The sequence below is a fragment of the Musca autumnalis genome, unplaced genomic scaffold, assembly GCF_047663935.1.
Source record: "Musca autumnalis isolate F117 unplaced genomic scaffold, ASM4766393v1 scaffold_3, whole genome shotgun sequence".
NCBI classification, from domain to species: Eukaryota; Metazoa; Arthropoda; class Insecta; order Diptera; family Muscidae; genus Musca; species Musca autumnalis.
In genome coordinates, this window is record NW_027411866.1 from 262266025 (window position 1) to 262330696 (window position 64672).

General features: G+C 35.3%; 3 protein-coding genes across 10 annotated transcripts in view; all 3 read left to right on the forward strand.

The window, feature by feature from the left end:
• The window catches only part of LOC141399490 (uncharacterized), a 17853-nt gene extending 14914 nt beyond the window's left edge, over positions 1–2939 (forward strand). The window contains exons 2-5 of the mRNA XM_073978381.1: positions 1–1291; positions 1347–1490; positions 1552–2139; positions 2205–2939. The exon at positions 1–1291 is cut by the window's left edge and continues 187 nt beyond it. Of these exons, the coding sequence (XP_073834482.1) occupies positions 1–1291; positions 1347–1490; positions 1552–2139; positions 2205–2398 (2217 nt within the window). The 3' untranslated portion in view covers positions 2399–2939. The remainder of the gene's footprint in view (positions 1292–1346; positions 1491–1551; positions 2140–2204) is intronic.
• Positions 2940–13209: 10270 nt separating this feature from the next.
• Positions 13210–16314, forward strand: LOC141399491 (odorant receptor 94a-like). Of its 2 annotated transcripts, XM_073978383.1 has the most exons (4): positions 13210–13738; positions 13793–13954; positions 14010–14376; positions 14462–16314. In XM_073978383.1, exons 1-4 carry the CDS (start codon positions 13227–13229, stop codon positions 14513–14515), a joined length of 1095 nt encoding a protein of 364 aa, XP_073834484.1. In that variant the 5' UTR covers positions 13210–13226; the 3' UTR covers positions 14516–16314. The 2 variants fall into 2 exon arrangements, with proteins under 2 accessions (XP_073834484.1, XP_073834483.1); XM_073978382.1 differs by having other exon boundaries at positions 13210–13954.
• A 10120-nt stretch (positions 16315–26434) lies between these two features.
• On the forward strand, positions 26435–40815 carry Atx-1 (Ataxin 1). 7 transcript variants are annotated; one of them, XM_073978390.1, is made up of 4 exons: positions 26435–26693; positions 37879–38913; positions 38981–39200; positions 39269–40815. In XM_073978390.1, the coding sequence occupies exons 2-4, from the start codon at positions 37880–37882 to the stop codon at positions 40052–40054; spliced, it is 2040 nt and encodes a 679-aa protein (XP_073834491.1). In that variant the 5' UTR covers positions 26435–26693; position 37879; the 3' UTR covers positions 40055–40815. The 7 variants fall into 7 exon arrangements, with proteins under 7 accessions (XP_073834491.1, XP_073834486.1, XP_073834487.1 ...); XM_073978385.1 differs by having other exon boundaries at positions 26603–26753; positions 37874–38913; XM_073978386.1 differs by having other exon boundaries at positions 26611–26753; positions 37679–38913.
• Positions 40816–64672: the final 23857 nt, after the last annotated feature.

The window sequence follows — 64672 nt, forward strand, 5'->3', positions numbered from 1 at the left end:
CCGACCAAGGAAAAACCCGAACTAAACCCTGTCCTAAGTGCTCTCATCAATGAGGATGTCATGAAGAGCATTGAGGCCAAGAGAGCCATCGAAGAAGCCGAATTGGAAATTGTCAAATCGGAAATAGCTGCTGAAGAAGCTAAAATGAAAGCTGAAGCTGAAAAAACCACAGAAATGCCATTGACCGTTCTGACGACGATGGCCCCCAGCAAAAAGTCTATGCTCGATACAGACGATGAAATTAACGTTGGTTTTGTCGATCAGACAATCGCCTTGGATACAGCCGGTTCAGAGAATAACAAAAAATCTCGCATTGAGATTAAAAAGGGTCCCAATGGCCAGGATTACGAGTATGAATATGTCTACTATTACGAAGAGGATGATGAGGAAAAGGACAAGAAGGAGGAGAAAGACGAAGAAGAGGCCGAATCAAGAGGCAAGTCACGCTACACCAACATTGACCGTAGCACCGCCGCTACTCCCAGTGACAATAGTTTGGTGTCTGGCAAAGCCAAAGGTCGTTCTTCCAATGTTGAAGAGAGTATTGAAACTGAACGTCTACCCCACAACACCCGCTTCCCAAGTCGTGGCAAAGCTGCTGATGTCGCCCCAACTCCTGCTATTGATTCGGTTGACTCTGCTGCCGAAAAGAAGAAAATAAGCGTCAAACGTCCCAGCCTCGAACTTGTAGACAGTGAAACATTCAACACAGACGAGAAACAAGCCAAGGGTTCCCGTGACGACACCAAGACCGCCATTGCTATTGAACAGGAAATGGCCGCAGCTCAAGCCACAAAAGATGCCGAAGAAGCCGAATCGGCTAAAACGAAAACCGAAACTGAAGATGCCATGATGATGACTGACGATGAAGACATCGAACAGACCACACCAGCTATGGAAAAGGCCGCCTTCGATTTGTATGCAATTTTAGCCAATGAGAACAACAACATGGAAATGACCACAGATTCCGATATGGATATGGACGTGACAACAACAGTGCCCGACACCACAGACATGTATGGCGAAGAAATGATGACCACCATGGTGGCAGAAGAAGAGCCCAGTACAACAACCACAACAACGACCACTACTACGACTCCTGAACCCACCACTACAACAACAACCACTACCACCACGACCACAACTACACCAGCACCATTGTTCGGTGGCAAACGTGGAGGACTTAATAGTCCCGGCCGCAATCGTTTCAAGTTGAAATCAGGTGGAGCATCAACCACCACGACCACAACAGAGGCTCCATCTGCAGCTGAAGCTCCAAAAACTGGCAAAAGTAAGTGTTTCCTCTAAGGATCTACGTTCCGTTAATCCTCCATCTGCTTTTTTAGATCGTTTCTCACGTCCCTCAATTGGAGGCCGTGCTCGTCCTGGTGCTAGAACCACAGCTGCTCCTGCTGTCGAAGAAAATAATGAAGAAGAGGTCTCCGTAAAAGAAGTGAAACCAGTCAGCTCCGGATTTGGACGCAATAAGCGTAAGTAAAGCATAACATATGAATCGTAATTCCACATATCACACCATGCTTCAAATTGCAGCTCGCAACCGTTTCAATCTCCGTGGTAGTACTACAACTTCAGCTCCTGCAGCCAAGGAAGATGATGATGCCCAGGAGGAAACTGTGTCCAGCACTACTGCCCGCGCTGTTCGTGGTCGTCCCACATTGAACTTACGTGGACGCAGCCGCACTACTACCGCCAAACCAGCCCCAACTGAAGCCGACGCTGCCAATGACAGTGAAAACACCGTCGATGAAAAGTCTGCCACTCCAGCCACTGCTCCCACAAAGGCCTCCCGTTTCAACATCAATCGTTCGCCAGGCGGTCGCTTGCCCGGACGTGGCAAACTTGCACGCACCACAACCGAAGCTTCAACTCCGTCCGACGACTCCGATGCCGACAGCAGCCATCACAACGATGTTAAGGGAGAAGGAGAGGAAACCGCCGACAAGCCAGCTGAAGAGAAACCATCTGCCAACATTGGTGGTCTCAACCGCTTAAAATCTCGCCCACGCATTGGTGGACATCCAAAGACTGAATCTGTCAAGCCAAAAGCAGCCCCTGCTCCACCACGCAAGGTCAATCCATTGCTTGCCAAGAAACGTGTGCTAAGCACCACAACAACAGGTAAACACAACATGATTTAGCAATCCTTTCCGATCGTTTCTAAAATATATTGTCTCCTTCCACAGAAGCACCAGCTGAAGAGGATGCCGCATCATCGGAAGATGGCGACTCTAATGAGGAACAAGCTGCTGCCGATGCCAATGAAGAGCAAAAAGAAGAAGCTCCCGCAGAGCCCGAAACTACAACAAAACAACAGCCACGCGGTTTGGGTCTATTGGGACAAAGAAGGCCCCTCAGAAAGCCAGGAACATTATTGTAAATAATCTCACGCTCACACTGAGCACTCAAAACTATTAAATGCTCATGCCTTAAATACTTCTATTCTTACTTTGTATGTATGTATGTATGTATTTTTATAATATTAATTATGATCACCTTATCTCCTCCCCACCCCCCTTCCCCACTTCCTTGCCTCAAAACACGTTTCTTAAGTCTTGAGCACCTAAGTCTGTCTATTCACAGTAGAAGTTTCAATTAGCCGGCATGTACGTAGTGCTTGACTTAGTGTTTAGAAGAGTACATCTGGAATACGAAATTGGAAACCGATCGCAGAAACTTCTTTTCTAATTCCCTTTCCGAACTAAATATTCGATTATTTTATGTTAAGTCGCTTAAATTAGGTACGAAATATATAAATCATTAAATTGTCCTTTAATTGTTTTTCGATATACCGCGTTATGCAAGTACGTAGTGTAGAGATTTTGTAGAAAATCCATACCGCGTGTACTTGCCTTGTAAAAAGTTTGTTATAAAAAATTATTTTTGATTAATAAAAATAAAAAACATAAGAAAATATAAAATTATAATTGTAGTTATTGTGCAATGCATAGCGTAATTGGTAAATTGGATGGGCGTATTGACTGGCGGCTTCGGACCTCCAACTGAATGATGACATTTTAATTGTTGGTCATGCAGTTGCACATTGGGCGACGTGAATCATTTGCACTTAGCATATCTTAAGGAACCTTTTTTACTGTTGTTTAGAAAATTCGTCATTTGCTGTACATACATGTGTATGTATTTCCTCAATAACTGTAACATTTAATTATTATTTGAAGAAGGCAGAGGAATGAGCTTCTTTTTTTTGAGGATAAATAGAAAAAATCTATTCCTTTCTTGTTTTTATATTATTTTTAAGGCATTCGTGACATCGAAATATCAAAAATGCCAACAGAGCTGAATTTTGGTGTAAAGTTGTATTTGGTTGCGATTAGAAGTAATGTCCTAAAAGTCCCGATGTGTGTAAAATAACATTTTTTATTTTTCTAAAAAATGCATAAGCTTTTCCAAAAAAAAATACTGTGGCAGTTAATTCTACAAAAATTATCATTATGACCTTTGACATCAAATACATTTTTTGCATAATACATTACAAATGAGATCGATTCTAGTGGCAAACACTACAGTTCTACACAAAATTCACAATTTTTAATTAATTTCTCGTTGGAGTCGAGCTTAATGACCGATGATTTTTGCAAGTGAAAAAGGAAAACTCGAACCACTCAACCACTACTATGTGACATGTTTCGCCTTTGATAGAGGCTCACCAGACATATCCGCTGTTTTCCTCTTTCAAAAGCAATTAGTAATTTTACAAATATGGATATTTATTTGTCTACTCATATGTATGGCTTCCATGACAAACGCTTAGCGTACGTAGCCTTTGGAAGTTATGAGTTTTGGCTCCAAATGCAAGCACGCCGTGACAGCACTTTTTTCATGTGTGTTTTTTTCAAGGACCTGGGTGCAAACTCGAGCCTGGCTCAAGCTGATTGTTTTCAATTTTCCACTTAAACACGTTTCTATTTCGTTTCTATTTCTTGTAGCACGGGTGAATTACTTACTGCGAATTCAAAAAGTGCCCACAATTCTGATAAATTCCAGTTTTAAATTCATTTCGTGCGTAAGGTTGTTTAGCCTAATCACCTTATAATTATGATTTTATGCAATATTATGTATAAACTCATCACTCTATAATGCAGGGATATGAGATAATAGAAAAGTCATAATGTTGTTCTATTCCCAGGCCAGACAACATCAAATTTTCAACGGTGGAGCTAATATGAATCGGGTACACTCATTGTTATGAGTGAAGTATCCCTTGTCCTTTTGGGATATTTTTTGCAACAATTATTATACATCAACAAGTATGATAACATGGTTTATTTATATTCACGAAATTGGACATGGGTACAATTAGAGCTGAGTAGAATAGTACAATACTCATAGGTAGACCTATTACATTCTGAAATGTCGTCAACAAAAACTCATATTCAGCCTTGGCACAAAAAAAAACAATTAATGATGGTGGACAGCCAGAACATATTTTTAGTTTTAAAAATAAATTAAATTTTCGTAGGTGGCACAATAAGTTTTGAAAGTTTGCAGCATAATTTGTTTAGGCGTTTGTGGGGTAGGTATCATAAACAGTTATACATGACTCTATCTCAAATGATGCGTGAATGACAAAGTTATATGAAGGCGAGGACTAAATACCAAATTTCAGTCATTTCGGTGGATTATTGTGGCCACAACATTAAAAATGCTGAAAATCGGAAGGTACCGTTCTATGGGGGCTATATTAAGGGGTGGAACTGTACTGACAAATTTCTGGGGGACAGTTTTTTTTTACAACCAAAGAAGACTAAATACAATAAATAATTTCAGCCATTTCGTCGCCACAACCTTCAAAACACCGAAAATCGGGAGGTACCTTTTTATGGGGACCATATAAGCGCGTGTACCTGTACCAACAAATTTCTGGAGGAAAGTTTAATACCCCAACCGAAGACTAAATACACAATTCCAGTCAGTTCGGAGGAATATTGAAGCCAAAATAATCAAAATACCGAAAATCGGGAGGTACCGTTCTATGGGGGCTATATCAAAACGTGAACCGATATAGCCCATTTGCAATACCAAACATCCTAGGAGTAATAGAAACTTATATACCAAATTACAAAGCTCTATCTTAAAAATTGCGAGCTGTATCTTGATTTCAACAGACGGACGGACATGGTTATATCGACTTAGAATTTTACCCTAATCAAGAATATATATACTTTATAGAGTCTCCGATGAATATTTCGATGTGTTACAAACGGAATGACAAATTTAATTATACCCTCCATATTATGGTGGAGGGTATAAAAATTATTAAATAGACATAGAAATTAATATATCCAGTATCCAAAATCTAACGTCGCTTTGTTAACCATTTTTCCTTTTTCAATCATTTCAATTCATTTCAATTATAACTCTATTATAAAACATGCATTTGCGCCTTCCTCAGCATAAATATATTGACAAATTTACCCCACACGCCTGATATGGGGATTATATACAGGATTTCTCATAGCATTCGAGCGGGTCCTTTCATACAGAGGCAAAAGGACCAGTAGGTTTTCTTAGATATGGCCATATGCTCTTCTGTTTTAAAAAAGCATAGTTCTTCATAAAAGAAGTTCGGTTCTTCAAAAGACCAACACTTCCTCGTAGCATACGAATTTGATATCTTTTAAAAATGGCACGAAGATTATCTTAAAGAATACTCTATCTAACTTTTCTCACACAAATTCAGCAAAAAGTCTAGTGGGATCAATATCACTTCTATAAAAGTCCAGTTGGTCTTAAGTACGATTTCTCTTAAAGTACCACAAGGTCTTTCTTAGGGTCATTCCACAGAAGACATTGATGACTTCTAATAGAAAACAAAAGGAAAAGACCAGTGAGATATGAAACCATTTTTCCAATGTGTATTATAATCAATCAATTGACTCAGCAATCCGATATATATATTTTGTAATATAGAGATTTAAAGGGTTGTATTTAAATGATGGTCCTTTAATTGATTTAATGAATTTTTATAAATGCAGAATAAAATGTTGCCAGGAGTCGGAGTAGAGCCTTTTTTCACAAAATTTGCTAGACCCCGACTCCAAGGTCAGACCTAATGAACACAGTCCATAATAAAGACAACTGAAAACTTTAATGTGAAAAATTTATATAGGAGTGATCCTGAATATTGTGTCATTTTGGGGCCTATGTAAGAAAGTATTGACTTCCTCTAATACAAAAATAATACTCGTATAACGATTAGTCCTGATTACAATGACTAAACGCTATTAAAATTATCTCTCGCCATATCCCATTTTGGGAATCATGATTTTCTATAATTATAGTATTAAACAGCTGGTCACCGTAGAATCGTTAAGCCTGGAAGATAGATTTATCCACGAAAAATGTATATCGTTAATGTGTAATGTTCAAAACAATCATCGACCTTAAACTAAACTTAATCAATGATTTGAACTATTGTAAGGGAGGGACCCGAATGTGTTATCCGATATACACCTTCTTGGAACATGATGTAGATTTGAGAGAAAAATTACGATATCCATAGTTTGGACAAGTGTCTCTCACTCTATATATTGGTGAGCGCAATTTTTTTTTAAGTTTTTAAAAACATTATGTCAGAGTGGATGGACTGTCCCACGAAACACATTTCATTGTTGTAAACAGGTCAAAAAGAGTACATTTGGTAAAATGTTCAAAACTATCCTCGAACAGCCCTTAAACGCCTTGACTAAAGTTAAATGAAAAATAAAAAAAAAAAAATAAAAAAAAATCGCCGGAGGGATTTTCAAATGAATCGCGCTTAAAATTCACATTTTTAGGGTTTTTTTTAGGTTTTTTACGATTTTGCTTGGAAACCGCAAAAGTTATCGAAATGGGATTAAAGAAAATGTTGTAGCAGTGAAAGTTCTGTACAAGAGTGCCCTCGATGTTATTTTCGAAGGTTTTACCATTTTTGAGATATAGAAGTTCAAATTGGGACAATGTACTGACTGTATGGCCCCCATAAAACAATGTCATGCAGGGTGCACCTTAACTAACATTGAATGAAAACCGCTTACACCTGGGAAGTTTTCGCGGATTCTGAAACAGCAATGCTCAGAGATGAGAAAAATCCAAAAACAAGAAAAAATCGCTGGTGGGATTTTGAAACTTCACATTTTTAGGTTTATTTTAGGTTTTCGCGATTTTGCTTGGAAACCGCAAGTCCTATAGAAATGGGGCTAAAGAAAATTTTGTAGCTGTGAAAATTGGCCGTTATGATTAGTTCCTAGGGTTCACCGTTTTTGAGATATATAAGTTCAGGTCACATTTTTAGGTTTTGTTTGTTAGGTTTTCACGATTTGCTGGAAAACGGTAAGTCTTGTGGAAATGGGACTAGAGAAAATCTTATAGCTGGTGAAATTCCCTACAAGATTAGTTTTCGTAATTTTCCTAGGTTGTACCATTTTTGAGATATATAAGTTTAAGTTGGGAAATTGCAGTCATGACCTAGTTTTATAAGGAAACGATACAGTCGGTAAATTGTCAAAATTTGAACTTCTATATCTCAAAAATGGTAATACCTACGAAGACATCAACGATCTTGTAGAGAATTTTCACTGCTACAACATTTCGATAGGGCTTGCGGTTTCCAAGCAAAATCGTGAAAAATGTGAACTTTGACCGCGATTCCCTCCGCCGATTTTTTTTTTTTTTTTTTGATTTTTCTCTTCTTTGAACACTGTAGTTTCAGAAACCGCAAAAACTTCCCAGGTGTAAGCACCTTTTATTTAAATTTAGTCAAGACACACCGTGTTTTAGTTAGTGTCGGCAGGGGTTTTAAAGCTTTTGGACCATTATGTCAGGAAGTAAGGAAAAATACCCTTGTAATAGGGGCCACGACGTTTTCCTGCAAAATATTTAAAAATGATCTGAGTCATGTCCATAAAAAGTGGGATGTACCTGAAGGAGTGGGCTCATACAGTATACATTCCGAACTGAATCTATGTCTGGTAGAAATATTACAAGGAAAAATGTAGTACCAAATTGGTTGATTCATTCAAGAATTATCGTGCCCACCACTTTATCGAAAAGTGTTGAAATTTTGGGGAGGTACCGGGAGAAGTGGACCAATATGGCCATCTACAAACTTGATCTAAGTTTATACAAAATATTTCGAGGCCCAAATTGTGGACTAAATCGGCAGGCTCCAGCTTGCCAGACAGACGAATAGAATAATTCTACGTATATTTATCTTACCGACTTCCAGAGATATATCGCAATGATGCAAAGTTTTAAATGTTGCACATTTTTTCATTTTGGGCAGCAACTTTCATCATTTCCCGCTATTTTCCTTTCTAAATTAACACATATTCCGATTTAAGATTTTACACATATTTATGAAATTTATAATTTTTCAGAAATTTAGATTGAAATAAATTCGGTTGTAGTGCAGTTAGGAATTCGTTTGTTACGCTTTCAGCCTTTATTCTAACGAGGGCATATGGATTTTCATAAATATGTCTCGTAAAAATAATGGTTGTAGACCCCAAGTAAGTTTGGACGAAATCTCATTCAGACAACTTGAAGCCGTCTTAGACCCACAAAGAACAAGGGAATTGACGAGCTCCTGTGCCGAGAATCCAAACTATAGTCTTTCCTGCCTTAGCCTTGGCGAACAATGCCAAATTTTCTCCACCAATAAATTCGTTGTTTTAAAATATGAAAAAACAACAATGGGTTTAAGCCAGACTATTTGGAAAAAACGAATTATCTTAATTTAAAACGTTTTCGTACTGAAGAACTGTAAAAAGTGGAAATGTTCGAAAACCAGTTGTAAATTATTTCTGGTTATTGAAAAAATACATACATGTAATTCAGCCTTTATGTAGAAGATTTATAATTTTTGTATTTCAATTATATTTGACTACTGTTTGAACCCAATGTGTGATGTTAAGCAAACAATTAGCCCGGATTATTGAATAAAACAGATTTAGTTTATTAAGGCGACCATTTCAATACCCCTACACCATTTTCTTTCGACAAAGATTACAGGCATACAAATGTTTCATTATCCACTCAAAACAAGACACTCATCTCGTTCTCTTTTACCAGAAAAAAACTGAGCATCATAACATTCTTATATACATATGTATGTATTTAATTTATTTCTAGTTAGGCACAAATAAAACCTAATTCGAACGTGGCTCTGGTAGTCCCTATTCCTTTATGAAGAAATGTCTTAGGGGAGAATGTCATAAGTCCTAACCCATGTAAATTTTTTTCAGATTTCATTTATGGTGGCGATATTTTTGGAAAAAAACCTCGAAAGATCAAAGACTTAATTTTGTTTAATTCCCAACAGAAATACCCTTTATAAAACACCTTACAAACCAATTATTTTAACAAGGGCATGTGGTGCGAAATCTGTGGTTATTTTTTGGCCACTGAAATAAGTAGTGGCTAAAATTCGTGAGTACTTATAAACTACTCATTTCGGTGGTCAAAAAATAACCACTTATCTCGCGCAACATGCCCTTGTTAAAATAATGGGTAAGTACCGGCTATCTTTGCTGGGTTGTTAACATTTGCGTCGTAATCGATTTACTTAATTTACCAGTTTACCAGTGTTGTTTGTGGTCACAAGCCATATTCTGTCGTTACCAAACTAGTTGGACCTAGTCGTTTCTATTAGAGGAAACCCGACGGCGGGGACAGTCTTTACGATTGCCGATTCTGAAGTACAGAAAGCTTGACTTGGCATCGCTAACTAAATTTGTAGGAAGTAACGGAAACGAAGGGAATAGCAGATTAGCGATGTCACTAGATGTTCCAACCTGGACTTGGTAAAGTCAACAACAATAGAAGAAAAAATAAATGTCACACCAATTCCCAACAAAGTTTACACTAATTTAAGTCAAGTCAAAAGTGAGTATCATTGTCGTAAGAATATACGAAAGAATCTCCTTTGACTTCTAAGAGACCGAATATTTTTAAAATTCATATTATGTAATATTCTTAAGCTGGATACACATTGCCAGTTTTGAACGACAGTTTTGCTCAAATAAAATAAGGTAGATGCATAAATTACAACAACTAACAAATTTGTAAATTTCATGAGTAGAACCCCATTACATTTTGAAAACCACTGTCTCTTCTACTTTTTATAAATGTGCCTTGTTTACCGTCGGTACAAGAACTAAATAACCCCTCTATAACGAATCTTTGTCAAAAATTTTCTTTACATATTTAGATTTAATTTATATTTTCAGGATTTTACTTGGAAGCGGCAAGTCCTATCGAAACGGGACTAAAGAAAATGTTGTAGCAGTGAAAATCCTCTACAACATTTTCTTTAGTCCCATTTCGACAGGTTTCGAAGCAAAATCATGAAAATCTAAATTAAACCTAAATATGTGAGCGGTCAAAGTTCACATATTTAGGTTTAATTTTTTTTTAAATTCCTGCAGCGATTGTTTCTTGTTTTTGGATTTTTCTTGTTTATGGACATTGCTGTTTCAGAATCCGCAAAAAACTTCCCAGGTATAAGCGGTTTTCATTTGAAGTTAGTTAAGGCGCATCGTTAGTTAGGGAGGCGATACAGTCTGTGCTTTGTCCCAATTTGAACTTCTATATCTCAAAAATGGTAAAACCTACGAAAACACGATTAAGGTAAGTCTTATAGCGAATTTTAACTGCTACAAAATTTTTTTTAGCCCCATTACGATAAAACTTGCGGTTTCCAAGTAAAACCTGAAAACATAAAAAACTCAAAAAATGTGATCTTTATTTGAAAATCCCTCCGTAGATTTTTTTTTGTTTTTTGATTTTTCTCATCTATGAACATTGTAGTTTCAGAAACCGCAAAAACTTCCCAGGTGTAAGCACCTTTCATTTAAATTTAGTTAAGGCGCACCTTGTTCATATAAAATTTTAAGTTTCCTCGCAAAATTTCTCGGCGCTATGTGTATTACAAAAAGAAGCAAACCTCATTTATCAGCGCTTTCAGAACGAAAATTGTTTCAAAATAAGTGTCTAGTTGCTCGAAAATTAGACATCTAAAGGGGAAACAACTGACCAAGGCTGCTTTTTTTAGTACAGCTTTAGAAGATGCTGATATTGAAATACAAAAATAGAGTATCAATACGTATTGAAGATGTTACGATTGAAGACCATGTTAATGTCGATACTTTAACTAAGAATTATCCCTTTTTTGGAGTCTCGAAACAATGTTCCCGATCATATTTTTTCGTCTATTGCTAATTGTGACGACTTTGATAAATCAAAGTGGCAAAATCAAAAACAAATTAAAATCACTTCATAATTTCGCATATGCATTTATCTAATGAAGTGCGATATATATACTAGGTTACCAAGCTTTGCCTTCGTCTGCCACAAAAACAACATCTAATACGCCTGAAGATCGGCTTAACCACCCGTGAAACGTAGCGTAATGGTTGGATGCGTGGGACTTCGGTAGACTCCTAATTTTTCAATGTATCTCTTAGGTCTAACAACTCGACTCGAAAGAGAATTAATTAAAATCGCTTCATATTTCAATCCTAAATAAAAATTCAATTTATGTTTATTTTTATACTCACGTTTGTTTCTTTATCAGTCATGTATATATGTAGGTCAAATTAACCATTTTGCTCTTGTTTCTCTATAACGTAGTAATTCTTCGGTCCCCAAGTGCTACGTTATAGAGAAGTTCGACTGTATTATGCATATAATTTACGTCACAGTTTCTGCCGCACCAACTTTGCCGGAGAAGGAATTAAGCTCAACATATTTGAAGTATTTGATCATTACTTCAATGAGACACCATTAAGCAACCCATACCCAACCTAAGGGGACCACAGTCTCCTATGTTGTGTGTATAAAAAAGCAAACACAACTTACATACTTGGTTGGCCCTCTGTAGAAGCCGAACTAAGAAGAGATTTACATTCCTCCCTATTTATTGTTTTACTTCCACTCATTTTCTCCAACTAAACATTGGCCTTTCAGTTCTAAGAATGCCGCCATGCGGCCCATATTTATACTCCTTTTCAGCGTTTGAATCGTTGTTCCTCGATATGTTTAACCATACTGATGTCGTTGAATAGCCGATTCAACTCGTGGGCCATACGACGTCAATATTTACCATTAACGCATATTTGCCCGTTGATCTTTCAAAAAATGTTTCTCCCAAATATACCAAGCAGATCCTTATCTGCTTGCTAAGATTCCAGGCTTTGTAATCATGTATTATCACGCATAACATCAGTGTTTTATAAAGTGTTATTTTTAAACTGCTATTATTTATTTGCATTCAGATTTTGGGGATCATACAATAACAAATTAAATAGTTTAGCTGTATATCTAGATATGTATTTATGAATATGCTGTGGAAAATTATTCAACAATGGTGAGCTCTCTGTTCCTCGCAGCGTTGATAAAGCTTTTTTCATCTGGTTGAGTTGTCCATTCCAACATAGTTTTTTATCCAAGATATTTCTCTTCTTCCTCTTGGCATTTTTCCCTCAATTTTACATTTAATTTGGCTCTGGATGACAGAATACTTTTCGTTTCTCATTATGTGTCCCATATAGGATATCTTCCTTCTTTTTATGTCATCAAGAAAATGTCGTTCAGTGTTTATTCTTCTCAAGACTTCTTCATTTGGTACTCGGTGGGCTTACTTAGTTGGTCAATACTATTCTAATTCTTATTTCACAGCTGATGTTCTTTGTTGTGTTTATGGCATTGCCGAGGTAGACGATGATATTGAACTACCTCTAAATTATACACACCAACTTCCACAGTTGCTCCGAGTTCTGTGGACGCATTACGCGTCGATACCACCAACTTAGTAACAAAGTAGTAGGTCTATCTACCAAAAAAGAGAATAAAACCTACTATTGGCTAATAAAAAGTTTTACGAGTATTTTTAATAATGAATAATGTCAAACAAAAACTTTTGTTTATTAACATTATTGATTAGATTATACACTCACCCAGAATATTATTTTCCAAGTTTCTTGTTTAGTGAAAACCATTTTTATCATATACTCGTATTTGACCACTTTTACCAAAATATATTGCCTACCAACAGGCAATTTTTAGTTAAACTTCAATAAAAAAAGTCCTCTGGACATTTTTTCCAAGGCAATTAATAAACTTAGCATGCCGACCAAATATGTACTTCGAACAGAACGTATATAACAAGTCGCACGCATTCACATTAATCACATTCTGAATATTCTACAATGTCGTCGTTCGATACTTTGCAAAAATCAAGAACTTTACGAAAAATTCTCGCTTATGTGGGCTTATGGACAGAGGCGGATGAAGAACGCGCTTGGAGGGGAATTGCACTTTCCCTACTCATTCATGTTCCATTGACATTTTCCTATACGATTCTTATGTGGATGGATGTTTATTTTAGTACCGATCTACCTCAAGCTACCGATGTCCTATATATGGCCCTAACCGAGACAGCGCTGGTGGTGAAGATTTTAAGTTTACTTTATTACAGAAACATGGCTAGACGTATGTTTAACGAATGGCAAAATGGTGAGCAATTCAGGTTGCATAGCGTGATGGAAAAACGAATGTGGAGACGGTCGTTCAGTACATTTGGTATTGTTTTTCGCTGGTACATAACATGCAGCTTTAGTGTAGTCGGATGTTCGTTCGCAGCAGTATTGTTTCTTAACACATATAAGTTACCATTTCCCTATTGGACACCATTCGATTGGAATCAACCGATTTATTACTGGTATGCCTATATGTATGAGGCCTTGGCAATGCCACTGACCTGTATTTCAAACAGCACCCTAGACATGTGGCAGTGTTACATCATGCTTCATTTGGCCACATGCTATAGACTCATTGCTATGCGCTTGCAGAATCTGAATGATAAACCCAATGAAGGAGAAAATAGTGTCAAACAGGATATAATTGAAATTGTACAATTCGAACAGGAAGTCAAAAGGTTCAACGACCCGTGGCAAAAGAGAGGCATTAAAATAAAATTTCTTTCTTTGCAGAACGTCCAAGCAGTGTGAACGAATAGTCTCCTACCCGGTATTGGCCCAAATATTACTGAGCGCACTGGTACTCTGCTTCAGTCTGTATCGCCTGCAAAATGCTAACTTCTGGGAAGATCCGGGTAACTTTATAGCTTTGTTCCAATATGCCGTATGCATGACACTGCAAATATTTCTACCCTGCTATTATGCCAACAAATTGACCGTCGAATCTTCGAGCCTCATGGACAGTGCCTACAATAGTAATTGGATGGATATGCAACTGTCAGATCGACGCCTGCTACTTCAATACATGCAGTATTTGAATAAGCCTGTGATTTTGAGAGCTAGTAGATTCTTCTATATTGGTTTACCCGTATTCACCAAGGTAGGTGTCTAGCTGCGAAATACATCAGCCTGCGGGTGAAATAGATTGATAATAATATTGTCATGTTGTTGTTTTTGTTTTCCAGACTATGAATAACGCTTACAGTTTCTTTGCTTTGTTACTTAACATGGATCTGTAAAGAAACGTTTTATAATTCAACCGTTCGCAATACATCGCAACCAATATTTTCGAAGGTTTGTGTCCACACTAAATTGATGTTTGAATGACAGTAATGGCTATAATAAATAAGACATTGAACAAAATGTATGGTGCAGTAAACAACGAATGCTGATAAAAAAGACTTTTGTTAAAAAACAAGTGTTTCACATAAACGGCTTATCATGTAATATTAAAAAGTGTATAGTTCGTATTCGCCTTTCTCTTAGGAACCTTTTATTCCATTTTCAAAAAAATCTAAAATATTCAAGCAAATCATTATCTTTACACAAATTGCAGGCTTTGTCAAATAGTAATTCATCTTACTGATGAAAACTTACTAGTAACAGTGATTTCAATTCCAATCCCGCTTCTGCTAGTTTAATATATCGTCGGTGTCATGCTTAAGTGTCATGCATTTTAATGTTTTGCGTCACAACTGCGTGGAGCTGACTAAAGGAAATATTAATATTTTTGACTTGAAATATTAGTAATAGTATATAGAACATATTTGCAAAAATATAGAGGAATATGTAGTGGAATATAAAAGTTAGAGAGATTTTTTTAGGAAAAGAATTTTTGTCGATTTGTTCCATATCCACGCTTATGACTCAAATGTGAAATATTCAGGGCAATCATGAATAATTCCCTCGGAATTTTCCGCAAAGAAAATTATTTTGAAAAGTGAAATTCTTTTAAAAATCAATGTTTTGAAACGTTGGAAACTGCTAGAATCCCTCGATTATGGAATATTCTCGCCGCATTCCCAAAAATATTCCCTTTTTGGCCATAAATTTGGAAATACAAATTTTGAAAATGGTGAAAGGGAACAAATTCCGCACGGAATTTTTATTCATGATTGCGCTGATTGTAAATCACATGGAACAAAGTGACAAACATTTTTTCCATCTTTGCATCAATAAATTAAATACTTCCAAATCGAAAATTAAAGTTCGGATTTTTGAAATGTGTTTATAAACTTTTAAGTTTTTAAAATATTAATTTCATAACTGAAAAAAGTTTAAGCTTTCGCGTCGATGCGTGGATATCTCGGAAACTAGAGCAGATAGGAGAAAGCCGACTAGAAATTCAGAAAGAGCATACAGGAAAACCCTAGAAATCACTTATATCTCAAAAAGTCCAAAATGGCGTATGGAACACTTAAGCATGACACCGACGATATGGCGCTGTTTATTTTGTATTTTCTAACATCGTTCTAAAATATTTGACCTATTTTCAACAATTTTATTAAAGTTGGGTATACACAGTGACTCAGAATCGTTTTAATAGCAAAATTCTGGATTTTCACTTTGAACATTGACTTTTATATATATATTTAGGGTATTTATTATATTATGTATTATTCGACTTTCAATTTTCACTTTTGCCAAAGGCTATATTTATTCAGGAATAGCGCCTTACAAACTAATGGAGAAATGGATTACTGTGCTACGTAAAAAAATAAATAACAACGGTTCAGTTTTCCTAGCTGGGAGGGTTGGTTGTGTCCCAAGTTGTCTAGACGCAATGTATTCATTAGGGTTATGACTTTTTTACCTTTTTCTCAAAAATGATTTCATGTAGCATGGATGCATGAACTTTTGCCTATTAATTACTAAAAAAACTTTTATTCTGTTTACATATTAAAAAAGCTCAAGCACCACCCACTTTAATTTTTTTTTTTGCAAAATTACTAGGAAATGAGAAAACAATCTCAAAAATTATTTCCTGTTACTCAAGTTATTGACTATAATAAATGTATTCCCTTTAAATATTTAAAAAGGTCCCGCACAAACCATTTTTAATGGATATATGATATATGGGTGAATATTGCGAAAAGACTTGTTTTTGGGGTCGAAAACGGCAAAGTGCGAAAATGGGTTTAAATAAATATTTTTTGGCTTATACTGTTTTATAAGACAATTTTATGCATTAATTACCGTTGGGTCATTTTTTTGTCATTACCGCAGTTAGAAAATAAGCACATTAATGAGTGTCACGGTAATGATGGAAACGTGGTGAAATGTTCTTGGATTTAAATGTGAAAATATTCAAAATTTGTTACAAAATATAATACAATTCACTGAAGCTTTAAGAATTGATTACACCATTACCATAAATTTGGAAATTATATTATAAATAACGGAAAAAATACTCAGCACGGGAATGACAAATTTTCGGGAACATACACAAAAAAAAAGCTAAACACTTCAACAGTTCTCAAACAACTGACTATATTTTTCACTTCTGTCGATTATCTTTAAAACTAACGGGAATTGTCATTACATTGACCGATTACATAAAAACCTGGTTTAAAGCATTTTTTCTTAATAAACACATTGGTGCACGGGAGTGACAAAAAAGGGACACGACTAAAATGTCTCAAAATCATAATTTAAAAAAGAAAATTATATTTATGAAATTAAAATAGACTTTGTTCATTCTTCTAGAATAACTAGGCGTACTTCATTTATATAGTATATTTTCAAATATTAACGAATATCAGTGTCTTTTGAGCACAAAACGACTGGAGACCCGCACTGTAATGACTATTTGCGCCTTGCGACCAATTTTTCATATAAATATGTACAATATTTTATTTTGATTTTCGAGCCTCGTTTAAGGACATTTTGTTTTACTTATCCCGTTTCTATGAATTAAAAATTTTCAATATTTTTAACCTTAAATGCTTCGGGACACAGAAAAAAGTCTTTTCGCAATATTCACCCATATACATATGTATATGATGATAAATTTAGTGAGGAACAAAATGTTATGTCATTTTGGTTATGTCGTGTGGCTACAAAGTTTATTTGCAGTTATATATCTGCTTAATACTTTGTGCGTGAGCTTTTTTCTTCGAATCACCTTATAATTAAGATTTTATCTAATCTTAGGTAAAAATTAAATAAATACGTAAAGGAATAGAGGTTGTAAAAATTCATAACCCTAGTATTCATACATAAAGAATTTGCTTTACAGTTCTATCCACGACGATCCCATAAACGTTTTGAGGACTATAATATGATCCACACTTTTTATGAGATGCCCCAGATTACACGACGTCTAACTGAGCTCATAAGAAAGAAGATCATCTTCGGTCATACTGTCGGAAACATTGGCATCCACAAATCGGTTTATTCCCTGTAGGAAGCCTCGGGTCAAGTGTCGACATGTCCCCACTATGGTAACTTTGTCAACAATCTTGACTACCTTTAATAAGTATAGTGTTTGAAATAAGTTCATTATCTTATAGTACGTTTAGATTTACGAAATTGACTGGATTTCTAATATATGGTAACATGGGGCGCCTTCGCCACTGGGGCGGCTACGCCAGCGCCGATTTTCTCGCAAAATATAAGTGCTAGAAAAATCCGTTAAAAGCAAAATTGTGAGTTTAATGAAGATCAATGATCTCCCAAAAGGTTGGCAGTTGTGTCATAGGTATGATAGCGGACGCACGCGGTTTTGTGTTTTCAGGGTATTGGGAAAAATAATTATGGTAGGTATTTTTTACCTTTTTTGATATCAACAAGTAAACAAGTATCAGTCGGCTTTGCCGACAGAGATATTCCCTCAGCCTGTGTATATGTATTTAGGGGTTTTAAACATTTTGGGCGTTTGAACCGACAAAAATGTTGATTAGGATTAAATATCTAAAGTTTTGCGGAGGATATACTAAAAGGAATGGATCGACATTGACCATTATGGAAGTGGATCTCCAGCCACTACATATGGTGCCTATGGGGTTTTTACACCCTTCGGGCTGTTTGCTCAAGAAGTATGGACTTGCCCCTGAAAAAACTTTTACCTTCGTAATTGAGGCAGCGAATGCTAGTTACTTCAACAAAAATCAAAGTGATTCGATAACAAGTCTTAAAGTGAACTTATCCGAAATTTTGTGTGGGAGGTACCGGATGCAGTGGACAAATATAGTCCATATTTGAACCTGATCCATATCTGGTAGATATATTAGGATGTGTAAACTATGGACCAATTCGGCCACTCCCTTCAAGAGTTACCGTACGAACATTTTTTCCGAACATTTTTGAACTTTTATGGGGGAGGTACCTGAAGGAGTGGACCGATATGGCTTATCTTCGAACTTAAACTATGTTTGGACAAAATATTACTAAGGCCAAATGGTGGACAGAATTGGCATATCCGTTCTAGAGTTATTTTGCGCTCCAACCACCTCACACGGTGTCATAAGGTTTTTTGCAACTTTCATGCTATTTTCTCGGGAAGTATGGACTTGAATACAAGTTGCTAAACCAAAAATCAAAGCGATTCGAGAGATGACCCTAAACTGAACTTTTCCGAAATTTTGTGTGGAAAGTACCCGAAGGAGTGGATCGATTGAGTCCATACTGAAACCTTATCTAAGTCTGGTACACATTTCAGGATGTGCAAAGTATGGACCAAATCGGTTACTCCCTTCAAGAGTTATCGTGCGCACAAATTTTCCGAACATTTTCGAACTTTTGTGTGGGAGGTACCGGAAGGAGTGGACCGATATAGCCCATCTTCGAACTTAAACTAAGTTTGGGCAAAATATTACGAGAGCCAAAATTTGAACCGAATCGGCGCATCCGTTCGAGAGTTATCGTGCGCTCCAGCCAGCCAGACAGACATACGGACGGACATTGTCCAAACATACTTGGGGTCTAAAACCATTATTTCGATGAGACACATTTTCCCGTATGAAAGTGTATATACCCTCGTTAGCATAAATGCTGAGGATATAAAAACACATTTTATACCGTTAGAAGACAACTACTGAAGAATATAAATCCCAATAATTCGCATGAAAAAAGCAATTGCAAATGTCAATATATGTATTAATATTATGAAATATGTAAGGGGTGGGGCGCCTACGCCATGATAGGGGTGGGTTAATGTTAGATATTTGTCATGTTTAACTTAAATTCTTTATCCCATAGATATACCACTCTATAATATGAAGTTAAAATCAAATATTATCCTAAACGTATCTTGTTTTAGTTATATTATGATTTGTGTACCTAAATTCAAGGCACCTACTTCAATTAACCGCTAGAATCGGTTACTTTTTGTGATTTTTAAAATATTTTTTGAATTTTTAATAGAAAACATGTTCCTTTTTTGCATAATGTTGATATTTAGTTTTAGAGTCCGTTGGAGAATGTTCAATATCGATGGCGAAGCTGGCTTATGTGTGGGGAGGCTTCGCCACTTTTTACACATTTTGTAAATTCTCAAATATAATATTTTAAAAACAAAATTATAACCATTTATATATCAAAACTTATAGTCAAGACATTCTATTACACTGTGCAACATTTTTGATCCAATCGCGTGCAAACAACTTCTGTCTAGAATTTTATGAAAGTAGAGGACCAATAGGCAAAAACCATATTTGGGTTTTGTTTTCTTAGATCGGGTTCGGTTTTTATGGCCTCATCTAAACATGGTTAAAGATCGAATTTTTAAAACAAATCGGGGTTGTATCTCTGAAACCAATACGAATCTTGTTTTGACATCTGCAGCAAACTTGTAGATAAGAGCACGAAGAAAATATTTGGAGGAATGGTGAACCCGAAAAACTGCATTTATTGCCTCAAATTTTATAATATATCTAAAATTTCTATAATTTGTGTATATTTCGCAGCGTATCTCCAAAAATGTTAAATTCTTCTTAATTTGACCCTTTGGGATAATATTCTCTGGAATGTAATACACAACTCTTCAGAACATTATATTGTTGTAAAATGCTTCTATCGCCTTGTTTATAGCAAATTTTTCAACAACAATTTGGTAAATATTTCAATAATTCATTGAAATCCCCAACATGAGAATAAACAGCCTGTGTGAACATTGTTTGAAATAAGTTTTGTAAAAGGTATGTTATAAAATTCCCCTTAAACAACGTGAAATAACTATTTTAGAGTTTCAGAATGTTCTGAAGAATTGATGGCCACATTATTTGGAAAATTTTTAGAATGGTTACTTGCTTAAACGCCCAACAGTTTAGTTGTTACTGACCAGAATTTCAGAAATTATGTAAACCTTTCTATATTTTAACGAGTTTGATGCGATAGATGCAGCTTTTCCTAGTTCATCTGTTTGACACATAAGTTCTACTACTTTAGAGCTACAATATTGCTGAAGACTGCTAAGAAAAATTCTTATTAGTTTCGGAGATAAAGGTCCGATCACTGGAAAAAAGGCTCATTTTAGGTCGGTTTAGATGAGGCCATAAAATCTAAACCCGATCTAAGAACACAAAACCCAATTAAGGTTTTTGTAGCCTCAATATGTACTTTCAGAAAATGCCCATTGGAAGTTGTTTGCATTTCCAGTGTTGCACAGTGTTATTTGTACCAAAAATAATATTTGAAAAAACTTTAACGGTGTCGGTATGAGAATATTTTTAACAAAAACGTGGCGAATGCGCCCCATGTTACCATAATTTTTTTTTAAGTGCATATACTTCAAATTCGCCCCATAATAAATCCGGTAGACATTATTTGACGTATACGCTATGGAACTGATATTTTAAATTCAGTGGTTGTCGTTAATCTAAATTATATATTATGCTCTAGCTTTTGAATCTGCCTAAACGTTCCAAATAGACCAAAGTGTAGTAATGAAACTGTGGTACCAATGTCTTCATATGGCGCATCATGAACTATTGACTCACTACCTCAAATGGTATGCACAACCGCCTTGAAAGCTTCGATTTGCTTCGAATTGCATAAAATTTTCAACGGACAAAATAACCCTCACTGTATTGTTGGCGACATTTAGTGAATATTTCAGTCTACAAGAGGTGTCTTAATACACGCATTTCGGACTCGGCGATAAACAGGAGGTCCCATATAATTAAGTTAATACGAATCCCTTCCGGAATGTTTATGCGTGCACAAACATTATACTAAATGTCGTATTGGGTGAATATCGGTGACCATAATATCAAGTTTAATAGGTTTAGATAAGAATATGGTTCTTGAAATTCAACCTACTATACGTGTACGAAAAGTACGAATTTTGATATCGGTATTGGTAACTTTTAGAACTGGAATTCTAAAATATCACGAATTTTTCAAATTTTACTTCTTGATACTAAACCTACTAATACGAACGGCGTGAACTACAATTCTGTCTATATCCTCTTTTCTGTTAATGTGAACTTTTCGTTAGGGCACCTGCTAGTTAAAGGCAAATATTCCGTTGTGCCTTGGCGAATTTGCAAAAATTTAAAAGAACGGTTCCAACATAATTTGTTTAGGAAAAAATAGTGCAAAAACGTTAAATTAAGGATATTGCCTAGGAATACCCAAAATGTCAGCGTATTTCTATATGTCTGTTCCAGAACCTGCAAGAATCTACAACAACAACAACATGTTTTTCCTTTGTGATAAATTAGTAGATTCTTGCAGTTCCAGAACAGACCAAAAATGTTTATAAGTAGCTAAAGATAACCTATCAACCAATGTTAATTATAAACGCCATGAACACATGCATACATATGTAAGTGTTTGTAACTGAATGTATGTGTGTGTGCACATGGCGTACATATTGCGCTGACTGACAAAGTTGCACATGTTCCCAAGGCAGCCTGAACATGGCGCTTCTTAGTCTGGCAATGTTTTATGATCATCCCATGAATTTCATTGTTTATTTTTCATCTAAATCGCTGAGCGCCTTGTTTTGCGTTCATTGTTCAGCGTGGAGTAGTTTTCGTTTACATGTGTGCGATTTTTTTCATCGGAGATGACGGCTGTTCATTTCACAGGACCGCTTCTATTTTGATAGAGCAAGTGTTTTCGGGCAGCTATCACCGTTTACCTGTGATTTTGTGTTCGAGCGTTTATCGTGAGGATTTTACGACACCAATGTTACCATTCGGTCGGACAGGTAGACGATCATTCATTCGAGCATTCGAGTCCTTGGAATTTTCACGGAAACTTCGCACCTCGGCCATTGTTTGGTGCGGCGGTGTAGCAATCTGTTCATCAATTACTTTTCTTCCCGCAGCGATTTCAAGTGTTGTTTATTGTTCGACGTCATAGAGATTTTTACGCCTTCAAGAATTGGTACCGTCATAAAATTTTCAAGTGGTTATTAAGTAAAATCCATTGTAATCCAGGCTCTGCAATGATCCTGGTGTGTGTGCGTGCGGATTGTGTGTTGTTGTTCTCAACGCTCGGCCGAACAATGGACAATGGCCATATAACCATTTTATTATGTTGTCGCCCTGAATCTATTGTCTTCTCAAGTGGTTCCTTTTATTGCCTTCCACCCCAAATTCTAAGTTAGATTTGTATTGCTGCTGTTATTGCGATTTTAGTACAGCAGAAACAACAACAGCGGCAACAAGCCGAGAATTGACCATCTGAAACAATAGCAGGGTGTTGAAGTTGTTGTTGTGGCCTGTTTAAAATAGTGTTATACCTAGAATTTTAGTCAACGCCAGATTGTGATCCTTCCATATGTTGGTATTGTTGTTGGTGTTGTCTGTATCCGTTCAACACCATGCGAATTGAGTGTGTGCTCGAATGCACGATTATTTACAGCCACTTGAGATTTTGCGTGTCACTCACAGCATGAGTGGGTGTGCAAATTTAGAAAAGGTGGAAATTCTAACGATATTGGAATTCCTTCAGTTGACATTAATGAAACCTGAGGCTATCATTGATATCCAATTGCAAATATCCAACTAATTTTAATCTTGCCAAAAGGAAGTCAAGTGTGATTGGAATTCCCCTTCCGTCGGATGACTCGTGGACGCTTGGATTTTTCCAACGGCTTTAGATGCTGAATGTTTACAAAACATACAAATTATCCAGGGGAAATCCTCGATCGGATGTTATGATCCTAAAGCGGATGTTAAGTGATAATTTTTGATTTAGCGCCGTTGCCCAGGCGCCCTGCCATAAAAATATGTCAAAACATTTATAAATAAAAAATAATTTAAAAAAATTAAGTTTCAGTGTTTTATTTAGAAATGCACTTAAAACAAACAAATAATTTGTCGCTTAGCCTCAATATACATATATTCTTTCTCATGATAGAATCTCTCAAATAAAACGCTTGTCTTTAAATTATGAATGGTGGCTATAGGAAAAAATGGACCCATATTTGTTTTGGTTTCATATTCATGTATTGTCATGTAAATCTGAAAAGTGTGCAAAGTTTTAGTTCGATTGGTCAACTGCAACCGTGTTAAAAATCAGTTACCAGATTTGAAAAGGGGGTCAAGTTAGACACCGTAAAAACACTGTAAGAATGGACCAATATTAGTTTTGATTTCATATTCATGTATTGTCATCCAAATCTAAAAAGTGTGCAAATTTTAAGTTCGATTGGTAAACTGCAACTATGTGAAAAATGAGTTACCAGATTTGAAAAGCAAATTAGATAAAACACTGTAAAACAGTGTTAAAATGGACCAATATTGGTTTTGATTTTATATTCGTGTATTGTCATCCAAATCTGAGAAGTGTGCAAAGTTTTAGTTCGATTGGTCAACAGCAACCGTGTTAATAAAAATGAGTTACCAGATTTGAACTAAACACACACCAAGGCAAGTTAAATAAAACACTGTAAAAATAAAATTGAATGAACATTTCTAGGGTATAACTTTGGAGCAATATTTATCATTTTGCTTGAATGACACAGGATAAATACAATATGCGAAGTCTGGATTACAATATGCAACACTGAAAATGCAAACAACTTCTAGTATGCATTTTTTGAAAACACATATTAAGTAGGGTTTTGTCCTGTCAGATCCAGTTCGGATTTTATGGCCTCATCTAAACCGGGCTAAATCTGCACTTTTTTTGCAATTATCAGACCTTTATCTCAGAAACGAATAGGAATTTGGCCTTGCTGTCTAAACTAGTAGAACTTATCTTTTGAAAAAACCACATAAGAAAAACTGCATCTAGGGCATCAAAATCTATAAAATATAGAAAATATTACATAATTGCTGAAATTCTGTTCAGTATCGGCTAAACTATTGGGAGTTGAACCAAGTAACCTTTTGCAAAAATCTTCCAAATAAAGTTCTCAACAATTCTATAGAACATTCTGAAACCCTAAAATGCTTACTTCATGTTGTTTCAGTGGTATTTTGCATCATATCTTTTACAACACCTATTTCAGACACAGTTCACACCAACAGTTTATTCTCGCATTTCGGATGTCACTAGTAATGACATTTTTATTAAATCGTTTTCAACGTACTGAAAACAACGACATAGAGGCATTCTACAACAATAACATGTTCTGAATCGAATGGATTAATTGAAGAGTTGTGTATTACATTCCAGGGAATATTTTTCCAAAAGAAAATATTCAGAAAAATTTAACGGTTTTGGAGATACGGTGCGAAATCTATAAAAATTGTGGAATTTTCGCATATATTTTGAAATTTGAGGTAATAAATGTAGTTTTTCGAGTTCATTATTTCTCCAAATATTTTATTCTTGTCCTTATCTACAAATTTGCTTCAGAGGTCAGAAGAAGATTCGCATTGGTTTCAGAGATATAGCCCGGAATTTCTTTAAAAACTCAATATTTAACCATGTTTAGATGGGGCCATAAAATCCGAGCTGGATCTGACACAACAAAACTCAACTAGGGTTTCTTGTCTTCTGGGTCTGTACTTTCAAAAAATCCTCAGTTCGAATTGTTTGCACAAGATCACCTTAAAAATGTTGCACAGTGTTATACGAAACTGATCTGAATTAGAGATTGATGACATAATTGTAAATTGCATTCTAAAGTGTAACTTCCTATATTCTTCACGGATCAAAACGCTTGTATATTTATTTTACTATTAGATCCTGATCTAGGTATTTTCATCTGTAAGGCAAAAAGAAGGCAGTTGTTTTATTTGTTTGCAATATAAATAAAGAAAACAATTGAAAAAATACAATTTTGACGTGCAGGAGAAATTACGAATTGATGGGAAAAAGCGACAGTTTAAATACAAGCTCATGTCGTGGAAAAGATATTTTAGAATACATACATATTTACATAAAACATTAAAAAGGCATTAAGTCGGCCGGGCCAAACATTCAACACCCTGCTTCATCTTCTATCACATCCAATCTGTAGTAGAAGCGGCTACAGCTTATAGAATACCCCCCTAATTCATCTAACTCTGCACGCTGAGCCTTCATAAACTTTAAAAGAAAACCGCATACACCTGGGAAGTTTTTGCCAATTCTGAAACAGCAATGTTCATAGATGAGAAAAGAGAGAAGAAAAAATCGCTGGAGGAATTATTAAATAAATAGCGATCAAAGTTCACATTTTTAGGGTTTATTAGGATTTTCAGGATTTTGCTGGGAAACCGCAAAGTTCTATCGAAATGGGACTAAGGAAAATGTTGTAGAGAACTTTCACTACTACAACATTTTCTTTAGTCTCATTACGATAGGTCTCTCGGTTTCCAAGCAAAGTCGTGAAAACCTGAAAACCCTAAAAATGTGAACACTGTAGTTTCAGAATCTGCAAGAAGTTCTCACCGTGTCTGATTTTGACATTTCTTCCCATTTTTCAATTTTTCACACTTCGCTCTCTTGCAACTTTTACAATTAAAACTTATTTTCCGATTTTTTGGTAATTACTGGTGTTGAACCTGTATACCACCATCCGGTTATGGACAATGGCAACTCTTTCCTTTAAAAATACCAATGCATATGAGAGGCAAAATATTCTGAGCGAAATACAGAGAACTGATCTCATTACGCATACGATCTATGGGTCTATGGTTTTGGTCTCCAATCTTCGTTTCTCATAATGAGAACTGATCTCACCTATACGCACAGACACACATACATACACATGCACATGGGGAGCACTCAGGTTGAGATTCAACTTTTGTGTGTTGTTGTTTTAATTGTCTGTGACTTGTGGGCGACGATAGAGCAAACACCACACTACGCCAGCATTTACTTTTTTTTATTTCTCAAGCAGCAGACAATTATTAAGCAACAAACCAAACAACAGCAACAACCGACTGACTTGACTTGACCGTAAATGAAAATAGTTCTCGATAAATGATTTTATTTGTAGGCTCTCAGTTTGTTCGAAAGCTTCGTAGAATAATGTCGTGAGTGATTGAAAACTTAAGACGGCCGTTTCGTTTTGTTTGCATTTTCAGTGTGTGTAGAATCTGACAGAAGGAAAACAAAAGAAAGAAAACAAGAAATATTCACAAATGTGTAAGGCAAACAAATCACCAACCGAACCGAACAGACAGAAGTGGAAAATAAAACACAAAATAATCAAGAATATGCATATTGTTCCCCATTTGAATACTGTCTAAGCAATAACAACGACAACAACAATAACATTAAAATGCTTATAAAGGAGAATAGTGCTATTCTTTCAATCAAATTCTCAACTTTGAATGTCTTGCAAGAAGAGGAGAAAACTTCAAAATGCAACGCAGCATTTTGGGTTTGCATTACTGGATCGGTCGGTCGGGCGGACTGTCGGGTCGCATACACAACGTGGTAGTATTTCACATTTCGTAAATATTTCTGTTTGGCTTTAATTTCTTGCACCGATATAAATACAACAACAACTAGTACTACTATAAGAATACGGCGGTACGATATGCGACACTCGCTCGATGACGATGAAATCGTAGGCAGACAAGAGTAGACGGCAGACGGTTTGAAAACAACATTCTTGCTACGAATATGCACGAACACATTCAAACGCACATATTGGCATATCCCCTGTAGGGACTGTGGCCGATTTAAGGCTCACATAAAGCTAGTTTTTTTTTAAACATAAGTGGCATTTTATCGATAATTTTGCCTTATGCCAACTGACTAATTTTACAAGGCGATGAGCGCCTGAGTAGTCAGTATTGTCCAACGCCAGATAACTTTTCGACTGATAATAAACTAACTCTTTTTTTGCCTATTTTTAGCCAGTTTAAAACATAATGTGGGAAAAAACAATTTTTGCTTCTGTGTGTTTTTTATTTTTGACTTTTCATATTCTCTCTCTCCCTCTCTTTGTCTCTCTCTCTTTTTTGTTAGAGAGAAGAAGGGCATATTTGTATATTTCCTTTGTGTTCCTTTTTAATTCCAGAATGATATGAGTAATATGTACGAATATGTTCAGTCCATCAACACTGTATTCTATAACTGGATGCTGCATTTATACGAAGAATATTAAGAAAAAGCAAGTGCGAATTATTTATACCCTGTAGGGACTGTGGCCGATTTAAGGCTCACATAAAGCTAGTTTTTTTTTAAACATAAGTGGCATTTTATCGATAATTTTGCCTTATGCCAACTGACTAATTTTACAAGGCGATGAGCGCCTGAGTAGTCAGTATTGTCCAACGCCAGATAACTTTTCGACTGATAATAAACTAACTCTTTTTTTGCCTATTTTTAGCCAGTTTAAAACATAATGTGGGAAAAAACAATTTTTGCTTCTGTGTGTTTTTTATTTTTGACTTTTCATATTCTCTCTCTCCCTCTCTTTGTCTCTCTCTCTTTTTTGTTAGAGAGAAGAAGGGCATATTTGTATATTTCCTTTGTGTTCCTTTTTAATTCCAGAATGATATGAGTAATATGTACGAATATGTTCAGTCCATCAACACTGTATTCTATAACTGGATGCTGCATTTATACGAAGAATATTAAGAAAAAGCAAGTGCGAATTATTTATACATTTGTGCCTTATTTTTTCGACAAACACAAATACTTTGCAGAAGGTACATGTTTCTGTTTTCAGAATGGATAATCTCTAGATAACTTTTCGACTAACTTTTTATTGGTCGAAAAGTTATCTAGACATGGACAGTTGCCGAAAATTTTTTCTGTTCAAAGTGGTTCATCTATAGATAACTTTTCAGCCAGTTTTTAGTCAGTTAAAAAATTATCGATCTATTATCAATCATTTTACCAACTGGTTAATAAAAGTCCGACAGGGTACATTTGTGCCTTATTTTTTCGACAAACACAAATACTTTGCAGAAGGTACATGTTTCTGTTTTCAGAATGGATAATCTCTAGATAACTTTTCGACTAACTTTTTATTGGTCGAAAAGTTATCTAGACATGGACAGTTGCCGAAAATTTTTTCTGTTCAAAGTGGTTCATCTATAGATAACTTTTCAGCCAGTTTTTAGTCAGTTAAAAATTATCGATCTATTATCAATCATTTTACCAACTGGTTAATAAAAGTCCGACAGGGTCGTTATGCATAGATACACCGACGTGCACGCACACACACGCACACCCAACTATGTATATAAACACTCGATCGTACGGGTAAAGTATCGAATGGATGAATTGAAATTTAAGATTTACTCACAGATTGTATAGAGTGTGTAGTGTGCTTTTAAGAAGAGGGAGAAAAAAAGTTGTAGTTCTTTCAAGTCTGCTACGTAAAACATGTTTGTTTGTATGTAGAAACAATGTATGTGTGTTTAAATGAATATGCGGCATTCAAGCTACGAAGAGTAGCCACATCGTATTAATTTATAATTTCCAAGCTTGAATTCCGTAACAACTCTAGTTTAATAAAAACTCTACGATTTTTTAACAGTTTTTCCAGATGTAGGTATTTCTACTCTGACCCGAAAGTGAGGGTATGAAACCCACAATGGACATTGACAGAGTACTTTTGAAGTGGCCGACCGCGGCGATTGCTTAATATTTTCTCCTCAAGGTATGTCTAACACCGGCTACGCGATCCAAAGTATTTCTAAATTCGATACTTTTTCTAATCTACCTCTGGTGTGACCACTTGTTGAATAGGTATTTTCATAAGCTTTCCAACCGTATAAATAATTAATTTAATAGGTCAGGCTATAACCGGGTTAACCAGGTTTGTACCAGGACTTTCCGGCAAAAAAAAACTGTGACCGTAATGCATTTCAGTAATCGATGCAATAGTTACCAATGCAAAAATAATAAGAAAAATCTGAGAGTTTTTACTACACTAGAGTTAAGCTTTTGTTTACTGAACTGAAACGCCATGTGTTTACGTCTTTCGAGATTTAGGTAATAGCGTACAGAGTACATACGTACGAACATAAAACATTTAAAAAAGCGTTAAGCCGGCGGGCTGAACATTCAAAAATTAAATGAAAATTTCTTTTAAAATTTCATTGCAGCTTAGACACGCAAATAATGTTTGTGTCAATTTTAGTACCCTCTTATACCTCGCTGGTTCCTTGCCCATACACTCAATTTACTTACCACAACTTATTTTTGACAGGAAGAGAAGACTAAGTAAGGCCTGAATTCCTGGGTAACCCTACTAAATGAACCTTGATGGTACCCTCTTTTATTCCCATCTACTCCCATACTATAAATTTACTTCTCCATTTTCCCCGGAAACAAAAGTAGAATTCAATCATATGTCATGGCGAACTCATCCGACACCGAAATCCGAAATAATAAGACATGTAACCAGTATTTGACCAATAGCCTAGCCAGTAAATTGCCATGAGATTTTCATTGTAACATATCGAATGGTTTTTAAGAGGAGCCTATAAATGGTTCAGCACTTCCCCTTGTCATTTGGGCAATCCTTATTTTACGTTGATCAGTCCCACTGTGTTTAATAGATACATAAATTTTAGTATGGTATGTAGAATTAATTGGCTAACTGGCTGGTAGTCTGCAAGTTTTCTTCTCTATCTTATTTTTATCCATATTCCATATTCGCCATTAGTTGTCTACGCAATAGTGGTAGTCGGGTCGGTCGTAGTAGTCTATTTGGCCTTGTCGCGATAAATGTAAACATTTAGCGAAACAATGTTGTCCAACTCAAGAAGCCAACAACACCATAAATAAAAAAAGAAACAGTATAGGGTACAGCGGATGAGAAGAAACAAGAATAGCAAAATGAAAAACAAAAACTTGATGCGTACAACTTCTACGTTTACTACGACCCTACTACTAGCACATCGCGTAATTCGATGAGCGACGATGATCGGGATCGGGGCGGTCGGTGGGCACCAACGTTGGTATAGTGTTCTTCAAATCTAATATAAATCCAAGCACGTCTCACACATTCGCTGGTCTTTCGCGGCCATGCGTGCCTCAACAAAAGCATTGATTCCGCACTCGTCGTCAGTCGTCACTCATGTCTCGTTTTTTTTCTGTTTTGTTTTGTTTCGTTTGATGGGCAGTCAGGCAGACATTCATATGTAAAAATCTATGTATAGAAATAATTCAGTATATCCAAACAAATCAATGTGCGATCGAACATTAGACTGAGTCGAAAAACTAAAGGAAATCAATCGATAACAATAGCTACATATGTTAACCATCCAATTGTTCCATTTTTTTTAATTCCAATACGCACCAGAATCATAATGGAATGTGAGCATTTGGTAGATCTTTCGCAAACATTTCCGTCCCACATTAATATGACTAACCAAACCATACCGCTCGCTGCTGTTAATGCGACGAAACAAATGTGACGCACAATCTAAAGATATGCATCGTCGTATAGTGTAAATCCAAATTCTTTAATGTTGTCGAGAATGTGTGTTTTATGGCGCTCCAAATGCTCGTGAATAAAGCAAATTTAATCAATCCGGTTTCGCTCTCTTTTTTCAACTTTAAATAGCCGGTCAACTGAAAACATTTTGCTGCCAGACATTTCACCAGACCAAAACGATAAGACTATAGTATTTTTACGCAAATTTCAGACTGCAACAAATGCGAATATGTGCCTACCTACATATGTACATATTTATGGGAATGCAGTGATTCCTAAATATTGAAATTTAAATTTTCTTACCAGCTGATCCGTCGGTAAAGGCTTCGATTACTTTACGAAACGTATATGTATTTGTTGTATGCACATAAATACATATTGTACGGTTATTTTATGTACTTTAGGATCTTTATTTTAGGTTTTTGACAAAAACAAAATAATGGGCAGATTAGTTATTTTCAGTATTTCCTACCACTGAGAATCAAAATACTGGGGGGAAAAGGAGATACTGCTGGAGGCAGTAAGGATTCGATGGAGAATGACATAGACGAATTATTGCAATATCAGGCTGAAGCTTAACCGTGAGAAAACTCGAAGAAAGTCAACTCGATCGATCCCATTGTGGAAATAAAGTGTGAGGACTTCGGTGAGCGATAATGCATCGATTCGAGGTTGCTTGGAAAACAATCGAAATTTCGGCACGTTTAGAGGTTTCGGTATTAGAAATAAGCAATTTTGCGGTAATTTTCCACCAAAAAATGCTATATGTGAAAAACGAACTTCAGCCAGACATTTATGTATTATGCCCTTCCCATGGCACTGAGTCGTTCGTTTAATGCATAAATGACTGGTTGAAGTTCACTTGTAGCATTTTTTGGTGGGATATGACCGCAACATTGCTTATTTCTAATACCGTAACCTCTAAACGTGCAACATTGCTTATTCCAAATACCGAACCCCATTTTTTTTTAATTTATCCTCTCCAATTTATATATCTGGGGAATAAACCCAATATGGTTGACAGGAATTTGAATCTTAATTTTTCGCCAACATGACACGAACTCGTTTCAATACCACAATCGTTAACAAGTTTACGCTGTTTAATACGTTTACAACTTTTGACGGTCGAAAACCAATAAATTCGTCACACAAACCAATCTGTCTGTAGACCAAACCATTAATTGCATTTATATGAAGGTTATATAAATCGTGGGTGGATGCAGTATACCAGTTGTGGACAAAAGTTGTTTAAAGTAAAACTCGGGTTTTTGTTGGAATGAAGATGCACATTTTCTAACTAAACCCAAATGGGTTTGAATTTCGGTGTATCCTTGTAATATTTCCACCGTTTGGGACTGATGACTAGATTATGACTGAGCTATGACATTCCAAATAATTTGTGGAGGTGCAAAGGGTATTAGATGGAAGCTCATCCGACTATAGACTTTTCTTTACTTATTATATTCTTAGCCTTTAGACTAAAGACGGTATATACACTTTGATACGACCAAAATTGTGGCTCATAAAAATAATGGTTTTAGACCCCAAGTATTTGTGGACGAAATCTCTTTTAGACAATTTGGAGTCGATTTAGCCATATCCGTCCGTCCGTCTGTCTGTCTGGTGTGCACAATAACTCTCGAACGTAGCCACCGATCGAGTCAAACATTTGTCATTCGTAATATTTTGTCCAAATTTAGTTAAAGTTCGAAAATGAGCCATGTCGGTCCACTCCATCCGGTACCTCCCCCACAAATGTTCAAAAATGTTCTCTAAAATTGTGCACATAATAACTCTCGAAGGGAGTAACCGAATTGAACAAAACATTCCATATGGTAAAGTTACTTGCAGGCATAGATCGGATTCGAATATGGATTACATCGCTTCTCTCCTTCGGGCACCTCCAACGCAAAATTCAGAAAAAGTTAAGTTTTTCAGCTGATTGTCCTTGCGGTTCCCTTTACAACAATGCCGTTCTTTGGTATTGTTGAAGTTACGAAGTTTTTCGGCAATTCACACACACAACCCGAACACAATGAAAGAGCAAACAAAAGAGAGCAAATGTTTTGATTTGTTTTTGTTTTGCAGCATGCGTGCATACAACCTTACTAACACACTGTCAAAAGTTGCCAATATACAGAATTGTGTGTGCCCTCTTCTTGGACGGCAGTGCTTTACAACCGTACGATTTTTTTTCGCGGACAAGTCCATACTTCCTGAGATAATGGCCTAAAAGCTCCAAGAAACCTTGACGGCGCCAACTAAAATGGCAAATCCGCAAATAAGTCTCGCAGGGAGTTTTTGATTGCTCCAAACTTTGCACATCGTATAATTTCATATAGTCATGTATCAGCATGGAATATGGACTACATCGGTCCAGTCCTTCGGCTACTTCCCACACAAAATTGGGGAAATTGCAGTGTAACAGCTCGGCTCGGATCCATTTGATTTTTTTTTTTCATATAAAGTTCTTCTTGTTACGACTGTGCATTTTTTCGAATGCAAGTCCATACTTCCTGAGATGATGGCCCAAAATGCCTGCCGGCACGAACTAACCCAATTTAGTCCACACGTTGTACATCGTATTATTTCTTACAGCCTCGAATTATGTCCAAATATTGACTATATCGGACCATCTTTTTGGGTAGCACCAAGACAAAGTTTGCAAAGAGTGCAGTTTAAGGACTCGTCTGGGATCGAGGGTTAAACATGACAACATGTTAAGACGGTACAATTTTTCGGGGACAAATCCATACATCCTGAAAAAAATTGGCCAAAAACTCAAAAAACCCGTTGTACACATCAGAAGTATTGTACAACAACTACAGAAGTATAATACAACTACATCTTTGAAGTCAACATTGTTTGGGTCAAATTGTTTTTATAATTTTTATTCCGCTTCAGGTTCATACATTCCAACCTGTTCAAAGCAAACAACCAACTACAAAAATGTACCCAAGGGGATAACAAATACAATTTATAAGAATTCCAATTTTGTACGTATTGCCCCCAAAGACTTTCCCTTTCAGCGAGATCTGCTGGATCATATCCTGAGAACAATTCTTTTATTTTTGAATTTTTAGAGAGATTGGCATTCGATTATGGCGATTTGTGTGATTTATAGTCAAAAAGATTGCTATAGGTAAAAGACAGTTAAGACAAATGTTTCGATTTCGCCATAAAACTCCATCAGTTTTTTAGAAATAAAACAATATCAAATTTAAAATATTTGGATACGTGTATAATTGATATCTTCAGAAAACGGAATTTTAGGATAGATTTCTCACGATCATCATCATCATATTACCTCTAAATTTTAAAACATAAAACCTCATAATTCGTTTATCCAAATAATAGTAAATAATAATGTCCCATACGCCCGTTAAGGGTTTTATTTTGTTTATTGTTTGGATTTTTCGGTCAGACTTATTATCTTAAGATTTTTGGTCAGTTCCTTTACTTTTGAAAATGGTAAAACCGGCAAAAGTAGTAAAAATTGTAAACTTCGCTCATATGGCATCTGAAGTAAAGGAACGCTTTTCGAGTAAAAAGTGGTAAAACATGAAGATTCTTGCACGTAAAGGAACAGAGCTTATGATAGCGGAAGTTACAATAAAAGTTGGGATCATCTTTAATGTGAATTTTTAATTTTGAAAGTCTCCAAATGCGCGTATTCTGCCCTTTAAAATTGAACCAAAAACAAAATACAACTTGTAATCATGGGCCATTGTCTTTTTTACTGTGATATTTTGGTATGGAGAGAAATTTCTCTGTATTTTAAAAATTTAAACATTTGTTAAAATTTTTTTTTGAGAATTAGGTAGGATTGTAGCTCTCTTTGATATGTCTTATGAGTGAACTGATATGTGCATAGTAGACTAATTTTAAATCGACTATGGAACAAATATTTAAGGAATTAAAAAAAGATCAATCGACATGAAAACTATTCGTTATTGGTTTGTGGTAGAGGTAGCTGTGGAATGCTGTGGTTCGGGAATGGTGTATGAATTGTAGGCAATAAAACTACCATACCATCAAACTGCTTAACACATATTCCTACACCCGTGCTTATGGTGTTGATCAAAAGGAAAACCTGTATGACAAGAACTGGTACCTGTTTCTATGGTATGCATGCTTGCTATCAGTGTTAGCTAGCCTCCATCCATCCATCCATCCAACCGACCAAACAACAAACAATCAACCAGCAAACAGATCGAAAGTTTTATGTAATGCGTGTTTTGATGATGTTGCCCGGCCAGATAAAAAAATCGTCGGGACGGACACCCAGCGTAAACAAATCGTAATATATGTATGAATGTATGTATGTATATTGATACATAATATTGTTGTTGTAATGTTCAATGCAAGGCAAATTTATATAAGGTAAATGCATGAATTACAACAACTAACAAATTTACAAAAACAACATTGTTGTTATTGAAAATTAAAAAAACATAAATACATTTTGAAAATCCTCTAAAATATAACAAATTTGAATCAAAATGTAAATGTAAAGCATTCAGAACTCTCGTAGGTAATTTTTATTACACGTTTACGATGAAAAGCAGTATTTTATGGTAGCAAATTTCGAAGTTTCAAATTTCATGAGTGGACCCTATTACATTTTGAAAACTAAATTTACAAAAAAAGTAAGAATACAGATCATTGTCACTTCTACATTGTATAAATATGCCTTGGTTCAATAATAAGAAAATGAAAAGTTTTGACACCATATACAACAAGAATTCTAAAAATATATGAAATACAAAACACGCCTTAAAAGTAAATGGTCAAAACCTATCTAGTGAACCAAATCGCATGCAAAAATCTTCAATATTTTATTCGACATTATTTTCCGTAAAACACATTAATTAGCAAGTGTAGTAATAACAGTTTGGTGGTACATCAATTGTATATCTCACTCGCGTCGAAGACTTCTACGGGTTGCTCCAATCTGCGATTGAAATGTATTATTATGTAAAAGGAATGGGGCATTGAATTCCCTCAAAATCTGTCACTGCGGAGCAGCATCCATTGCCACCACTGCCTTGTATACAAAATGTCTGGAGTTGAATATTTCGACAATGTATAAAGAAAACTTTTGTATGTATAGAAGGTCTCCCTAGAGCAAAGTGAGACATAGTGCACCAATAGTCGGCATTTTAAGGATTTGCCTAACTTCAACCATACACCATTTCGAGTAATTTTTTCCAATTGACATTTTACATTGAAGTTATTTTTATTAATTAGACTTTGAAGTATATATTTAACATATTTTTAAAAATAATTGACAAAGCGCAATTTTTTTACCCCACGCCGACTTCTGACAAACTTTACATTTTGTTGTCCCTAAAGTCGCACCAGATAAAATGGCAGAATTACAATAATTTTTTAATTTATGTGTATGTTCTTTTGGATATTATATACCATCACAACAAAACTGTTATTGAAAATTTGTTCATTTTAATATAATTACAGAAATTATTATGTTGACGTCTCCACTAATTTTTTCTTAAGAGACATGCATTTTCAGTTGTGGTGAAAAAACACTCACTAACAAAAAGTTAATTTCCGATATAATAAATCGTCTATGTGCATGAAATTTTAACAAAGTTAGATGACAATATCATTGAAGCCTTTTTTAAAATCATTTTCATATTTTGTTATAGTAATTTTTAGTTATTTGTGTTCAAATACAAAAGATGCCGACTATTGGTAAATGCCAGACTTAGGGACACTTACCCTATTTCGACTGTGTAAAAAGTCACATAGTTCAGGGTTACAATTGGACCCGAAAACACTATTTTTCTGTTGCCTCGGGGCAGTTCTTTGAAAGTAGTGTTTTTATTGTTACCATACTTTTCACCACAAATGCATACAGCCAATAAGGACATCACCGCATTATACGGGAGGATGTCCCGATCTGCCTGTTTGTGAAATCAGTTTTCCTGCTGACTGTAGCACAGTGTTATAATAAGAGAGTCAATCTGTTGTATGACGTATTTGAACCTGTCCCTCTCTCGCGCTCTCGCTCTATGCATGTGTGTGTGTGCGTGATAGTATCTGTGTTCAAACAACATGTTTGTAATTTGTCCGTCCTACGTACTCACTCACCATGAGTAGTGTTTGGCAATCTCAAGTAGAACTAAAAAAAAACAACTACAACACTAAAGAATTGTGTTAGGACTGCTGTCGTTGTTGTTCGCTGCGTTGGACCGTGCTGTCTTGGACCGGACGGACGGATGGACGGACTGACAGACGATTCGTTGGTTATCTATATTCTGTCTATCGCTCAGGTCTTCTTGTTAGTGTGAGTTCAATAATCAAAGCGAACAGTAGTTAGTCAAATAGAAGAGCTCATCTAAGCGCACCAATCTCCCGAGTGACGGTTTAGAATAAATAATCCGAAGAATGTGACGATCGTTAAAATAAAACAAAACAAACTGAATAGACGACGGTCGTCGCCGGTGCACTGTGACGTGCGAGAATAGATTTGAAATAATTGATCACAACTATTTTTGGATTGAATACTAATCGAATGAATTACTTCGATCGAAAGCCAAAACCAAAATAAAAAAATCGTCAGCAATATAAATAGCCGAAATAGCCGTTAATGCCACACACAAAAAAACTGTTAATTTTTGATTTTGTTGTTGTCTTAAAGAATATAAACAAATTAAATGATACAAAATTCGAGTGATACTAAAGTAAACTACACTGAATAACAGAAAAACGAAAAAAATACAAATTTGTGATTATTTTAGTGAAAAATTGTGTAAATCTTATTCAACTCTTACCGACTAACAAAATTGGACTCAAATTCGGATAACCATTGAGATTTTATGATTTTTTGCTATAGCGTAGCATGTCAAATGATGAACTCCAAAGACTAGTTCCATTCAATTCAGACATTGCCCATTTGTGGAATTATTACAACGCTCGACATCAATCCGCCACACCGAATGAGGATAATATAAATACGTATGATGCCAACAATAATAACAACAGTTTAACACAAACCATCGTCACGATCACAAGTCCAGGATCGGACACATTTTTACATCATTCCAAATCAGGACGCCACCTGCGACAATCATTTTCGCGATCAGACTCTCAGTCATCCGAATCTACATCGATTGACATTGTAGATATTGAGGATTGTGGTGACAATAGTATGTCACCGGTAAGCATTCCAGCCACACAGAAATCTTTACTCTCTTCGGAACCAAAATCGACAGCGCTACCACAACATTTACGACAATCCCAAGCAATGGAATTAACAACAGCCAGTGTCCCTTCGGGATTTCCTCTCAATTATCCGCAGTTGTATGCCAACAATGCAGCCTTGTATGGGGCACCGGTCATGTTTTCAGGGGCCTTACATGCCGCCCATGCTTCTTACATGGCCGGATTGCCTATGCATGCAGCTCTGCCACCCAACGAAACTTATCTTAAGGCGATACAAGCAGCAGCAGCGTGTGGGATATACAATCCGACAGGTCTTCCGCACCCCATCACTCCGCCCAACCTGATGTCTTGTAAATCCGCCAATATACCTAGTTCCGCGGCACAAATGATGGCGCTGGCGCCATCTGCACCAATTGCAATGCCTCCCAAGTCACCACAGTACACCAATACAAACGACATCCAAATCAATAAATCGGAAACAGAGCAACACCATTCATCGACATCCTTAAATGCCACTGGATCTGTAAGGTTGGGTAGTACCAGCTCCACAAATGGCACCTACTTAAATGAGAAAGTGAATGAAAACAATAGCGATGCAGCAAACGACTCCCACTTCAAAGTGCCAAATGGCAAGGAAGGTTCACTAAAGCACCGCCTTATCAAACCTTCGGCCAATGAAAGTTCCGATGTCAACAAAATCCCTGTTATGAGGTATGTAAAATAGGGCAATTGTCTCCTGAATTTGCAGAATTCTCAAGTAATAATCTCTTATCTTTAGAACCTACACCACCACATCAAACTTCAAGAAGGGCACCTATATCGAATTAGCCAATGGTGCCCTCAGACGTGTGGAAGACATGCGAACTGAAGACTTTATACAATGTGCCGACCGTAGTCCGCAGCATCAACTCGCCGAGTCTACGGTGGTTAAAATAAACACATCGCCCCAACAGTCGACAGCTGTTATAACCTTCAGCTACGACAGGAACCGTTCAAAGGTAAGATCCCCATATCATTTGTAATGTATTTGCCTCGAATCACACTGATGTTTTCTTTTCCTTAATAGGTTGATATGGAAGTTTCTGTCGATCATCCATTTTTCGTTTATGGCCAAGGTTGGGCCTCCTGCAACCCAGAAATGTCTATGCAGGTCTTCGGCCTAAAATGTCAGAGACTACAAGTCGGAGATATCTGTATTTCGTTAACAAAACGAACCACCGAAGTTCCTAACTCACAACGACGTCATTCCCTGTCATCGATTTCAAATAATCCTAATGCCAACAACAACACCTCGCCCGTACATTCGACAGCCATAAATTCGACGGCAGATCTGCCATATTCCCCACATTTAAATGCTCATCAATATCCCATGACAGCTCCACCAAATCTGCCCCATCCACTGCCCGCCTATGCGGAAATGGCCAAACTCATGTCGTCGTATGCCTATGCCAAAGGTCTGCCGCAAATTTCACCAGAACAACTGAAAGAAGTGGTTATGGATGCGACAATGCTTCAAAATCTTTCACCAAAAATGATCAATGCGGCCTTCTACCAAAATCAAATTTATCAATTGGCCCAACAGCAACAGGAGCTCTTACGGCAAAATGAAATTAAGTACAGTCAGGAGCGAACACCTCCGCAGGGCCTCGAAATTGACCAACACAACCAACCTACTTCCCATACATGCCCATCGCAAACCCACCCTCTTGATGCATCTATGTCGCGGAAACGACGCTGGTCAGCACCAGAAAATATGTTTGACGATGAAGATGCTGAAACTCAACCACCTCGCAATCACCACCTGCCATCCTCGTCAAATACATTGTCGCCAGCGACTATTGCGCGGACATAAAGACATGTATATAATCTACCCACGCCTCTCAAAAGTATAGCACACACTCACACCCCTTAATGATCTCAAAAATTCATAAAAGAAAGTGCCACCTCCGAATCCTCTAGTGATGCGGAAAAAGACCATATAGACCATAGTTGTGGCCTTGGAAAGTGGAAAAACTCAGTGTTCCACTACCCACAATAGGGGAATTCAGAAAATCCACTTTCTATGAGAAGAAAAAAACAGCCATATTACAATATACACAACAACGATATTCCTAAGTTTAGTCTAAACAATTAAATGCAACAACGACTCAATTCAATACTTTACAATACATACATACATAGTCATTTTTTTACTAATTGCCAATGCAGCAAAGCGAACGAACATACATGCATATAATGTACGGAATCTTTCAACATTCATATGTACATAAGAATATACAGTCGAACTTCTCTTTAAAAAATATATATAAATTGCCCCACAAAATAGTCTCCTCATAAGAAATTTTATCTATGACCCCAACAGCTTCGTTACAGAAAAGTTCGACTGTAGTAAGGAATACATACATTAAATGAATTCCTTATTCCAGACATACTATCAAACGTCGCACATCTCGTATCTATATGCATGTACCGTCTATGTAGTCATATAATTCACACTTTCAAATCAGGGTGCATACGATAATTATAATGTAAATATGTAAATTTATGTTCTTGTAAATGGTAAAAATGTTCGTAAATAAATTTTAGATGTTTAACATGAATATTTTGTACAAAGCGCAGTATCAATATTTGTAAAAAAAGGTTGAAGGGTTGACTTCATAAGTGTTATTGGGCTGCAGTGTTATCAGATTTTTTTTTCAATTAACAGGAATTCATATAAGTGAAAAAAGTTTCAGTCAATACATCAAAAACCACGCTAACAAACATTTGGACATAGTCGGTCGCTTAACGTTTAGAAATTGTCATTTTGCTATGGATTCTCGCGCACTTTAACTGGATCCAAAGCCACTCACGAAACAAGTGAGCTAAGGCTATAGTCGAGACGGGGCCGACTATGTGATACCCTACACTATACCTGCGCATAATCCTTTCAATGGTAAACATTTCTTTTAGGGGGATACCAACGATTTCACCCACCCTGACTTTTATAGCAAATGACTTAGGGCTAACTGAACCAAAATAATTAATAATTTTATATTTGTACATTGTCGACAATCTGCTGATTGAAAGCTTTGCAGGAGAAAAGAAGAAGATAAGCAGAGTTGTTTGTATTTTAATGACAAATACTTCAAAATATTAAAATGGGGATAGCTTAGCGAATTGTCCAATATTTGGTATTAATTTAAAACCCAGATCATCTAATTTCATTATCAGGCTCTCTCCTTGAAATATGTCCAAGAGAGGCAGAGATATCCGCATAGGAAATTGGGATATATGAGCGTCTTACACCACCCTATGGTAAGAGTGTTATGGTATTATGCCTTTGTGCATTTGTATGTAACATACAAGTCGAGTCGATTTAAGCATGTTGGTCCGTCTGTCAATTTATTTTTGTAATCAAAGTACAAATCGCATTTTTTGTTCGCTTCAAGTAAAAATAGGGGAATATCTTTTTTTGCCAAAGGAGGAACGCTATTTATTTTTGAAAAAAAAACAAGTAAAAAAGTGTCAGTCGGCTTTACCGACAGAGATATACCCTCAGGCTATGTCAGGGGGTTTTCAGAATTTTGTGTCCCTTTTTGGACATGCAAACTTGCCTACAAAGATGTTGATTAGAATAAAAGTTAAAAAGTGTTGCGGAGGAGGTACTTGAGGGAATGGACCGACATAGTCCCTTAGGCACAAACGTTGAACTTTTGTGGGAGAGGTACCCTAAGAAGAGGACCTCTATGGACCATTTTAGAAGTTAAACTAAATCTGGACAAAATATTAGGAGATCCAATGTTTGGACCAAATTGGTTGATCGGTTCGGAAGTTATCGTGCTCTCCAGTCACTACAAATGGTGCCATAGGGGTTTTTACCCCTTTCGGGCTGTTTTCTAAAGAAGCATGGACTTGCCTCTGAAAAAGCATTTACAGTCGTAATTGAGGCAGCGAATGCAAGTTGCTTCAACAAAAATCGAAGTGATTCGAGAGCAGCTCCTAAACTGAACTTATCCGAAATTTTGTGTGGGAGGTACCCGAAGGAGTAGACAAATATAGTCCATATACAAACCTGATCTATGTCTGGCCAATATATTAGGATGTGTAAAGTATGGACCAAATCGGTCACTCCCTTCAAGAGTTATCGTGGCCACAATTTTTCGGAACATTTTTGAACTTTTGTGGGGGAGGTACCTGAAGGAGTGGACCGATATGACTTATCTTCGAACTTAAACTATGTTTGAACGAAATATTAAGAAGGCCAAATTTTGGACCGAATTGGCAAATCCGTTCTAGAGTTATGTTGCGCTCCAAACACTACACACGGTATCACAGGGGTTTTTGGCACCTTTCAGGCTTTTTTCTCAGGAAGTATGGACTTGCTTCTGATGAAACTTATACCGTCGTATCGGGGGTAGTGAATACAAGTTCCTACAACAAAAACCAAAGCGATTCGAGAGCAGCTCCTAAACTGAACTTTTCCAAAATTTTGTGTGGGAGGTACCCGAAGGAGTGGACAAATATCGTCCATATTTAAACCTGTTCTATGCCTGGTAAATATATTAGAATATGCAAAGTATAGACCAAATTGGTTACTCCCTTCAAGAGGTATCGTGCGCACAAATTTTCCGAACATTTTCGAACTTTTGTGGGGGAGGTACCGGAAGGAGTGGACCGATATAACCCATCTTCGAACTTAAACTTAGTTTGGACAAAATATTGCGAAAGCCAAATTTTGGACCGAATCGGTTGATCCGTTCGAGAGTTATCTTGCGCTCCAGCCAGCCAGACAGACAGACGGACGGACATGGCTAAATCAACTCCAAATTGTCTGAAACACATTTCGTCCAAACATACTTGGGGTCTAAAACCATAATTTTTTTTGATGAGGCACATTTTGCCCTTATGAAAGTGTATATACCCTCGTTAGCATAAATGCTGAGGGTATAAAAATTAGCTCAGATTTGGATATAGCTTCCATATATATTTTCGCCCGAATTTAGGTATTTAGTGCTCTAATAACGCTATGTATGTCCGATTTCCATGAAATTTGAAACGTGTGACGGAATTCGGTATCGAAATTAGTTTGACAAATTATATTGAAATCGGATCAGATTTGCATATAGCTCGAAAATATATTTCCGCCCGATTTAAAATTTTTTTGTGCCCCAAACATGCTGCCAATTTTGACAAAAATTTGGAGCTTGTAACGATAGTTTGTCTGGAAACAATTTTGTCCATTCTGCTGAAATCCGTTGAAATTTCGATACCATACCTCATACCTCGATTTGCGTTAATGATTGGTTCCGACGCAAATCGAAACAACACAAATCAAAACACATGTTTCCACATATTTTGAATAATCTCTCCGCAAAATATTAAGAATGCAAATCGATTCAGCAGCGCAAATCGAAAAAATCTATTATTTTTTGCTTAAAACATCGAAACAACGCAAATCGAGGTGTGAGTGTATCTCCCATCATATACATACATACATATGTACAATATATGGGAGCTATATCCGATTTCATGTTTCTGATGGGCCAAACACGCTATGTTCATATGTAAATGTTTATTATAAATTTCGGACAGATAGCTATAGATAGTAGATAGATAGATAGTAAAATAAGTGAGCAAAGGCTATAGTCGGTGCCGACTAGTTGATACCGTACACTACTACCCTTGTGCATAAGATTTTCACTGATAAACATTTCATGTAGGGAATACTATCTGACTACCACCAAACTCAATATGCTCATTTCTCTCTGGGATCCCTATTAGCCAACAAAATTTCCTGACGATCCGATCAAAATTTCAACCTGTAACGTTTTGGTATATATAAGTATGGGTTTACGACCATTATTTCCTCAAAGAAAAAACTCATGACGTGACGTTGAAGCTAAGTACTCTCAAAACTGAGGGAAAACTGCATATCGCTCATTTACTCAAAGAGTGGCATTACTCAAAAAATGCGTTTCTTGAGCAATTTCTATTTTTTAGTACGACTTCTAATTTATCCTGTGTCAAATGTTCATGCTGATATCTCTAAAACTCAACGAGGTACAGCTTATTTACTAGGGTTTTGTTGTGCGGGAATAAATTAAGTCATTGGGTGACAAGTCAGCGCTTCCACGTTTTGTTCGGTCAAAAAGGCGCTGATTTGAATCGATGTGTGAGAGATCGCATTCGTCTTATTCGTTTTTCGAAATTATCCGAAGACATCAGGCAAACTAATTATGATGTACCACAGAATTGACCGTCCTACATTACTCAAGCTGAATAGCCACTATTGCCTAAAAAACAGGCGACCACTTACTTCGAAGTGTTTCTTCCATGAACAATATTCGTGATTTAGATCGTCGTCGAAGGCCCTCATGGTCGATTGCCGTTTTGTTTCAGACTCATACGAATAGATCCATAATTTGTCGCATGTGATGACCTTATAAACGATCCAAAGCACCGCAATAGTATTTTTCAATATTTCTTTGCACCAATCGAGAAGAACGAGTGTCGACTTGCGACCGATCCAACGAGAATAAGCCTTTTTTTACGGACAGGTGTGCATGCAACATTGAATGTATGCTTGTGGAAAAATGCCCAAAGATGCCTCTATCTCACGGTATCCCAGCACAATAAATTGGAAGTAGTGCAATGTGGACTAGTTCTGTCACGGCATGTTTTGATGCAGTTCAAACGGAGTCGTGAAAAAGGCACTCCAGTCCTCACATTTTAACTGCATTTGGATGCAATCCAAAGAATCACATCCATTTGTCACATTTTAACAACATCCGGATGCAGTTCAGCGGAGTCGTGAAAAAGGCACTCCAATTCCTCACAATTTAACAGCATCCGGATGCAGTCCAATCGGAGTCGTGAAAAAGGCACTCCGTTCGCTACATTTTATTAGCAGTTGTTAGAGATCTCTACATGTACATAAATCAGTTTGTACATCTCTACAGGCAGCGGTATACATTTTACAAAAAGAGATAAGCATGTTAACGTTTCCAAACATTTGTTAATACAAACTAAATAATATTTAATTTGTGAACATTTTTCCGGTAACTCACGAGAAGAAAATTTCCGAATGGAGTGCTGTTGGAGTACATGTCGAAAACTTAACAGGTGATGGGAAGACAACCCATTTAGCAGATGAAACAAAAACAGTTCAGCTTAGATTAAGTGGAGAGCGGAGGAAACACGCATGTTTGCGATTGAATTCAATGGAGAATTTTCATCATTTGTGTTAATGTAATAAAGTTCTTAATATTTTTGTTTTACACAAATAATAAATGCATTTTATTTGTTCTGGGATATTTTGTAATGGCTTGCGCACTTTCCGCAGAATGTATCAAAACACGTGCTTTGGACTGCATCCTATTCTACCCCCAAAGGGTTAGTTAAAATGCAATGCCAAAGGGTCAGTTAAAATGAAGTGCCAGAGGGTCAGTTAAAATTCAGTGCAATGGAGTGCATCTTTCAGTAGTCACGCTCTCGTAAAAATCATGAGTGAAAATGCATAATTTGATGCACTTCCAAATCACTTGTACATATGATTTAACTGCCTCTTTGGAGGCAAACTTTTTGCTGGGATGTTAAATGACGATTGTACATTATCAGTTCACGCACGGCATCAATAGTTTCTGGCGCAACGAGGGTTATGCTTCATCATAAAGATCTAAATTCATCGATGTACTCTTGGAGGTAGTTTACACTATCTATAAATGTCATATGACACGAAATAAAAACATTCCATATCTACCCAAGGAGGCAATGTGGATACGTAATTTTATTAAATTTTTGCTGGTGTGAACGCACAAAGTAAATGGCGTACGGAAACCCCCCAATATTGAACATATTATGTGTGTTCGTTTACTTACAATTTGTACAAATTGTTACTGGATGTTGTTCGTTTACTTTACAGTAGAATGCAAAAGACCGTAGCCGATTACAAGAAGTTACTGAACTTGTACAAATTTGTACAAATTGTTGAGTAAACGAACACACCTATTAGCGACTATATAATGATGGAAAATTTCATGTCATATGACATTTCCATATACTGTAAACTACCCCTTACTGTGATAATCCACGACGAATGTTGTGAAAAATTATCGGACGACAATTTTATTTCGGCTAAAAGGACGAAAATTTTCACAAGTGACATCGTTTTTTTTTGATTTTTTCATTTCACTGTAATGTCAGGTTCACACGAGCGTTTCGATTACGTTGTTTGCCTATCGAACGACGTACCCGAATTAATCCGTTTCCACGACACCATTCGTAATTAACAGAAACATAAACAAATTTTCATTCATTTTTGTTTCCTTGTTTTCACGAAAATTTGAACCGAAAACACATGAAATATACATTAAATGAACAGGAAAAGCAATATACTTTCCTTCAAATGTATTTTCTGTATTTAACTACACATTTTTCATTAATTTTTTCCACAAATTCTGAATAATTTTGCATTTTCAGTATATTTTTATCTGTTTATACATATTTTCAAAATTAAAGAGAGAGAGAGAGACATTTCAAAACAATGTTTGAGTATACAGACTTTCAGTTATTTGTTTCCTTTTTGTATCCGATTTTTATGCGATTTTGAACTAATGGACAAGAAATGTGTGTGGAATTAAGAAGGAAACACAACCTTCTTCCTTCTGTATCTATATAAAATGTTTAGTTCATTAATATTCATTCATCCATCAAATGTTTGTGTTTTCAACAAATTTTTCAATTTGAATTTAGACATGCCATAATTAATTTATTTCGATAAATTCTCTCATTTGTTAGAGATGGGACATATTTATTCGTCGTTCTGAAAGTAATTTAAATTGAACAATGCTGTTCGTTCTCAAAATTTTATTTGAAGTAATTACAGTTGAACCTCGATTATCCGTGAATCGATTATCCGGGAACCTCCATTATCCGTGATAGAAAAGAAATGTTGGACTTTTTTCTATTTCTTCTATTTTTCGTTATAAACTTCATTACCCAGGAGTAAAAACACACTTTCCATTTAATCTGATTAAGCAAACAAAAGATAAACAAACGAAAACTGGAAATTCTTCCGTATTAAACAATTTGTGTATTTACGTTATCAGAAAAACCATGGGACAAAGTCAATTCAAATGCATATGAGGATGTTGATATTCATTTATTCTTCTAAAATTTGGTGGATTACCGTAACAAATTTAAGCTTTGTTCCTTTACTTTTTTAATGGTAAGAGTGGTAAAAGAGAAAAGTTTCAAAATTGCACAAAATTGCTCTCTCATAAACATTTTTACCAAAAAAGTAAAGGAACGGAAAAATTGTAGATCTGGCAGCAATGTCAAAAAGAAACATAAAAAATCAATTTTCGTCTTTTATTTCACAGTTTTTAATTTAGTTTTGTCAGCGTTCGACTTTTTCTTCTGTTTTTCGTCCATTTTCTCCTTCATTGTGAAATAATCGACAAACAATAGTCGAAAAATCAGTTCTGCCATTTTTTACCTACAGAAATTTGTCTGGTAGCCAGTGGTAGAAGAGAAAGCCATTTTCGCTCTCTCTCCTCTCTCACTCTCTTAAAAATTGCTTCCAGTTTTGCCACTTTTCGGGGTTAAGGAACGCTTTGCAGGTTAAAAATGGTAACAAATGGTAAAAATGGTAACCTCAGGTAAGTAAAGGAACTCAGCTTTAATAAAAATTACAGATTTTCATATTATTGTACAATATTATGTAATTTTTAATTAAAAATATGTTCAAAAACTGCATAAAAGCATTACCTCCATTATCCGGGAAAATCGATTATCCGTAATGCCTCCGGTCCCGACCATCACGGATAATCGAGGTCCGACTGTATATCGTAAGTTGAGTCCGAACAATGAATATAGAGCGAATTAGCCTTAGTATGAACAAGGAATAATCGAACAACGTAGAAAAATCGTCGTTCGTTCACAGAATTTTGTGTGGGGAAATAAGTAACTTATTCGTAGTTATGGGTCGAACAACGAATAGAGAACGAACGACGTACCGTGGAAACGGCACATAAATAACTCAACACATAGGACCATTATTACATCCTTTCTGTAGTTAAATTTTGGCCGGTATCGGACAGATAACCCATTTTTTGGTTTTAAATGTTTCCTTTAGCCCCGGTCCACACTAGCGCGAATTTCTTTTAAAAATTTCATGAAATTAGGCGTTCTTAAATCGAATTCCCCACTACAGCAATTTTATGATATTACTCTACTATAGAAGTCGATCTAGAGACGCATAATTTCATGCAATTTGTTCAATAAAATCACTCTAGTGTGGACCGGGACTTAATAATAAGTGTCAGATAAATCAAAAGGAACTTTGTGTTCCTTTTAAAATTTAAACTGCGCCCGAGAGTATGCTGCACCAAAAGCATGAAAAATTGTCAGCAAATTCAAATCAACCAATCAGATTTGAGTAAATTTTATGTATGACTTTTTTGCTTGATATTGCCATATTTTTACAAAATTTAACATTTGTATTAAATGGAAGATGTAATAACAAATCTCTGGTAATGCGAACTTTATTCTTTAATTTTCTTAAAGTAAGGTATAAATAAAATGTACTTTCTAGCTGATGGCCTTAGTAGCCAATGCTACCTTCTTTTATTAACTTTGTATTTACTACTAGTTAATGTAATAAATAAATAAATAAATAAATAAATAAAATGTACTTTAAAGACAAGATGTAAGAACGGGCCTTAAAGAATAAAGTTCGCATTACCAGGGATTTGTTATTACATCTACATTTCTGAGTATTTGTTAGAAAATAAAGAAATAAAAACTTAAGTTGCGAACATTTGTGCGGTAATTCACTAGACGGAAATTGTTAATGTAGTGGAGTCCATGTCGAAAGCTGAACTAGAGATGGGAAGACAACATAAAAAACCTTTAGGATGATGAAGCAAAATCAGATGCGCTTGAATTAATTGGAGAACGGAGAAAGTAAACTCAAATGTGATTGAATTTAATGGATTTTTTAATTTGTATATATATAATAAAGTTCTTTGTATTATTGTTTTACACAAATAATAAATGCGTTTTATTTATTCTGGGATATTTCGCAATGGCTTGCATTTTAATTGCATCTTTAGACTGTATAAAAATTTAATCTGAAGAGTACCTTTAAATTCAATCCAAAACACTACATCAAAAGCTGTGACTTGTATCGAAAATGGAGTGCATCTTAGCTGTGTGCTGTGGAAGCAAAATGGAGTGCATCCTAGCTTCACGCTCCCTTGTAAAATTCATAAGTGAATTCATAGAAAAAGATGTACTTCAACTGCATCCGCTGATGCAAACTTTTTGCTGGGTACTTTTTCCATTTAAACTAAATGTTATATTTTGTAAAACTATGGCAATATCAAGCAAAAAAATCTGTATACCTCAAGTTTTCTCAAATCTGATTAGTTGACTTGAATTTGCTCACAATTTTTTCCTTCTTTTGGTGCAGCATACTCTGGGGCGCAGTTTAAATTTTAAAAGGAACACAAAGTTCCTTTTTATTTATCTGACACTTATCCTTAAAGCGAACATGTAAGAATAAAAAATGGGTTATTTGACCGATACCGGTCAATATTTAACTACAGAAAGGATGTAATAACGGGCCTAATTTTCTTAAAGAAAGATATAACTAAAATGGACTTTAAAGATAAGATGTAAGATCGTACATCAAACCGTGTACGTTTTGGCTAAAAACGGAGCTACTAGGAGCTTGATCTTGCACAGAAATTTTGCACCGATATCAGGCTATATATTTGCAAAAGAGGGTCCAAGAAGTTTTTTTTTTTTTGCGTATTATTGTACTGGAACACAATTATTTTATGTTGGGAAATCAAATTTCATTCGGCTACTTAAAACGTGTTTTCTCGAAACATAATTCTTTTAGATGTGACACTGGGGTTATGACTTTTTTACAATCTCATATAACCGTATCAGTAGTGGGATTCTCTAAGGCTTTTTTTGGTTACCAACAAAAATCGTTAAATTTTTATTTTATTTAAAGTTTCTCGACCTTTCAAGTTTTTATTTATTATGTTTTAAGACTTCGTCTTATCGGGCTATAAGGTCTTCGTTAATCAATGAAAATAAAGACTATTTATTTCATTTTTCTACCCGACGTTTCGTTGGGATTTTCCAACATCTTCAGGGGTAATTTTTATTAATCTGGCAACGACAATAATTAATAATACAATAATTAGTTTTTATATTTTTACATTCTGTTTCATTCAGCATTATGAAAATGTATACTCACAAATAATCCTTCGTCAATTTTACATTTAAATTTAATTAATTGTAGGTTATTAGAAAAACGACACAACAAATAAAATAAAAATAAATGCAAAAATAATTAAATATAGGTGTAAATATCACAGTAGTCCTAATACTAAAATCACAGAAGTTAAAAATACGACTAAAATATTGCTAGAGTGTAAATTGCATTTGTGTTGTCCTTATCTTCCTTTCTGTTTATTGCAAGTTCCATTTTCTGTTGAATTCGTAGGCTCTCTATTGTATATCGTTTATTTTCTGTTCTCTCTTTGTCTAGTATCTTGACGTTGTTAAGATCTGCTACGTGCTCATTCTCTATGCAATGTTGTGCCAAAGCTGTCGTTTGTTTACCTTTTTGTATGTCGTTATTGTGTTCAGCTATTCTCGTGGCTAAGCTGCGTTTTGTTGTCCCTACGTATGCGGAAAACTATACGTAGGGACAACAAAACGCAGCTTAGCCACGAGAATAGCTGAACACAATAACGACATACAAAAAGGTAAACAAACGACAGCTTTGGCACAACATTGCATAGAGAATGAGCACGTAGCAGATCTTAACAACGTCAAGATACTAGACAAAGAGAGAACAGAAAATAAACGATATACAATAGAGAGCCTACGAATTCAACAGAAAATGGAACTTGCAATAAACAGAAAGGAAGATAAGGACAACACAAATGCAATTTACACTCTAGCAATATTTTAGTCGTATTTTTAACTTCTGTGATTTTAGTATTAGGACTACTGTGATATTTACACCTATATTTAATTATTTTTGCATTTATTTTTATTTTATTTGTTGTGTCGTTTTTCTAATAACCTACAATTAATTAAATTTAAATGTAAAATTGACGAAGGATTATTTGTGAGTATACATTTTCATAATGCTGAATGAAACAGAATGTAAAAATATAAAAACTAATTATTGTATTATTAATTATTGTCGTTGCCAGATTAATAAAAATTACCCCTGAAGATGTTGGAAAATCCCAACGAAACGTCGGGTAGAAAAATGAAATAAATAGTCTTTATTTTCATTGATTAACGAAGACCTTATAGCCCGATAAGACGAAGTCTTAAAACATAATAAAAAAAAAAAAAATCGTTAAAATTAAAACGCAAAATTATGAATGAAAAGTACAAATGAAAGTTGACAACACTGTTGCCATCGGTAGTACATAGCGACTACCTACTTTATTTTGGTTGCTAACTTACCGACAAACTTCGTTAATTAACGAAATTATAAGCATTTTAATTTTTCCGATTGTTGTTGATAATCAAAAAATGCTTAGAGAATCTCACTACAGAGCGTGATGATGAAGAGGTGATTCGGTGAAAAAACGTCTACTATTCGGTGAGGTTATCCTACTATTTATTTTTAGTGGAATTATGGAAAGGGGCACAATTTGTGAGAAAATTAACTCAAAAGGAAAGTCCTTATGTGTAAGGATTAAGGATTATTACATGTTTCAAAAGGTCCTAAAAGTATGGGGTTCCTTCATGAAAGTCCCGTTTTTTCAACAGGGCAAGTTGAAACTCGATCATGATCACCTCAGATTGAAACTTTAGAGCTTGTCTGAGCATTTCATGACTTTAAAGTTCATAAGCAGGACATTGTACCCGAAATTTAGTCGCGGCAGTAGTTGTATTTAAAGATTACCAATTTTTATGAGTTTTATGATTCAAATCAATATCCTCTTGATGACCTTAAATACAGATTTAGTTTCATTTTGTTAAAAAATATTAAGAATTTTTTTACATAGTTCCACGAGGATTCTCCGTTATATACTAACTTTTGCGATATAAATTTTGGTCTTTTTGTGATTCGAACCGTGCATTTACTAATGTATGCATATATTGCGCACTTTTAATTGTTATTACCGAAGACAACCTTCGTGTGTATCAAATAAAACTAATTGTTTATTCCTTTCAATACTCGTAAGTTATAGTGCTTTTTACCCTTACTCATTTTGGTTGCAACGTTGTATACTAATTTTTGCGACAGACTGTATATAACACTGTGCAACATTTTTAAGGTGATCTTGTGCAAACAATTCGAACTGAGGATTTTTTGAAAGTACAGACCCAAACGACAATAAACCCTAGTTGGGTTTTGTTGTGTCAGATCCAGCTCGGATTTTATGGCCCCATCTAAACATGGTTAAATATTGAGTTTTTAAAGAAATTCGCGGCTATACAGTCAACCAAAAAAGTCTACATACACCCTATAAATCTCGAGTTTTAAGGGTAAGGAAACATTTCTATGAAAATCCAAGTACATAGATCTATTTCATATCCCTAATAAACAATATTACATACAACAAAAATATATTCCATAATACAAATAACGGTAAATTCTATAAAAATTAAAAAACTAATAGAGAAAAAGTGTACATACACCCAATGAAATATTAAGATTACCGTAAAATTTATGGAATAAGCAATACAAATTTAACATTTTATTGCTTTATCGAATGTCTCTGGTTGTCTATGAAATATTTTTGACAAAATAGGAACATATTTGGGCTTTAATTGACGTTATTTAAGGTCAGACTTCGCGTATAGCTCGTTAAGGCGGACCCTTGCAGATTTCTTTGAGTTTTTCAGTCTGGTAGTTTATGAAACGCCAGGAAATACAGTGGGACTAATTATTTTGAGATCCTAGAGCACTTTGAAGTTGTTATTTTGGATAATATATGCTCCTGAGCTTCGCTAAATATGCGAATTCCTGAGTTTTTTTATAAATTTTATAGTTTTCACAGCATTCCAAGGGTCAAATTACAAGCAAGAACCTTGGAATTACTTTATAATAAATTTTTGGGCCTTAACTCAATCAGAAATGTACAACATTATTCTCCAAACCCGCTCCTAAAGTTTCCAAAGCATCAAAATAAAAGCACCACCAAAGAATGCATGAAATTTGTATGAAATTTACACTGTTAACTAGTATGCCCACGTATTATGACCGTTAGGGTCACTTGAAGCGCTACAGATGTCGGATACTTTTACATTGCTGATTCAAGACATGCTCGAGGATTGTACCAGACCTTATTACAAGGTAATCCGAAGGCTTCTGCATGTAATTTGCTCCTTGGAATGTTGTGAAATCTATAAAATTTATAAAAAACTCAGAAATTCACATATTTATCGAAGCTCAGGAGCATATATTATCCATAAGAACAACTTCAAAGCGTTTTAGGATCTCAAAATAATTAGTCCCACTATATTTCCTAGGGTTTCATAAACTACCAGTCTGAAAAATTCAAAGAAATCTGCAAGGGTCCGCCTTAACGAGCTATACGCGAAGTCTGACATTAAATAACGGCAATTAATCCACAAATATGTTCCTATTTTGTCTAAAATATATCATTGACAACCCGAGACATTCGATAAAACAATAAAATGTAAAATTTGTATTACTTATTCCATAAATTTTACGGTAATCTTAATATTTCATTGGGTGTATGTACACTTTTTCCCTATTAATTTTTTAGTTTTTATAGAATTTACCGTTATTCGTATTATGGAATATATTTTTGTTGTATGTAATATTGTTTATTAGGGATATGAGATAAAACTATGTACTTGGATTTTCATAAAAATTATCCCTTACCCATAAAACCCGAGATTTATAGGGTGTATGTAGACTTTTTTGGTTGACTGTATCTCTGAAACCAATGTGAATCTTCTTATGACCTCTGAAGCAAATTTGTAGATAATGACAAGAATAAAATATTTGGAGAAATAATTAACTCGAAAAAATATATGCAAAAATGCCATAATTTTTATGCATTTCGCACCGTATCTCCAAAACAATTATTTTTTCTGAATATTTTCTATTGGAAAAATATTCCCTGGAATGTAATACACAACTCTTCAGAACATGTCATTTTTGTGAAATGCCTCTATCACGTTGTTTTCAGCATATTTATCAACGACGATTTAATAAATACGTCAATAAAGTGGTGAACTCGGAAATGCGAGAATGCACTGTTGGTGTGAACTGTGTTTGAAATACGTGTTATAAAAGATATGATGCAAAATACCGCTAAAACAACATGAAGTAAGCATTTTAGAGTTTCAGAATGTTCTGAAGAATTGTTGAGAACTTTATTTGGAAGATTTTTGCAAACGTGCTATTCGTTTCTGAGATAAAGGCCTGATAAATGCAAACAAGTGTAGTTTTAGCCCGGTTTAGATGAGGCCATAAAACCCGAATTGGATCTGACAGGAAAAAACCCTACTAGGACTTCTGTAGTCTTGATATAGTGTATAGTGTAATTGAAAATGAACTTTACTAGGCGTTTACACACAGACAGTACCCAGTTGTTCAATAAATATCAATTGTCTACTGTGACATAGTTATGTAACTAGTTACTCATTGATCCTAGTTACTTTACACCCAAAAATGACACACAAAATAGCCTATAGCCTGCTTTTGCCACTGGAAATGGGCTTTCCTGCCTATCATGTCAATTCACTAGTTACAGGTAATGCGGCGTGTAATATATTGACTATTTTATAGACTACCGATATTGCGTATTCATAATTAAAAAAGTATTTTGATGCGTTTGTTGTGCAATAATGTAAGATGCCAAGAAAGAACGTGTTACGATCTAAATCTTATCCATAAGTATACAAGATTATATTGTCATTTCTAAAATTTTTGCACATCACGCAATAAAATAAAGTTTGGCTAATGCATACATATTTATGCATTTACCCATTTATCTGATTTCAACTTATTAGTAATTTAAGCTATAATTTCTGACTACCGAATTGACTGATAATGCAATGAAGGAACAAATGTCTTTCCAAGACTGTCGTATTGGTTTGTTACTGGTAATGCAGTAAAGAGACAATTGCCTTTCCAAGACTATCGAATTGGGTGGTTACTGGTAATGCAGTGAGGGGACAATAGACCTCTTCCTATGACATCCCCATGTTAAATTCACCAGTCTACGAATATAACATTGCGAGTAGATTGGGTGGTAACTAGGGTTGTTTACCAGTAGCCAGCAAAATTGCTAGTTATTCCCTAGTTACCCGAACAACTGGGTATTGGTAAGACAATAGCAAAGTTACAAACCATTTTCACCAATACATTCATACTTTTCTCTACCCAACATACCAAAAAAGCTTGAGAATTATATTATAATAAGTTTACCAACATAAGCCTTAAGCTTATAAAAGACTTGAGAAATTTGTTGTTAAAAGCTTATGTCATAATTGTAGAAAAATCGAAACGGAACCCTTGTTTATAAGCTTACCCTTGTATTTTAGCACAACAAGGATATAATTATTTAGTTCACACAACGCGGATGTACATTTAATCACATAAAAACTAAGAGATCGTTGTAAAATACAAAAAAATTCTACGAAAACTAATTTATCAAAAAAAAATGTGTATAAAAATAATTTTGAGGCAGACTTAAGAAAAGTTTGTGCACGTAATAGTTTTACAACCATTGTTACAAATTGATTGTGAATTTTCTATTTTTATAATATTATTCTCAAGTCCTATTACTTTTTATTTTTATTTGGTATGTTGGGTATACATATTAATAAATTATAAATGTACATATTTATGAAAAAGGTTTGTATTTTTGCTATTGTCTTGCCAATACTGGCATTTGTAGAACATCCCATATCTCTTGCCACTTTACGGAATCAAAAGCCTTCTCCAGATCTATAAAAGAGCAGTGTGTTTCTTTATTGTATTCTATGTTTTTTTTTTTTTTTTGTTATTTGTCTCATTGCAAATATCAAGTCTTGAGTTCCCCGGTTGGGTCTGAAACTACATCTTCTAGCTGGTCCTTGATTTCGCTCTTCAGTCTACTTGTTAAAATTCTGGAGTAGATTTTCACAGCCACTGATAGGAGGGATATTCCTCTATGGTTCTGACACAGTTGATTATCGCCCTTTTTGAATATCGGGTTAATTATGGTTACTTGCGTAGCCATTGCGGGTTTATTGCGGTGAGTAGCTGCGTTTATTGCGGTGAGTAGCATTTCTCCACCTGTTTCACCCATACATTTCAACAGTTCCGGTGCTATGTCATCATGTCCTGCTGCCTTTCCCATTTTCATTTTTTGTAATTCCTGGGTAAGTTCTCGCATTGTAAGTCGAAGGTCACACTAGAGAGTTTCATTGAAACAATTTCATGAAAACAAGGGTTCCTAGGTCAAGTTTCACAGTAGAGTGATATCATAAAGTTGCTGTAGTGAGGAACTCGATCTATAAATACCTAAAAGTTTCAATGAAACCACTCTAGTGTGACCTTCGACTAATTTGATCTGATCCATCTTCATAAATTTGGGGAATTGTTTGTTCTACAATCGGCTCGCTGTCACAATTTAGCAGCTCATTGAAATATTTTCGCCAACCTGCAATTATCTTCTGATCGTCTCTCGAAAGCTCAGCTTCTTTACTACGGATGAATTTAATGGGTCACTCTTTTGATCTTCTGAGATTTTTTAGTGTTCTATAAACAAGTTTTTGGTTTTGATTGTAATTTTCTTCCATGAAGTTTCCAAATTCCTCCCATGACTTTTACTTTTATTCGTTGTTCCTTATAGCGATTGTAATTTGCTGGCGTTCTGTATATAGTTCTGTTCTGTGTACAGTTTGTCAAGTAATTGTTTTCGAACCAAGAAAACTAAAATTTTTCTGTATTAATTTATGAAAAATGCCTGATAATTATGATAAAAATTTCGGATTTTTTGCAAAAGTAGTAAAATTTGTAAACTGCTCCCATATGAATTGTATGGGTGTCTGAATAAAGAAACGCTTTTCGAGTAAAAAGTGGTAAAACTTGAAGATTCTTGCACGTAAAGGAACAGAGCTAGAATGTATAAATAAAGAATTAACAGAAATAGTCCAACAAAAAATAAAGAAAACCAATAACTACGTGTAATGCACGTTATCAAATAAATGTTTTCGAAATGTAATGGAGGTTCCAAAATACCCCATATTTTCGGTAAATGCTTGAAAATCACGAAAATTTTCGAATTTTATTCTTAACAGGGTGTAGCTACTAACAAGTGTCAACAATATTAGACATCGAATATCCGTACTAGGACCATACCATATGGACCAAGAGAGTACCAGGTCATATTACATGTAAACAGGGTCCCATAGGTCTTAAATCGGGAATATCTGAAAACTGAGACGTTTTATGAGTTTCTTTAGTTCACTATGATGGATTGCCATCAACTAAAATAAATATTACCTTCAGATTAATTAGGTTAGGAGGTTTGCCAGATCTACTAAAAAGGTACCAGATTATCAGGGTAAACATGAATAAAAATTCCGTGCGGATTTTTTCCCTTTCCCCATTTTTACAATTTTTTATTTCCATATTTATATGCAAAAAGGGAATATTTTTGTCGATTCGACGAGAATATTGCACAATTAAGTGATTCTAGTAGATTTCAACATTTTAAAACATCGATTTTAAAAGAAATTCACTTTTCAAAATTTTTTTCCGTGCGGAAAATTCCGCGGGAAATATTCATGATAGCCCTGTATATAAACAGTAAACGAGACCTTCTGTTTCTCAAAACAGGGCACCGAAGTTTGTTGTTTCACTTAAAACAATTAAGAGATAATGACATTTCACGAAACAATCGGTAATGTCGCAGTAGGAAACTAATTTTGCTTAGAAATGTATGGGGTACAGATTTCGACAATTTTCAGAAATGCATATTACGGCTTAATGCACACATTTCGCGTACTCTTCAGTACTGCTGTAGCACATGCTTACGGGAAAATAATGATTTAGTGTTATCATGGAAGCCAAAAAACTTAGAGAATTCCTCTGAACTGGCTCTAAACGGTTGAAATCGGGTGTCTATTATAAAATCAGTATGGACTGACAGTATCTTGCATATGTATTTCTAAGCGATTTTTTTACTTTTATGTCATATTCTGGTTTGTTTTAGATAATTGCCTAATCCCTTAATTCAATTTGTGTTATATAAACAAATCTTAAGCAGTGCTTATGGATTCAGGTGGTCTCATATACTGTTTATATAATCGGGTACCTTTTAGTAGATCTGGCAACGTTGAAATTTCAGCTAGCATTTTTGCATAATTTCAATTTTTCCGTTCCTGTACTTTAGAACAAATTTCAACTAATATCAATACTTGACAAATAATACTTTCGCATGTATTTCTATTTTTTGTTGCAACGGTTGCATAATGTCAACATCAGTAAAATGTCAACCCTGCTTTTGATAGAATAGGCCATAATAAGAAAAAAATTTAATCAGCTGTTAGCTGTGGCCTACCTTATACATTATTGTACCATGGTAAATACTACAACAAATACAACTCAACAAGAACCACATATGAATTTGTTTTTGTTTACAATGCTAGTGCCAAATGTACTTGTAAACAAAACAAGGAAATGTCTATACCCAGCAAAAAGTTTGCAACCGTGGATGCAGTTTAATCACTACAAGTGTATAGTACAAGTGCCGTTGGAGTACATCTTTTTCTATGAATTCACCATGGCACAATTACCAAGGTAGTGGTAATTGACACCAGCTGTTCGAATATGAAGTGTCAAATCCCTTTATAAAAGAAATTATTTTTGTTGTAATTTCCCCAACAACATAAAGAAAATTTTGAAATAACATATTACAAATATGTCGATGCCACTACCTGGTCGATATGCCTTGGAATTCACTTATGGGTACTTTACACGATATGTTTTTTGCATATGAGTTGTCAATTCTCCCATACAAAATGTATATGCAAAGTGACAACTCATTTGTAAAAAACTTATCGTGTAAAGTGCCCATTAGTCCCGGTCCACACTAGTATGAATTTCATTAAAAAATTTCATGAAATTAGGCGTTCATAGCCCGAATTCCCCACTACAGCATTTTTATGATTTTACTCTACTATGGAACTCGATCTAGAGACGCATAATTTCGTGTAAAAATATCAGTGAAATTACTGTAGTGTGGCCCGGGACTATGGAAGTCGATCTAGAGACGAATAATTTCATGCAATTTTTTCAATGAAGTCACTCTAGTGTGGACCGGGACTTATGAATTTTACAAGGAAGCGCGCAGGTAGGATTCACTCCATTTTGCTTCCACAGCACACAGCTACGATGCACTCCATTTTCGATCCAAATCACAGCTTAAGATGCAGTGCTTTGGATTGAATTTATATTCATTCTTCGAATTGCATTTTTAATCAGTCTAAAGATGCAATAAAAATGCAAGCCATTGCGAAATATCCCAAAATAAATAAAATGCATTTATTATTTGTGTAAAACAAGAACTCAAAGAACTTTATTATATTTATCATATAAACACAAATTAAAACCAGTAAGTAAAGGATCAAAGCCGGGCGGGGCCGACTATATAATACCCTACACCACTGTGAATATGTAAAATATATGCATATGGGAGCTAAATCCAAATCAGAACATATTTCGATATAATTTTTCACATTTATTTGTAGACCAAAATCTGTCACATAGTCCAAATTTCATCAAAATTGGACATATGTATATAGCGTGTTTCGTGCCATGGTACAATAATACAGGTAAAAGCAAGTCCCAGCTGATTAGATTTACCCGTAATACTAGTGTCAAAAACAATATGAAGTTTAATGCATGTTGTTCTTTTCGTTAATTGTCAATTAATATTTATGTTTTTTTACTTTCTGGTAAACAAACATAAAACACATATTTTTGAAGTTATAGACTTCACGGCTAATACTATGTTTACATTTACGAAATCCACTCGATTTCAACTGTCAATTCCTTTGCCTATACGTCAAATGAAAACTCATCTGAAATCGACTGGATTTCATTTGACGTTTGAGCAATGGAATTGACAGTTGAAATCGAGTGGATTTCGTAAATGTAAACATAATTTAACTTCGAATAAATAGATCAGCAGATGGTGTAAGAGAACAAAAGGCCGTTTAAAATGGTGTGCCAGGAATTTGCGGATACAGGTCAGTGCTATATTTATTCATGGTAAAGTGGGTAAAAATATCTCATTGCAGACATGGATCTGATGGAAAACATTATGAATGGAATCTCAATATATTGGATGTACTGTGAATTATACGGAATAATATAAGTTCAGAGTATGGTTAGCCTTTTATTATGGAACCTCAGCCGTGTTATTTTGGCTATGGCGAAGCAGATTTGTTCTAAATATCCCTAGCAGTGAGGTATCAAACAGCAGTTTTTGGTATTTGCATGTCAAATGGCATTATAAGAGATTTCGTTGGACCATATTTTGTATCGGAAGACAACATGGGATTTGCGAGACCTACCCGTTATTTACGTTTAAGTCCCAATAATGTTGGGGGATGATCATTAATGTGGGACGAAACAGTAACTAAAGCTTTATGGCACACGAATGCACAATCCCTTCTGTGACAATTGCCATTCGCATGTAGCGACTGCATTAAATTTTATGCGCTACAAAGATTCCAGTTGTAAAGTTGGCCGCATGCATATTCTTCTGTGGTAGATATGTTAGTGTTGTGGGCTTCATCAAAACGTGGTTGCCCTTTCTTATTGTTGTACGCTATTGGGAGTGTATTTTTAATATTGAGAGAGCATACAAATGACAGACTTCCTAATGCATTTTTAGATCAGAGTTTGGCTACTTCTTGTATTAGAAACATAATTTTTTATTTTGAATGTTTTAATAGATGTTTACGCGAATTTTCCTAATATTAAGTTTCAATATTAGTCAATGTATATTGTTTTAATGCAAATGTATATAATAGTTAATTTTAATAAAATGGATAAACATAAATTTGATTATTGATTAAATTGTAATCGATATTTGAGTCCATCTATAAATGATATTTTTAACGGTAAAAATGTATAATTAGCAATGCGTTTTAAACTTCTTTTGCGACTGCATCTTGTTAATAGAACTGCAACTTTTATTCAGACTCAATTTATACTGTTTCATGGCTGCAGTAGCAATTTTAGTCTGATGTTCACGTTAAATGCGTATAATAAAAAGGTGATACCTTACAACATTGTCAATAATGCACAAATTCTGGTTTGAAAACATATGTATTTAGCAATGTATACTTTAATACAAATTGAAACGTGTACGTTGCTCTATCCATTTGAGTCGGAATATTTTCAAATATGACTTAAGGTCCCACATATGTATGCTTCGTCCGATCTCATATTTAGCTGCGATGTCGTCATAAAAGATTTCCGAAATGTTTAATTTAGACGGTGTACTCCATTGGTTTCTTTGCCAACCAAACTCATCTCATAGCGGAAATCTTTGTATTTCAATTCATCATGGACCTGATAGATGCTATAGTTAGAAAAAGATTAATTTTAAGCATTTGTTATAATGCAAACAATTTCCACTCACATTCTGCCAGAATTCTGTACCAAATCGGTGGTGGACATTTCAGTATAATTAAATTTCTGAATTTCTGTCTACTGGCACATGCTAAGGAAGAGGTATCAGAACAGCAGTTTCGTCTCAGGTGTTACTGTGGTTGGCATCACGAAAGCAATCCTATGTGGTTGTTGTTTTTGGCTACACAAAACGTCAAGCAATGGATTAAACAGACCATAACCCACGTTCAGAAAATCTAAACTTACTATAATGGACGTTGACACTCTCCTTTCGTTACCACTTTTTATCCTTACACCTGTAGGGATGAAAATAGTGAACCAAGTTTGCATCTAGGAACTTCAGCCAACAATTTTTGGGATAATGTCCAAACGCACTGATTTTTTTAAACTTATGGAGCCAAAGAGATAGAGCTGTTCGCTTATCCTGACAATAACATCGGCTACATTTCCTATTATTGCAGGTATGCAGTTTTCTCTTAATGATACCGCCATACTGTCTTTTCTAGCGGTGTTAATGTTAGTACATTTTATCCTGTGCCATGGAATTGGCGTTTCCTAAGCATATAATATCTTAGGATTAGGTTGATTTAAAAACTTTTCAATATCCCATCTGAAATAAACTATGAATTATTTTATTCTGGATATTTAGATGCATCAATACTTACTACTGTCAACATTTTTGCGGAACATACCACGCAGAAACCTTATTGATTTTAATTAAATTGGTTTTTATTCATTTTTTAATTTACAATTATGAAACTTCAAAACATATGTATGTATTTATATTTCATATTTTGTTTACATTTTTGAAAAATTACATTGACACTAGTATTACGTACAACAACAAATTTCTATGTGGTTGTTGTATCGATTGTTGTACAACAACACTTGCTTTTACCTGTAATAATTGTACCATGGTTTCGTGCATCAAATACCTCAAATCGGTCGAAAATATAAGCTGTGTTCCAGAACTAAAAAGTTTTTACAATTTTTACGACTTTTACACATTTTACTCCAAAAACCGTTCCCGTACACAAAAAAGTTGTAAAATGTTCACTTCTCTTTAAAGAAAAATGGCGCTGAATGACGCTCTCTTTAAAAACTTTTTACACGACAAATTTGGGCGAGTAAAAAAAATAGTAACATGGTTGCCGGCGTCTGATTGGCTGATACATCGACTTTGACATTTGTTCCGGGTTTTTTTACGTATTTTCCATTTTTCCGTTCCCGAAATATTTCAAAAAACTTGTGTGTGACAACAAATTTTTTGCAGTTCTCTCTTTTACGAGTTTTACTATTAAAAAGTACGGGAACGAAGCTAAATATGGGAGCTATATCCAAATCTGAACCGATTTCGATATGATTTGGCACAGTTAATCGATTGTGTATATTGTTTTGATGTTTTAGGAACAGACGAAAGAAAAAACATTAAATTGACAGAAAGCTTTATGCTTGGTTTACATTCGGCGTCGTTTCGTGATTTCGAAGGCGTTTCGTGATTTCGCGCGGAATCAAGCAAAATTTATCATGATTTCGCATACAAAAATGAAATCATCTCGTTTTGTGATTTCAGCGAAATCAACATCGAAATCAAAGTACACATGTGGTCTGTTCCTTTAATTTTAAAAATGGTAACAGTGGCAAAAAATGGTAAAAGTGGAGAACTGGTCTCATATAAATTGAATGCTTTTTAAAGTAAAGGAACACTTTGCAGGTTAAAAATGGTAAGAAATGGTAACCTCAGGCACGTAAAGGAACAGAGGTATGATATACAGCCTTGCTTTTGCCTAAAAAAGGTACCAAAAGTTGCAACACTTTTCACGTATCACAATAAACAAGGTAGATGTGCGAATTGCTGGAACAAAAAATTTTAATATCAAAATTTGTAAACAATGTGAAAAAATATTAAATTACATTGTTACAATGCTATTTTTCATTGTGTTACCGTACTTTTTTAACGGCAATGTTAGAAAAAAGAACGAATTGTCAAAAATTGCTTTCCGATACAAATTTCGTAAAAAATAAGGGAACGGAAAAATGACGGAAATTGCAAAAACTCCAAAGGAAATGTCAAAATCAAGGTATCAGATATAATATTAGATACCAATGAACATATGAACATGCTTGCTGCTAGTTTCTACTAGGCCAAACATTTATGGCAGAAAACAGGAGAAGAGGGTGTTATTCGGCGCTATTTTTGTTTAAAGAGAAGTGCAAGTCTTGCTAGATTTCGGAGTACGCATTTTTAGCACTAAATGGAAAACCTCCTGCAAGTACTAATATTTTGCAAGTTCTGTAGTGGGATTCTGTAACTCTCTACCGATGGAATTAACGACAAATGTCGGTAGTTAGCGATATTTGTCGGTAAGTGCTATTCTGTATACAAATTCTACCGATTTTTATGTCGGTAATTATCGAAAATCATCGGTCAGTTACCGACGAAAAAAAGTCTACCGACATAAAAGAATTTTCATATTTTAAACAAAAAAATCAATAAAAATCAAAATTTTAAGAAATGATTTTGGAATATATGTATATTATGTCAAATAAAAAGCTAAGCTGAGATATATTTTTCTTTACGCATAAAAAAGAAAATTCTGCGACATATGGTGGATACTTTCAGTCTAATTAATAGGAAGCGTATGACACTTTACGAATTGGAAATGGCTATATTTTATAAAATAATGGATGAAATTGGGGGTCATTTGGTAACCTCCAGAATTGCGAGAAAAATTTCTGAGAAAATAATAACTATTTTCAGTACGAACAAAATATGTTTAAGGATATATTCCGTAACAGTTTCTACCCATATACAAATTTATT

Bases quoted from the DNA above. Each gene is read 5' to 3' on its own strand.
- LOC141399491 (XM_073978382.1), top strand. From the start codon at position 13,227: ATGTCGTCGTTCGATACTTTGCAAAAATCAAGAACTTTACGAAAAATT. The intron at 13,955-14,009 runs GTTCAACGACCC...CTTTCTTTGCAG, and splicing joins TTCGAACAGGAAGTCAAAAG to AACGTCCAAGCAGTGTGAAC. The intron at 14,377-14,461 runs GTAGGTGTCTAG...TTTGTTTTCCAG, and splicing joins GTTTACCCGTATTCACCAAG to ACTATGAATAACGCTTACAG.
- Atx-1 (XM_073978390.1), top strand. From the start codon at position 37,880: ATGTCAAATGATGAACTCCAAAGACTAGTTCCATTCAATTCAGACATT. The intron at 38,914-38,980 runs GTATGTAAAATA...TCTTATCTTTAG, and splicing joins AACAAAATCCCTGTTATGAG to AACCTACACCACCACATCAA. The intron at 39,201-39,268 runs GTAAGATCCCCA...TTTCCTTAATAG, and splicing joins ACGACAGGAACCGTTCAAAG to GTTGATATGGAAGTTTCTGT.